Below are 72,089 nucleotides of genomic sequence, written 5' to 3' on the forward strand. Positions count from 1 at the left end.
GTCAACATACACACCTAGGTCCTTCTCACATTGTCTCAAATAGTGCAGTTTCTTCATCCTGTTGGGACATATGATATACCTCTTTAACGTTGGTACGCCCCAGGGGCATCCTCTTACACTTCGTGACATTGAATCTCAGCAGCCATTTCTTCGACCCTTCTTGGAGCCCACAGAGGTCCTTCTGCAGCTCTTCACAGGCCTCAGCTTTATCCTGGTCAGAATCTGCGTAACTACCATCTTCAAGCCTCAGGTCTGATACTCCTACTCGCGTTTTTAATTTCTACTTTGCATAGCGGTAAAACGGCTTTGGGTTTGACTTGACCTCGCTTGCAACCAGCCCCTGGAACTCCTTTTCAGCCCTTCTACACTCTATCTTTGCTTAGTTTCATATTAGAAGCTGATTGTGTCATTATAAGGACGTCTTTTCACACCTGTTAAGAGGATTTTTCTTTTATTTTTTTCCTTTCAAGGACTTTTAGATATTTTATGACCTAAAGGACAAACAACATTAGCTAATTTGCATATCTGCCTGTATATTTGGTAACTGCTCCAAGACTGTTACCCATGGTATTGTATTACAATACTTTAACTTTTATCATTTTGCCACTGATCGGCTCATTAGCCTCTTGAACGGCCGGTCACATCTCTGTAGTGCACTGTTAGCAAGTACTGGTTCCAGAATGTATCTGTACCTGTTCCAATGTTAGTCAAGTCTAGTCTAGAAGCTCACACCTGGTGCCACCACAGCACTTTCTGGCAGATTGTCCCAAGAGTTTACAATTGTCAATCTAAAAAGGTTTGCCCTCACAATTTTCCAGACATGTGGCTTCTGTAACCTAGGTATGGGTACTTGACTGAGTAATACCCTCCGAGATGTTTATAAACTTCAATTAAGTCACCTCTTGCCCTCCTATAGTATAAACTAAGCAGATGCAGGCATTCTAATCTCTCTGGGTAATTTAAGTGCCATAACGCAGGCACCAGTCTGGTGGCCCTCCTTTGGACATTTTCAATCAACTGAGTCTCTAGCATATCTTGGGAACCAGACAGGGTGACCCTGGATGGAGTCAAGTTTGGGTGTGAAGGGGAATGTGGGTTCAGAGTTCTTGGGAGGTGTTGGGGGCTGTAGGGACTTTGTAGGGGTTTCTGTTCGTGTTTTGTGTTGTGCATTTTTTGTTTTGGGGGTAGAGTTTTGTTTTCTGTTCTTGGTTTGTGGTTTGGGTGGTGGAGGTAGGGGCAGTCTGGGTAAGGTCAAGTGTGGGTGGGGTAAATGTGGTGGAGAAGGTTGTGGGTTCAGTAGTCCTGGCAAGAGTGGGTGTGATGGGAGGAAATGGGGGCTGTAGGGAAGGTGAGTGCAGTTCCGTGTTTGAAGGTCTCCGGTATTTTAATCACCAATAACCCGTTGGCTTTGAGGCCTTCCTCAACATATTTAAGGAAGGTTTCCGTCCCCATTGCAGAGGGTATGGAATATTCTTACAACGGTGTTTATATTTTGGTTTCGATGTCTGTAGGGGTTGTTGGGGTGGTTGAGGTGTTGGTCTGAGTTGTGTTGATGGTTGGGGGTCTAGTCCAGGCTGAGGGGGTGGCAGTGGGTCATGTATGGTTTTACTGGGATGGTGTCCCATCCCAGTAAAACCTCCTTGGGAAGGTCGGCGAGGACGCAGACCATGGCGGAGGTGGCTCCCCCGTCGGGTCTTTGGTGATCTGTGATTGGTCCAGTGGCATTCTGTGCTTGGCTGGTCCAATAGCCAATCAGCGCGCTGGGACCAAGAACAGGGGACCGAGGTTGGCTTAATGCTGATGCCCATTCAGCGCGTGGACCAGGAGAGAATGTATGCTCGAGTAGGCATAGTTCATGTTGATGGTAGTTTGTGTGTACAGTCTTGAATTTGGCATCGGTATTTGTAAACAAGTGCACCTCCAGCATACCAACCACATGACCTATAATGCATCAGCGACGGTGGAAAGGCTTACCAACCCTACCCTCGACGGAAGGGAAGAGGTTCGAGCGATTAAAACTACTGCTTGAAGGAAAAACTTCAACCTGTGGGTTCTTCGTGAAAGTGGGAAGGAGGGTTATAAAAACTCCGGGCGTTATTAGAAACTAACCTAAAATAACCCAAAATAAACTCGACCTTCCTCCAACATCAATAGCCATTCTTATCACAATACTGTACAACAATCATTAGAATTTACAAAAAGTACATTATCTCATTACATTATTAAGTCAATTCCAATAGGAATACATAATAATATTTCAGTGGCGAAGAGGATAAAAGTAAGTAAAGTATACAGTACCTAAATATTTTAAGATAGAAACGTACAGTAACCTTCGGGTGGGGAGTGATACTTCTCATAATCTTTACTGGTTGTCTTAGATATAAATAAGAAGTCTAGAAACGGAATACAGCCAAATCATTATTGTAAAAATATAAATAAAATTAATAACTATACTGTACTCATTACCTAATGTAATTTTAACAGTATAAGTGACCTATAGCAAATCTATAATTTTCTCTATTTCTGTGTGGCATTTAAGACCTATAGAGCACTGTTAGTACGCCCTTGGCTTATCTGTCGGCGTTTCCTCTGATACTTTGGTGCCATGGGATGTACAGTATTACATTTCTGATCTCAGTTCATTCTGTGGATCCTAAGGTATTGTTTATTTGCATTTGTAACTCCTCACCGTTGACGTAATGTCCGAATTGTCATTTGACGCTTCTGGAGATTGATACAATACAAAAAGTAGCAACTTGATACTGGCAGCTTGGCACTGTTGTGACATCATCGTACTGTGTCACGTGTGCTGTTACGTCATAGTTCAAGGGCGCTGTTATTCGTCACCTGACCTCTTATGTTATCATTCTTCAACAAATATAATTATGTAAATTAATATGATAAGCATTACACATATGAAATGTTTTGACATTTAAACCAGCCAGTGAGAGAAGGCTGTCATACGATTCATTGCATCCGGCTCAAGAAGCAATGGTGCAAGGCCTTGACGACGACGCCCCGAACCTCCTGATCGACCATTTTCGGTAAGAGGACCCGACCATTGACTCTCTTATTTACTCATTTAAGCATCGGTAGAGAGGATCACCTTAAGATTAGCCAGCCCGGATCTCGTGTAGATTAGGATCCTCAGCTTATTTCATCTGATGATTAAACACCCGAATGCTATATCAAACAAGCCACAGGATTCTTTGTCCGCAAAAGCGTAAATTTGTATGGGGAGAGGATCAGGATGGGTTAGACTGTTAAGCTTGGTTAGGGTAGTATAAGGGTGTTTAATCCTCATGTGAAATAAACGGGTTCCTAATCTTCATGAGATCCACCTAATCTAACCTATCCCCTAACCTCAGGTAAGGTAAAGGTGTTTAATCATCCGGTGTTTTCTTACGTGATAAGCCGCATGTCTTCATTTTCGGGCATAATTAACTAACAAAAATGGAAAAAGCATGCCATAATTACAGGAAGCTATCCCAGCTTTTCACCCAATCACAACCGCATGCATTAACATGACATTACAATAGCTGTATGCAAGTGTTCTCAAACCTTTCAGTGACCAAAATAGACGATATTTTTATACAGTAGGTAAACGAATTATTGAATCAATTGTCTAGAATTATAAACGTGCTAGATTATGAGGACTACTAGTGGTCCATAAACCCTGGTTTTGTACAGTATGAAATAGGAGAAAAATAACAAGAGGCCTATCACGAGCGCAAGTCAGTGTCGTCAAATGAAAACTGTTTATTATAAATTCCCTTAATTTCATCTTTTGATTTCCTTTTCATTAGTCACACTAAATTTATGATTTAGACAAATTTGGTAATTTTGATGTGTCGCTTCTTAAAAACAGTTTAGTGCGTTACTTTAAATAATCGGTATTTTGAAATATTTATTTTTTGTCTATTGATGCTGGAGACTGAATGACGTCTGTTAGTGAATTCTTACAATTGTTCCGATAAAGACAATATCATTCAGTACAATAACTGAATGTTCAACGAAAATAAACCACTGGACTAACAACGGACCAAAGGAGTCCATCAACCAGGTAGCTAGGCTTATGGAGTTCTGTTGGAAGTCCGTTTTCCTTCCTTTTTTTATAACAGGTGTACCATTTCTTTTTGCAACTATTGTGTGTTTTAGGCCTGTTACTTAATGCCTTCATATTCATCAACTACTACAATGCATATGATATACTGTTTTTAATTTTACTCCGCAATAATACACATTTAACTTGTGAAATTTAAAATTTTCTGATAAAAAATCTTATTTGTGCCTTTAACTCAATCAAACCCAGCAAAGGAGCTGATCCAAGCAAATTTAAAATAAGAACAGTACTATGGTGTGTTAATAAAACAGATGAAACAAACAAAAAAATCATTTTCTAATAGTTCCTTGCGGCTTATCAACGCAGTTCTGGTCACCGTACTACAGAATGGATATAGAATCCCAAGAAAGAATTCAGGGGAGAATGACAGACTAATCCCGGGCATTAGGAACCTTGAGACTGAGACAGGTTAAAGCATCTTGATCTGCACTCCCTCGAGAGACATAGAGTGAGGGGCGATATGATCGAGGTGTATAAATGGAAGTCGGGGCTAAACAAAGGTGATTTAACAAAGGTACCCAAACTTTCAAACCAGGAGCGAACTCGTAACAATGGTTTTAAATTAGAAAAATTTAGATTTAGGCGCTAGATAGGTAAACATTGGTTTGGAAATAGAGTATTGGATGAGTGGAACAAGTTACCAAACATCATCATTGACTCGAGTACGCTGGATAGCTTCAAACATAGGTTGGATGGATATATGAGAGATAGGGGTTGGGTGTAAATGGGACTGCCCAGTATGGGCCAATAGGCCCGCTGCAGTTTCTTCCATTCTTATGTTCTTAAGTTACCGGACAATAAGGTTCATAAATAAAAACCTGACATTAAATCGATACAAAGTGGAAATAAAAATGCTAGAAATGGTCGCTATACCAATGCTGTCCCATTATTAATTCTGCAATTCGTCAAATGATAAGAAACTCAATATCAGAATCGTTCCCTTATATAAAATCAAACATGCTGTACTACTTTTCAGATATATGAGAACCAGCCTACTCACTCTTAAATTGATATACAGTACAGTAATTAATAATGTTGCTTGTTAGCCATGGAATCACACGTCTTGCACTGTAAATTCACTCTTACAAACAACAATGTATTTCAGTCTTTATAGTGCCTTTTCGATAATCCATGAACCCTATACAAAAGATGCGAATTGGCAGCATGTTCTAGTTTACAAGAAAAGACATTATACTTATAATAATAATTACATATTTACTCTTCATTATTGTAAAAAATAAACTTACCTTGCAATTATATGACCACCAAGTACTTGTGACTCCACGTGTCCACCCTGGAGAAAACCCTAAAGTCAAACAGGAAGAGACATCCCCTACGTCCAATCAAAGACATACATTTCCTGGCATCAGTCGGAAGAGACAGTCCTAGGGTCTAGCCGTATGAGGCAGCCCCATAGTCCAACTGAGAGACAGCCATCCGGGTCTTACCGGAAGAGAAACAACCCTCAGGTTTTACCAAGAGAAAAATAGCCCCCAGGTCTTGCCAGAAGAGAAACTGCCCCCAGATCTTACCAGGAGAGAGCATGTCCCACGAGTAAGCATATGTAAAATAGTATGAATAAAAATCAATAAAAAGTGCTGAACATCATAAAATCAAACAACCCGCAATGACAATACTGTATAATTCACTTTACAACTAATAATTCACATGAACACAAAAATATCACATTATAAATACGTATAGGGTGTTTCCATGACTTAAAGTCAATATAAATGGAGTTTACTTTTCAGGTCATTTCCAGTCAAAAATTTTTATCTGAACATGGGTCCGATTCTTAATTTTTTACGGAAATATGGGTAATTGATATTAAAACGTGATTTGTACATTATTAAAATGCTTTATTGAATAAGCGTTACGTATATAATTTAGTCTACAAAAAATCAAAATGGATGCTTTCCAGCTTAGACACACATTCTAGCTTATCGTAACATTGAACGAGTAACCCTGCCAAAAGCGTCGTCATTCTTTATGAAGTATGCTTCCTACAGCTTTCATAATTCGAAGCCGGTCATCCCTTCTGTTCGATTTTGCTCGTACGCCATTATTGGATATTTATTGTATATTAAACTACATGAGACAGACAGACTGCATACCCGGTACTTGCTAAGTGAAGAGACGTGACCGACCGCCCAAGCGGCTAACGAGCCGGTTAGTGGAGAAAAGGATAAAAATAAGTAAAAGATCACTCTTTAAGTTTAAATACTCACATTTCTGTAATCATTAAGAATAGGACCCGTATTCATATATTCATATAGCATTTTTTACTGTAAATAATTTGAAAAATAAAACCCTGAGGGAAACGCTGTGCACGTGCCTAGGTATATTTTAAGGAAATTAAGCTTAGAAATATACATAAATAACATTTGTAATAGAGTAAATATTCTATTTCGAAGTGCTAAAATGAGCCATTGATATAGAGATACGTTGATAAACTTGATATTAGTGTTTAATTAACTTTGATGATACAGTATTGTCCTTGAAAACTAAAATCCTCGTCAGTCACGTTGTTCCCTAATTGGTTAAATTGTTTTTCTCACGGTTTATGGACTTCAACCTTTAGTTGACAGTTGAGACTTTAGTTAACAATAAGCCACACAATTAAAAAGGGAGACAACTCAGACAGGACGCGAAGCGACTGCGCGGGAAATCCCTTGTTTATAGTGGGGGGCGATGAGTCTGACTCAGGCGCCGCTGTACTTATTACAAATCCGTATCCCACTTCACAACTACAAATTATATATATATATATATATATATATATATATATATATATATATATATATATATATATATATATATATATGCTGTATGTGTTTGGTGGTGGGACCCTGACCTGTCTAGTATGTACAGTACTTTACTTTATCCTCTTTGCCTTTGACCGGCTGTTCGCTTCTTGGGCGATAGTCCACGTCTGTTACGCACTGCTGGCAAATACTGGACGTGTGCAGTCTACTGATTCTAGAATGTACGTGAACTTGCGTCAGTGTTGGTCAATTCTGGTCTTAAATGGTTTCACACTCGGTGCCATCACAATACTATGGCAGATTATTCCAGTTCATAATTCTCATTCCAAAAAAGTTAGCTCTCAACTTGATGAAACTGCCCTTTGCAGAGCAGGGGTTCAGCTGAATAAAATCATTGGCGTTATCCAGAATAAAATCCCATATTGCACCGCTGCCCCCTAAAGGGTTAATAGATAGGCTCTAACCCTTTGTAGGACGGGTTTCTCTCAGCTGAATAAAATTGTCTTGCGTTAGCCAGGATAAAATACCTTTCAACGGGTTAACCTGAGGCTGTGACCTCTCGTGGAGCGGGTATCAACTAGCTCTAGATAAGAACACTATTGAGTTACGCCATCTGGTGTGCTTCTTGAATTTTATTAAATCACCCCCTGCTCGTCAATAGTATAAGCTAAGCAAGTGCATGTATTCTAAACTCTCTGGGTACATGAAGTGCTGAGTGCAGGCACCCGTGTGGTGACTCTTCTGGAGGTACTCAATAATTTGAGTCTCTAGCATTATCTCGGAGACAGGACGGTTATTACGAACGGGGAAGCACTGCACTTTGAAAGGGCGTTTTATGGAAGGAAAAACACACCTCGGTATGTGAATGACCTTCGTATAATTTCGACTAGTTTATTTACTTAACTTACTTGATTCAACTTAAGGTGGCGGCACACTGGGCACTTTCCTCCAAACATGTTGCCCGTTTTGCTGGCTGTTGTCCTAACGGCCCAGCATTCAGCAAGCAGCAGGTTTTCAGCTGCTGCTAGAAATTGACAACGGTTTGGCGGGTTCTTTGCTGGCCGGATTAGAGTTCAAATGAGCTTCATAATTAAAATTTCAAGTAAAATTTTAAATAAATCAGGAAAACACAACTATTTAAATATAACACATAAACGGTTCCATATTTCTATTTGTTCGTCACTTTAAAACTTCTTTTGTATTATTAAATCATTATTCAGGGTCTTCTTTGATCAGCCTGCCGCCGTCACTTTTAAAGAAACTTCATGACCTATTCATTGTCTTTTCTTTAGCTTTTGCAGACGCCTCACTTGCTTCAGCAATTGAAGAACTATAACACAATCATGCAAGGCCTCAACTGTAGTAACGGGATCCCTGGCGAACCTCATCTAGTTGCTTTGTGTTTTCGTGGCGTTGGGCAGACGCGCCAACAAGCATCCCAGTGTGACGCAAAACGTCTCTTTGTTTTGCTGGCCGGACCGTGTTTGCCAAACATGTTTGGAGGTAAGTGCTCGGTGTTTCGCTGCCTTGGAAACAATACCAGAAGCACAGATGAAGGGGGTTACTTCCTATTGGCCGTATTGGGCAAGAGCCTCTGATTGACTAGGCTATTCACTAAATTTTCACCAAGGTTCCCATTTTAGCAAGAGGATATCTATTTGGGTCAGGTTTCCCTAAGCCCACTGTTTTGGTAAATTTCAGGGTTTTTTCCTCGTGCCGATGGAACCGGAACAGTCCTTAGGTTTGACCAATGATTCTGAATATAGAATCCTTGGTTTGACTGGTGTGTTTATTTTCCCGTTCGCATGTTTGTACGTAAACAAAGTCAGTGTATCAACTACATATCCAGATTCAATTTACGTTTAGCACTAGTGTTACATACCATAGTAATCTTTCTTTGTGGAATTCCCCTAAACTATGCCGTTGTTTCGTATTCAATCCCTAAATAAAGGCCCTTTTTAATCGGAGTCATCTTTCAACAATGAAATAACTGATATTAGACGGGCTCAGGTGTCTCAAAATGTTTTCTGGTGAAAAAATAGGTCCTTCCATAATGGATAATATACTGCACATTATACGGGGTTCCTGAGTGACGGTGAGCTTTTCCGGAGTGGGTCTAGGAACCTCAACTGCATACCTCCATTACAAGATACAGGAAGTATTGTATCTCCACCTCTGCAGCCTACAATGGCTCTTCGCTCTAATAATATTGCGTCTGTATGGTGCATAGCTTAAATGCTTTTATTTTTGTTATTTAAAGGTGTTTTTGATGCACGGAAAAGCTAACGTGTTAGCCATTCTGTCTGCGCAGACGCTTCTGCTGAGCTGTGCGTATGGCACCTTCAGGGGAAAAAACAAACGCCTTGATCAGGCGTAAGCCTTGTGCAGCGCCCGAGCGGCTCGAATAGCTAACAACCAATCAGCGATTTCTTCAACTGAAACAGTGGGTAAAAACGCGGATCATGGCTGCTTATGGATAATATTTTGATTAATATTGAAGAGTTGGAGGCCTGTAAGGCAATAAAAACTGTAATATAATATTAAAAATAATTCTATATACGGTAGTATATTGGATAGGACCTAAAACAAAGCGTATGGCGTGAAAGAATTGAAAAGGATTGTGCCTAGTTGAAACTTGTTTTGGCTCCGCCCGTTTTTAAGTGGGCGTTGTCTGATTTCATAAGCCATTGGTTACTTTTGTGTAACAATATTGATAATTACTCGAATATGATTGAAAAATTAATATCATTACTCATAAGATACTTTAAATAAGGGTGAACAAGTTGATTGCAGTTCTGTAAGTGCAAAAATTAAAACTTAAACAAACCTGAAATTCGTTGTATTTCGTGTACAAATATGCGAACATCTAGCAGAGAGAGAAGAAGCTTACATCTGCTCTGGTTGTTAGTGTGGTTTCAGAGTCGGGGAGAAATTGTTGACTGATTGACTTTTTTCCTTTTTTGTTTTTCTGTCCATGTTTTTATTTATATATTTTCTTCACTATTTCTTAACGTATTGTGTCCAAATAACAGTTCTCCTAATTTTATTGTTTTCTGAAGACTGTTGTACAACAGTTATTGGCAAGACGCGGTACAATGTCGTATTTTTTAATGACAGTCCGGGAATAGCTAACGCGTTAGCTATTCCGTGCATCTAAAACGCCTAACAATAAACGCCTTAATTACGCTCAAAGGGTGGCACTCGTCAGAAGATGTGTTCAGCCCAAGAACCTAATAATGTTGGCAAGAAATTATAAAATAGGTTGAATATTGCAAAAGGAAATACCGATTGTACTACACTGAAGAAAGAAATGGGCACATATTAGGAATAAATATTTTACCGTTATGTCTTATTTTTTAACTTAATTGTTTTAGAAAATGTCCTCTCGGGCAAAGAGTATAGAGTTGATTTTTACCGAGGCGTCCGTCTTCGATGAATCAGCGTCTTCCAGTAGCGAGTCCAAAAGTTTTTGACAATTTCCAGAGCGGTAATACAAAGGAAAGACGGAAGGAGAATGAGTTACGCGTGACATAATAAGAATAACCAAGAATTCACCATTAGTTGCATGAAACATATCTATTTCTCAAGTAATGAAAGGTCGGCACATTAAACTTATTAAACGCAACGGAAAACCTAGTCACATGCCCAGTTGTAAACAATCTGGTACTCGGTGCAGTTGTGGGGTTATGGGTTTTTTTGGTTCACACTCAGGATGGGATGGAAAAAGGAAACTCACAATGTGCTCTCTGTAAACATATTGTATTGGATGTACAGTTCAGCTTGGTGCTGGGAATTGGCAGCGTGGTTATAAGCGCGATGTAGAGAGAGCTGGTTGGTGAGGATGCTCAGAGGAGGACCAGCTTGTGGGTCGCCATGCTCGCCAGCGGGAGCGAGGACCGCCAGGCAGGCGGAGGAGGAGGAGGTGTTGCTTGCTGGTTGGTGTAGGTAGAAAAGAGAGGTAGGTCACCACGAGGTCAGGTCTTATATAGCGGAGGTAGGCATGGCTTAATAGTTGACCTCCGTCATGTAAGGCGGCGCTGGTTGACCTAGACCACGAGGCATACACTGGGGAATTCGCGGGGTCGGCTACTCAGTGACAAACAGCGTTTGTAGGGGAGGAATCCACTACACAGTCACTGGCAGGAGGTAAGACACAGTATATCAACTTGCGTATTTGCTTAGTTCTGTTTAGCTCTCCTTTCCAATTTTCGCACGATCCTGGGATATGGGAAGAAGCTGTGAAAGGGGATGGAGGTGGGAGAGGTACTAGAAGGCTGGGCAACACGGATTGTCAGTACTGTAGCGAGTGTATAAGAACATAAGAAAATAAGGAGTCTGCAATAGGCCGGTTGGCCTGTGCAAGGCAGCTCCTGTCGAGAGTTAATACCACTCTATCATCCATGAATCTATCTAGCCTCCTTTTAAAACTTTCCAGCGTTCCAGCACTTACTACAAAGATGCTAAGCTTGTTCCACTCGTCCACCACCCTATTTGTGAACCAGTTCCTTCCTATCTCCCTCCTAAACCTAAACTTATCCAACTTAAATCCGTTGCTACGAGTCCTATCCTGCTCGGATATTATAAGAACTTTATCTATATCCCCTTTATTGATACCTTTCACCCACTTAAATACTTCTATCATATCTCCCCGCACTCTTCGTCTTTCTAGGGAATGCAAGTTTAGTTTCTTTAACCTATCTTGATATGGTAGGTTTCTAAGTCCCGGAATCATTTTCGTCATTCTTCGCTGCACCGACTCCCGTGAATTGATATCCATTCTATAATAAGGGCGCCAGAACTGAACCGCATAATCGAGGTGCGGCCTGACTAGCGCAAGATATAGTTGCAATAAGACCTCTACACTCTTATTACTTACACTTCTAGATATAAAACCTAATACTCTGTTTGCCTTATTTCGAACATTCACGCACTGTTTTCTAAGCCATAGGTCCGGGCTTACACGTCTCTTTCACAAGTCGACTTCTGTAGGTTGATGTTAAGTCTGTATACATTGACAGTATTTGCTCTTCCAATATTAAGTACGCTGCACTTGCTGGTGTTGAATTTCATTTGTCTAATGGTAGACCCTGCTGCCATATGGCATCACGAAAATTGTGACCAAGTCTCAGGTTGTTGACCTGACTTTCTGCCTCATTTACACAAAATTGCAGGGTCTCAATTGTTTCTCTTACTATTGGCAACATAGCATACATACTGTACTGTATATTGTTTCTCACTTTTCGTCTTTTTTAAAGTTTTTATTTTTATCATTATTATTATTATTATTATTATTATTATTATTATTACTGTTATTTTTATTATCATTATCTTTTTATTTCAATTTGTATTATTTATTATAAATTTTATTTACTATGAATTATTATTATTATTATTATTATTATTATTATTATTATTATTATTATTATTATTATTATTATTATTATTACATTTTCGCCCCCCAGGTCCCGATATGGGTCAGTGACCTGTGCCCGGGTGGGCTAATCCCCGTAAAAAAGAAAAAAAAGAATTGGGAGGTGTGAGGAGTTGGGAGACATGACCAGGGTTAGGAAACATGGTAGAGAGCTGACAGATATAAGCTTGGAGGCATGATAGAGGGCTGAGAAACATGATAGAGCTAGGAGACATAATAGGGAGATGAGAGACGTGGTAGGGAACTGGGAGATAAGAAGGAACTGAGATATTATAGGGAGCTGGGAGACACAATATGAAACTTAAGATATATTATCGGGAGACTGCCTTTTGCGACCCTTCACCTCCAGTCAGAGGTTCAGAGCAACACTCACTACCACTCAAACAGCTACACCTTCTCTTATCGCTAACCTTATCTTATCTGGATCTATCTTGATAAAGCGTGCTATCATAAAACGTCATTTCTTATTCAACGGGGTGATATGAGCAGAGATTATAAACATCGTCTTTATAGACTTGACACACACACACACATACCGTATATAGGTTTCAATATCCTTTAAAATGCATTATTGTAAGGAAATTATCGTCGTCCTTCACTTGATCCCATTCTTAGAGGTAAGTTGTAGAAGGTTGTGTCCGTCTGCCAGATCCTTTGCTGCGTGGTATTTTTCATTTGTTTGTAGAAAAAAATAGTTGCTCATTGTGTAAACTTGTAAAGAGTATTAATTCAAATATCTTGAATAATAATAATAATGATAATAATAATAATAATTTTACTCACAAGTAACTTACAATTTGTTAGAACTTGACTGCTTACCAAGATCAAATAACTTAGATTTTTTGAAAGTATTGTTCATAAATTTCTTGCATCAACGAACAACGCAGATTTTCATTATTGTACAATGAGTGACAACGAATTGGTTCTCACCTTCGTTAATGAGGAGTGCATGTCAGGTGAGTAGGTGACCGTGGAGGGGTTGCCTCGGGAGGCGGGAACAATTCTCACAGTGGGTCATGTTAATTGGCAGTAATAGATTAGTTATATTGTACAAGTTTAATTTATTTATCTCGTCAACTGATACACAAACATTAAAGTTAAAACGGAACAGTTTTATGGAAGTTAATACGTTTGACCGGCCATAAATTTGCATCAGCTGTTTTGGGGATATTTCTCTATTCTCTTTCGTTGAAATTAAAACTTCCTATTTCATTGACAGCTATGAGTGATACTGTACCTTACTAATCATGAATCTTGAGAGAAATTTCCACAGTACGATCGTAATGGGTACGTACTAATTTAATAATGTATAGGCAGGCTAAGCAAAGACTCAAACTGACAAATATGCTCATTTTAGAGAAGATATGATTTCTCTCGCCAAATTTCAAGCAGAGTACAGTTGCATACAAAACGGACGCGTTGTATATATCTAGAGTTATCCAGAATACTGCAAGGAACGTGTAATTAATAGACGTGATGTAGGAAATATTTACCATACTGTTATTAATAATTCATAATATTTGCCTGTTAATTAACTATTGTCTTAATTAATTTAAAAAAAATACATTGATTGGTTGTGTGTGGGGATTACGTACACTGTTGGTGCAGCTTTAGCAGGATGTACTAAACTATATAACTGTGAACTTGTGTGGACTTGAATTCCTTCTTCAAATAAGAGTGAATTACTTTCACAATGATGACTTTGACATTTTCGTATATTTAAATCTACTGACGTCTGTTATCTATATTCGATATATAGGTGAACTAAATGTGGTCATGTGATGGAAAAATTGAAGCTAATAAAAGGATCACAATCATACAATTTAAGTGGAGTTGTAGGTAGCAGCTTTTTAAGTGGCCCTACATATGTTGTTCAGTCTTAGTATGTATGTGTAACTTGGGTAAAATTAATGTGACGTCCTTCCTTTCCACACAAATTTACAAAAATCTTCATGTAAACGTCAGTTACAATGAAAATAATAGGTAAAATGTTATATAATGATGTAATAGTTCAGTTGTGTAGGTGGCAGGGTGGTGGCAGGCGGTGGCCACCTAGCGGCGGCGGCGACAAGCTGGGGTCACGTGACATGACGTCAGCATCCGCGACGTGGCAGCAGGTAGTGGCAGTTGTGTCCGCCATTTTCACGATATCTTAGTGTGGTGAGCTGTTTATTTCTAGTTTCGTAAGGGTATTCCTACAGACAGGTGACGTATTAGGCTTGCTACTTGTGGATGAGTGTGTGTAGGTTGGGTCTGGAGTACAATAACTTAATGTTTATGATTTATAATTATCGAAAAGACTGGAAAATGATCGTGTTGGGGGCTGGCCTGGATGTTTGTGTATTTTATCGGTGTGCCGGTTCGATCCTACACAATATCCTGCTGATGAGTCACAATCACGCGTCCTCTACCCTGCACAGCCCTTTTGGCTGCTCATTAAGCCTCAGATCACTCTAGCATAGTGAATTAAGTGATTTCAGTATATATATGTATATATATATATATATATATATAAAAAAAACAGATAGCGGACGTGCGTGATTTGGTAAGAGTAGACTGTTGTTTAATCCTTCTGTACTTGAGTTGTAACTTAGACTGTCTGGGGTCTTATTCCTGATTAGTATAAATTGTATAGTAAGGCGAAGGAAGGTGGTTTGTGTGTGTGAGTATGTGGAGGTGAAAGGGACCCCCAGACAGCTGTCAAAGTACAGTGTAGGAGGGGTCCCCAGGACTACTATTGGGCTGATGTCTGAACCACAATATTTATCTTTTATTAATGTTCAGCTAATTTTTCACATCTGATTTTAGTTAGTTTGAAGAAAGTGGGTAAATGTAAAATTAGACATTTGACACTTGCTTTTGTGTTGGATCTATGATTTACCTCATTAAAACCACACCAACATCTACCATTGTATTAAAATATTACCGCATAGCATTTAATAACAGGCTTGGATACATGTTATGGTATTTTGACGAAAATTACATTGGTGTTCTATGAAAAGGATGATTTTGTGAGGAATGTAAGGCAGTCGCTTTTTTTTTTTTTTTTTTTTTAAAGGTAAGTATGTAATGTGTTAATGTGTTGTTAGTCCTATAGTCGCATGAGCTTTTTGCTCACTTTGTCATGTGAAGACAATCCATGGCTATAGTCTTTTCTTATTTTAGCCAAGACAAAGTTTGGCAATACGCAGCAGGATATTCCTTCTAAACACTGACAATTTATTGACAATTTATTGACGGTTTGCTTAAAGTTACCAGTGCAGAGAAATAATTTAGGAAATTCAACTTTTTTATTAACTGGATAAGTTGAACATTGTTGTTACAGGTCTCGCCAATATGTCATGACTCTTGAGTTTGATTCTTGCTTGGCCTGGACTGATCAATTGCAGGAACAGCTAGTGAGCTAATAAAAAATAGGCAGCAATTATGTCAATGGTATCCGGCTGAATAACCACTTGTTATTTAACCAGGATCTAAAATAAAACTTGATACTTCTGGCCACAGAAAATTCTACATGCGAATAATTAATTTCAAACTATTTAAAACAAAAACAAAAATTAGTAGAAATAATACATGAAAAATGAAGGATACACATACAGGGAAGATAAAATCGAATTAAATTCTGAGTCAGTATGTTAAGAAAGCCAACACCACAATTTTTAAGTTATGATACTGTTTAGGTATCCGGCATAGACTTAAAAAAAATGATCTGACCTAACCTAACATAACTTATATATGTTCATGACAGAAGTGGGACAGCTCGTAGTAGCAGAAGATAGTGATTAAGCTTTCAACCTTTGAATAATAATGAAATGCCCACAGCCATCCTGACTAGAATCCCGTTAAAATCATATACCATCCTTGTAGGTCCCGGTCAAATAGCCGATGGTTATTTGGCTGTGAATCCTGGTCAGATAACCACTTCATGTCCTCGGTGTCTGCTAAACTTGCCGACATCTACTTTTTAACAGCATTCACAAACCGTTTTCTTATAAACAAATGTTACTAGGGCATGCAAATATGGTGTAAACAAATCACAACAATACAGTTACTACAAGCGTAAAAATAAATAAGATACACCAGGTTAGTAATGACAATTTACTAGTACTGTACTGATGGTTTATTGTTAAATACTCTGTATAATGACAAATAAAAAATTTACAAGCTTAATAATTATGGTACATGATAAGCTAAGCATGTTGTGCATACATAATATTGACAGTACTGTAGATGGTAGTACACTGTAGTAACAGTATATGGTAACAAACACACATCCATCATGTGGGTCTGCTGACTCTGCCTTCAAATCACTGGCGGAGATGGCAACGCTGGCCAAGCTGCCGCAGACTAGCCGGCTGTTTCCAGGCGTCTGCCTGCCTTTACAACATATTCGTGTAAATGTTTACAAAATCCCGGTGCATTACATGAAAATACTATGACTGCAATTTTAAACAATTTAACAACAAATAGTACAAGTATCTGCCCTAGTAAGGTTTGTTTGTCAGAAACCATAGTTAACACTAAAAGATATTTTAATGTTTGGAAAGGTGTCAGTCTGAACTAGTATAAACACCGACCTTAGGCCAAGTCCAGTAACAGTTACCCTTTTGGAAAAATGCTAGTTACGTAAAACTTGTTTTGAGTGCTGGAAATTAAGTGACAGACCTATCGGTAAGGTAAAGTGAAAATCTGATGCTAGTGGTGGAGCATACTGTACATACGTTAGGTTAACATTTTATACCTGTTGTATAAAATTTCCCCTAGTTTTGAAAAAAAAAAGGAGCTTCAAAGGTTGACTTATTGGCCACAATACAGTACAGCTCCTCCCCGACTTACGATTTACTCGAATTACAACCTGCCTCAGTCGTACCAAGATTTTGTCAAATTACTTATTTTCGAGTCCCAGCGTCCGTACACAGAAAAAAAATTCGTTTGTAATTCACTTTAAAATGGCTGGCAAGCTTAATGGTGAGAGTTTTGTGGTGCTGAGAAGAAAAAGAGACACCCATTTTAGATTTTCTATGTATTATTTAAGCATTTTCGACTTGCAACCATTTCAACTTACGACCTGGATTTGGGACCCTAACCCTGTCGTAAGTCGGGGAGAAGCTGTATGTGGTAGTTTTGAACATACCTGCATCTGAACGTTTTGTCTAGTAGCTACTGTAGTAATATATTACCTAATAGTTGTTTCTGTTAATGATGAGGACTGTGTTGGTTTGAACATGTTACCACCGAACCAGCACATAAGCTCGTATGCAAATTACAGTGTACCTAGTCATGAGAGTCTGGACTAGAATTATTTTAAAAAAATTTTTCAAATAATATAATCTTTGGTGGGGCTATATTGGTTTGTATATAGGGAGATAGAGTGAAAGAATTAAGAATTACTGTACAGTATTGTGTATTTTGTTGGAAAATTAAATTTTTTAATTAATTTTCCAGACTTTGATTTCAGGGGGGGGGGGGGTTGTCAGGTGTGTCTGGTTATTTCTGTAAGGATAGGTTAGACACCAGTGTTTGAGGGTTGCAAAAATTCATTTCCTCAACTAGTTTTGGGGTGTTCTTGATAAAACTGAAGAACTTTTTTCCTATTGCAAGGTTTCCGAACTCGGATTGTGAACATGAACACCTGTTCTTAAATATCCCACACTCTTTAAAGTTGTCTGTAAAGCCTCTTACACACCAAGATGCATTGTCTAGAAACAGTCGTGCAACTGTTGCGAGACAATCTAGAAACACTTGGGAGGCAAGGCAACATTGTTTCTGGACTGTCTCGCTACTGTTGCAAAACAGTTTAGAAACAATCGGTAAACTTTGTTGCTGGAATGTCTCGCGAATGTTTCGTAACAGTCGCGAGACATTCCAGAAACAATTTTGCACGTCCAGACCAAGCTAGAGTGATGAATTAGTGGTTAGAGCAGTCAACGTCGTCATGTCAGTGGATGTAAAAGTGGCTGCTGCGGCGGGTGCCTGTGTTATTTCCTTAGAAGAAAGAAGGCGGAGGGCAAGGAAAATTCCTAGAATATGGTGGATGAAGGAACAACGTATGGAGAAAAACTAATGACAGACCTGAAACTAGAAGATGCTGCTGGATTTGATACTCTTTATTTATTTTTATTTATTATTTTTTTTTTTTCGCCCCCTTAGGCCCCTTTGTGGGTCGATGATATGTGCCCGGATGGGCTATTCCCCGGAAAAAAAAATAATAATGAAAATAGTTGGTCCCAAAATCACAAAGCAAAATACAAACTATTGGGCCTCAATCCCTGCCAAAATATGCCTGGCAGTAACATTAAGGTATCTTGCCAGTGGGGACTCTTTACAAGCCTGATGTCCGAGTATACCTTCAAAGTCTCAAAACTGTCAATATCTGCCATCGTTCTGGAAGTTTGTGGTGGTCTCATTGATGCCTTGAAGAAATTTGTAAAAGAATATTAAAGTATTTGACATATTGTAAAGGGAGAAAAAATAATAAATGAAATTGCATAAAAAATAAACTGGGAAAATCCTTTATGCCATGCACATATCAATTACATACACCTACCTATAATATTATTTGTTGTTTTTCTTTAATTTTTTTCTCCAGATTGAGCATTTTTGTATCGTGTTTCCCATATGGGATGGGAAACAAGAAACCTCGGAAATCATGTTTCTGAACTGTTGCGAGATAGTCGCTCAACAAATTTTTATTTTTTTAGATGGTCGCTCAACAGTCCGGAAACATGTTGTGTGACTGTTTATGGATAAAGTATCTTGGTGTGTTCGAGGTCCTGAGACAGTGTTTCTGGATTGTTGCGAGACGGTCGCACAAATTTGGATTTTTCTGAGAGCCACGCAACAGTCCAGAGAGAATGTTGCGCAACAATGTATCACCGTGTGTACGAGGCCTAATAGTTAGGTCAGGTTTCTTCAGTTTTGTTGGGGGTTTTTACTTTGCACTTTCTTTTTCTTTCAAAGCCCTTCCCACTTTGTGTGAATAAACTTGCATTCTTTTTTTAAGGTGAAATGAAAAAGTAATAAAAAAAATCTGGCGAAAGCACTTTGTTTGCTCTATCTTCCTATATACAAAACAATTTAGAGTTCTGTGGTTGATCTTTTCTAAATTTTTACCTTTGGTGGTAGTGTACTATGTTGCAGTAACTCATTACTATTTGGTGATTATTTACAAGGAATAGAAAATTTTCTGTGCATAGTTCTATGTTAAGATATGGTAACGGACACGGGTGTAACTAAATATTCATTATTTATACAGGGAGATAGATCAAAGCAACCAATCAGCAGAAGTTATGCTGTCACATGATACATCTGTGCATGCTCTCTCTCTTTTTTTTTTCCCCAATTTCCCTCTACATCAAAGCCCTGCTCACTTCTTGGAACTCCAAATTTTAGGTAGTGGGGGGGGGGGGGTTATACCTCTATAACTGGGCATTTCTAACAAATAAAGGTAAAATTAAATTGATAACCGGAAAACCCCAATTTAAATAGTTAAAGTTCGTGTAGCTACACTACTGAATTTTTTCTGAGTTTTATCATATGCAGTATACAGTGGTCCCTCAGTTAATGAACACAATTGGTTCCACAGAATCGTTTGTTAACCGAATATATTATGTCAATGGAATATTTGGTAATTGGTTCCAACTCACAGAAAAGTACATACAAAGTATAAACAAAATGCAGTACAGTACTGTACACTTACTTTGAGGTGTGTATGTAGAATGTTGATGATGATGATGGGAATTAGAAGTGGGGGTGGAGGGGGAGAAGAGAAGTATTTTAATGCTTATTGGAAGGCGAGTCACCTTCCATAATAATGTCAGGAATCTCTGGACTGACAGATTCTCTAACATGAAAATCCTCTCTCCTTTTTGGAGAGGAACACTGAGGGGAATCATCTCTCTCACCCATGCTTGATGCAGTAATTTCACCAATAAAATTTTAAGTTCACTAGCTGTAATTAAAGATTATTTTATTTAAATCAACACTGCACTGCACTATATATTATCAATATGTTAATTAAATTTCAGAATGACCAATAATTTTAAAGTGAAAATATTCAGGAGACCAATAAACTCGGATGTTTCCTTCACTGTAAGCAAAGTTAAACAGAGAAGCTTTGGCGGGTGAGTCAAGCGACTGATGGGCGCACAAAAACTGGTTCCCTGTACTGCATATATTATCAATATGTTAACTAAATTTTAGTGACTAATAATTTTAATATGAAAAATGCAAAAATATTAAGAGGACAACCTTCTTGATATTTACTCCACTGGTAAAGAATGTAAACATAGAACCGATTACTGTATTGGTGGACTAGCTGATCAGTTGATGCGCACAACAAAACGTGTTCGTTGATCGAACTGAAAATCCTTATGGGAGCTAATTCGTTAACTGAAATTTAGTTAATTGGACCGTTCGTTAACCGAGGGACCACTGTTATATGTACAGTACTGTACTACGTGTTAAACTGCTTGATGTTCCAAATTTAATTTATGGTGAAAATCTTTCAAACTATTTTAAAATGGGCAAAATAAACTTTTTAGTGACTCCCTGACCACACTATTGCAGCTGCCTAGTTCACAGGCTCTGTGGTCGTAAACGCCCTTAGTCTGGACTATGTCTGTCTGGTTTGGCCGAAGTTCTGGGTTGCGTAAGGATCCATATTGTCTATTGCAGGATGGAAAATTCCAGAGGGTGTAATTTTTAGCTTAGAATTAACACGCCCAGGCTTTTATATGCCATTTGAACATTTATTTTTTGTATCGGATTGGGGTTTTAACATTGGAAAAAAGATAAAAAAAATTCCTTGATCTCTGCACACTCGACAGCTGTACTCACTGAGCAACTGGTGTTGCCGGTAGCTCTCATATCCTTAGCAGCGGCGTGTATTGTACTGTCTTGATCTTGACCTTGCCCCATTCAAGCCTTGCTCCCCAAAATACCTCCATTTGATGGCCCCTATCATAAAGATTGGTTTTTATATATATGTTCGGCCCAAAGATCGAAAACTAACCACAACACGTTGTGGTTATTCAGAAAATAACCAGAATTTCTATGTATTATTTTCGCCTTTTCGACTTACGGCCTGGTTGTCGGGACGGAACCCCGTCGTAAGTCGAGGAGAGACTACTGTACCTGTACACTTTTTTGTTCACCTTAAATATTTTCACTTGTGACCATGGCCTAATATACAGTAATGGGAGAGTGATTAGAGAATCATACAAAGTAGAAGTGTGTTTTATATGGCATACATTATTACTGCACTATAATATACCTGTTGATTAAGAATAGAAGCACATAGTGCATGTTGATAATAAAGTACGTACTGTACTTATTAATTACTGTTTTCGCTTACCATGAGGCAGTTGAGTTTGGGGTGAGGAGGCGGTTGGGACGAAGTAATTGTACTACTGTACTACCCTCACAATGTATGCCAACGAAGGTGGAGCTGAGATTATGTTTTCATTGCTAATTTCATTGGCTATGAACTGTACACATATATTTCTTAGACATTTCACTTTAGTGTTCCTTAGAAGCAGCTGCAGAGTTAAACCCCCAGCAACCCCCTCTAATGCAAACTTCCCCTAGTACAGGTACAAACTGGATTTTGGTCGTGTTTTTCCAGGTTGGGGATACAGTACTGTACTGTACATGTCGTGTGGTGGACCACAGTCTGGTTTGCAAAATGATCCAGATTAAGCGAGTCTGGGTTAGAGGGAATTTACTGTATATGTAGTATATTGACATACAGTACTGTATGTTTGTCATAGAAATGGTCTTCCAATAACTAGGTGTAAATTTTAATGTGCTGCTTATAGAAGAATGTTCATCTCTTTACTGTCTGTAGTACCATCAGAAGTGGACCCATCTCGGTATTGGCCACACAGGGCTTACTCATGGTTTATTAATGGAGAGGGTGTCCGCTACCCATTGTGATGATTGCTTGGTCCCGTTGACTGTTCGACACCTCCTGGTGGAATGCCCGAGTCTGATATTTGTCGTAAGCACTTCTCCCAGTGCTGGGGGGGATATGGGAGGGGACGTCCTCTCCTTTGTGGAGGAAACCGGCCTTCTACACAAGCTTTGAGTTCTATCTATTAATGCTTAAGTGGTTTTTATGAAAGTTTTGTTGTTTATTACATACAGTATGCTTTTTACCTTGCTTTATTTGATTTTAGACTTTTAAGCCTTTATTTTAATTCATCGATATATGACCCAAGCTGTTGTCGCCAGTGATGTAATTACCACAATTCATCAACCCTTTTCCTTGTGTGAGGGATCTCTGTACTGAATACAATTGTCTGGTTTCCAGTCAGTAATGGAGATACTAGATTATAAACCTTTTGGGTGTGAGGGGTCTTTCTGTGCTGAATAAAGCATCTGGCATTAGCCAAATAAAATAATTAAGTGGTGTCCAGAAGTGAAGGGGTTAGTGGAGATATGTTTTATTTATTAGGACCAGAGATTGGTTGCCCAAGAATCAAATTATGTACAGCAACACAAATAATATGCTACACCTGTGTGGTGTATTGGTCAGTATGTCCGACTTGCACATGAATGGTCCTGGGTTCAATACCCGGACAGGGTGAAGCAAAGAGCAAATTTCTTTTGTCATTTATCTGTCTACCCATCAATAATTTGAAACCTGGATGTTAATTGAACTGCAGATCATGTTCCAGAGTTGACCATTGCAGTGTGCAAGTTGTCTAGTCCTCTTGGATTATCCTTGATATTGGTTCATACTTCTTAACTGAGGGTGCATTTGCTCTGTTGGTGACTGCTTCAATACACTAAATAAATTCATGCCTAGGTTGGCCTTGGAAATGAAGGACATCCATTAAAGATTTAAGTACTGTATTGTATGCTGAGATGCAGGTGACATTTCCCTTGGAGGTAAAGGGTTAGAGAGAAAGCTATACAGTACAGTACTATAAAGGAATTAAAGTGGCAATTGTGTTATATTTACTGCCATTGCTCTGGATCAGAGGGATTTAGTGATCTTTTGGGATTTTACTTTAACATGGTTATTGATAAACAGTACTGTACTGTGTGTAATTCAAAGATCGTGTATAATGTTTAGATGTAAGGATAGTACAACTTACAGTACCCACTTCTCATTAATTATTATTCATTGCCTGATTTTGTATTATTTGTTGCTTTAATTCTTTAATACATTCAAACAATTTTAAGATCATAAGATAGTAAAAATGGGTGTAGATAGAAGTATGTGGTGGCTAGTTGATGTTGGGTGTTATTATTGAGCGGATATATTATTCAGTATTGAAATACTGTACAGATGTACCTTGATAACCTGACATATAGGGACCGGGAAAAGTCGCTGGTTAGTGAATCGATGGTTATTGAAGTAATTAATCGCATAAGAACATAAGAAATTCAAGGGGTTAGGAACTGGCCTCCTTCCAGAATTTGCCATCTACCTTTGATATATTTGTCAAGCAAGAAAATATAGCAAGCATAATAAGCCTTCAATAAGCAATGTAAAACATACATTGAGACTTATTACCTGTTTTGATGATAGAGATGGTCTAGGGTGGCAAGTTTAAGCTTCTACCACTCTTTGCTGGTTCATCACCACTCTTATTACCCCTATCACATCAAGTTGCCCAGCACAAGAGGAACTATCACTGGGGTGTTTAGGCTTGATTGGGTAACATAGCAAGTCAGGGCAGTGTGCAGAGCTGTCTGGTGGCAAGAATTCACACTGCCAACACCTGCCAAATTCAAAACGGCTGTTGATCGTTGGATCTCTGAAGTATCCATGAAACTTCGGGGGGTTTCCACTGTACTGTAGTATGGAATTGGCGGTCAATGGGGCATCGGTTTTCTGGGTATACCTGTACTGTACTAGGAAAAATTCAGATCGGGCACACTTGACGAGAACCTTCTTAATTTGTCGAGAGAATTATATTGAGTTAATTTATATACATACAGTAAAAGCTCCAAAATTCGATACCCCCAAGTCCGAAATCACTTATTCATAATGTTTTGCTGTTACGAAATACTGTACAGTCATCTGAGTGTGTGATAACGAAAGTACAGAACCTATGGGGTTTATTCTAATTGGTTCCAGGCACCCAAGACCCAAACCCAACTTTCCCATTTTACAACCATTTAGACCCTATATATATATATATATATATATATATATATATATATATATATATATATATATATATATATATATATATATATATATATATATATATATATATATATATATATATATATATATATATATATAGTTGTACCCCACTTAACGCGGTCAATTGAACCCAGAGGGTCCCGCGTTAAGTGAAATCCGCGTTAAGTGAACAACAGAACATATGGGATTAATTCCAATAGAAACCGGCCCGACCCCCAAACTCCACTTTTTGAAGGCACATACCTATGTTGTAGTAAAAATAACATCTTAATTTTATGATGGTACATGCACACAATTAATACTTAAGAGAAATAGAGAAATACAGTCGCCAAGTTAATGTCCATTCAAATAATGGACTCAACTCCCTCCCCCTCTCACACTACACTGCCGGCTCTTCCCTCTCAGAGAAATTTTTGGGGGAAAACCACTAAATTTTAATAAATAATACCTCAAACTAAAGTTAGGATAATACAATTGACATTGCTGGATTCCTTGTAAGACCAGGAATATTTTGAATATAAATGTCATATATTTTGCACAAAAGATAACATAGTTACCTAGAGAAAAAATTTTATCTAAAATTTGTATGTTTAATGCAAAATATATGATGTTTATATTCAAAATGATCACCAAATTATAAGAATTCCAGCAATGTAAATTATATTCTGACCGGGTAATTTGTATGAATTTTATGAGCTAAAACAAATATCTTCAGTTAATAAAAAAAAAAATAATCTTCACGACACTATCTGTCAATCAAAGTACCCCACCTTGCCTCCCCCCCTCTTCCAACCGCGCGGTCAGTCCCAACCCTCCCCCCCCCCCACCAATCCTCCCTTCCAGAGTTTTTAACATTTAGTATTAAATAATACCTCAGATTAAAGTTAGGATAATATAATTGACATTGCTGGATTCCTTGTAAGACCAGGAATATTTTGAATATAAATGTCATATATTTTGCACAAAAGATAACATAGTTAATTTGAGAAAAATTTTTATCTAAAATTTGTATGTCTAATGCAAAATATATGATGTTTATATTCAAAATGATCATCAAATTATAAGAATTCCAGCAATGTAAATTATATTCAGACCGGGTAATTTGTATGAATTTTATGAGCTAAAACAAATATCTTCAGTTAATAAAAAAAAATAATAATTCTTCACGGGTAACAGATGGTCGGTCGGTCCCTCCCTCCCCCCCACCCCCCACCAACCGTCCCAAGGAGATGTGTGGGATAACCACTAAATTTTAATAAATAATACCTCAAACTAAAGTTAGGATAATATAATTGACATTGCTGGATTCCTTGTAAGACCAGGAATATTTTGAATATAAATGTCATATATTTTGCACAAAAGATAACATATTTACTCTTGAGAAAATTTTTTTTCTAAAATTTGTATGTCTAATGCAAAATATATGATGTTTATATTCAAAATGATCACCAAATTATAAGAATTCCAGCAATGTAAATTATATTCTGGCTGGGTAATTTGTATGAATTTTATGAGCTAAAACAGGCAGTCAGGCAGGGTGGGGCAAATCTAAAAATAGCGTCTCGAGCCGGACACTCGCTGCGTATATGTGGAAAAAATCCGTGTTAAGTGAAAGTTCAGCTCTGGCGAGGCACCGCGTATATGATAAAACGCGTTAAGTGAAACCGCGTTAGGCGGGGTAATACTGTATATAAAAGAGAAACACACATAGGCATGGCTAGGTTTATTACAAAGTGATGAAAAGGGTACGCACAATACTGTAGTCCACAAAACATGTAGCTATGCTTTCTTTATTTGAGTGCCCCGTCATAGGAGTCCGTTTTCTCTCGCTTAAGGACGCCCGAGTCCTCCGTTTTCTCACAATCTTAAAGAGCACCAGAGACTTCGTTATTCCTTAGTAATGAGACAGAATTTGAAATTGCAACCCCAATTGCAACTGGGGTTGCAATTGTTGAGGCAACTAGATATGTCTGATTACAGCAAATGTGTTATTGTCAATTTGTAGGTGAAAGATTTTATCCTCAATAGATGGAGGCAAATGCGTGACAACCAAATTCTCAGCCTGAAAAATGCGCTATAACTGCAGGTGTGCAGATTTTGATGGAGGCGTGATAACGAAAACCGCGATAACCAAGTATGCTATAACCAAGGGATGACTGTACTGTATTGTAAATTTCATATTATTTGGTAAAAGGCATGTTCAGTTCTTTTACAGTTAGTGTTTAATTGTTTGCGATGACACATTTTGAAGGAGGTTGTGTTGAAAGTCATTTTTGCTGTAGACATTGTCAGATCTTTTTTATCTCTTCTCATCTGCTAAGCATGTCGGTGCCTTTGGGGAAGTTTTTGGGTCTTCCAGGAGACTCTCGGGTGGAACAGAATTTGCAGGAAGATTGGGTGCTACACACTTCAATTTTAATTAACTGTGCCTCATTCTGAGTTTCCTTCAGAGGAACCTTTTTGCTCAACAAGGCAAAGATGTCAACTTTTCAAACCTGATTTTTTTTTTTTTTTTTTAAGAGAGAGAGAGAGAGAAAAAAATATTGGGCTAATATGGTGGTACTGTATGTGTTTTTGTCATTATAATTTGGCAGACACAGATGTAACTGCTTCAGGATACAGCTGAACACAGTATGTGTGGGGTTATCTCTAAAGCACAAGGCACCAGTGAATTGTTACAAACTATTTGGCACCTAATTTGATATGGAGGGGAGTAACCAGGCTCCAATTTTAGCTTGAAAGTGACCCAAATTACATAACTGGGATAAATAATTTTTTGCAGGCAGTGTACAGTATACAGTACACTTAATCAGATATAAGAAGGGGGGGGGTTATATACAAAGTTCATTCATTTCTTATCGGTGCAGAATAAATTAGTGTGTATCAATATCAAGGTAATGTGTGAATGTAGGTGGTCATTAGAAAAAGACCCTACAGTATATATAATATACAGTACAGTTTTTATTTTTTAGTCCCATAGATATGGAAAAATATAAAAAGGAATAATTAACAAGGTTTGCTGCTGAATACAGTACAGTATATTTGATGAGAGGGATGTCACCTTTGCTTATGGTATGCTTAGCTGGAAAAACTAACTGCATGGTACACACGGTAATGTGTCCTCCAATATTGCAGTGTAAGGTGAATCATTAATTACCATTAAAATAAAGTAATAATAATAATGATATGCATTTCCAAGTGTGACCTTTTCATAGTACGTATGTGTGGCTTTTTACCCTCTTCCCCCCCTCCCCTCAAAAAATAAAATTAATGAAAAATGCAAGCTATATGCTTTAAATGTTTGTGAATGCACCTTATACAATATAAATGAATAATAATATGGTCACACAAAAGGAGATGGGACACCATTGTTTCGTTAGTGTTTACACTCGGGACGATGGTTCTACACAAGAAAATTAAAAAAATAAGACCCTGGTTGCAGCTGTACTAAAATTAATGTAAAAAAATGAATATATATGTTTTAAGTAATAATGTTAATAAATGGGACAATAGAAGTAGCTAACCACTAATGGCAAAGAAAAAGGCGAGGTGAATTGGGAACGCCAAAATAAACGTCCGCAGGAAACATAGCGTCATTTGTCTTATTGAGAATATGTACAAAAGATTCATTATTGTTTATTACTGAATACAATATATATTTGATTGAATAGTGAATAAATCCTTTTTACAGTACAGGTGTTCCTCTACTTACGAACGAGTTACGTTCCTGAGGCTTGTTTGTAAGTCCAACTTTACTCCTGTAGTTACCAAACATTGTAAAAAATGAAAAGATTGTTGATATTTAGTACAGTAGGTAGTAGGCAGCTACCAAACAGGGAGGTACTACCGCCTGGGAAGATATTGGAAGCGTAATGTGTTGTCTAATGGTAGACCCTGCTGCCATATGGCATCACGAAAACTGTGACCAAGTCCCGGGTTGCTGATCTGACTTTCTGCCTCATTTACACACAATTGTAAGGTCTCGAGTGTTTCTCTTGCATGACAACACAACATACATACTGTATAGCATTTCTCATGAATTATTTTTTTCATTCTTGTATTTCTTTGTATTTATTATTATTATCAGTGTTGTTATTGTTATTATTACCATTAATATTTTATTTTGTATTTTTATTATAAATTTTATTATTATCACATTTTCGCCCCCCGGGCCCTCATGTGGGTCAGTGGCCAGTGCCCGGGTGGGCTAATCCCCGTAAAAAAATATAATAATAATAATACAGCCTTAAAACCTGGCTCACTCTTCTCCTCTTGGGTAATGTTTGTTCTATCTAATTTTCTTCAAAACAATCCAGTCTCATCCACATTAAACACCTGTTCTGGCAGGTAACCCCCCTGTGTGATGTTTGTATCCCTGAAAGTTTGTAAGTTGAATGTTCTTAAGTAGAGGAGCACCTGTATATGCAAAATGAACAATACAATTCATTAAGACTATACTGTATAGATTATTATAACACACAAGAAGAGACGGCATTGTTGTTGTCAGTGTTTACACCCATAATGTCAGTTATCCACTTGAAACTGAAGAAATTAAGACCCTGGTTGTTGTTGTACACCAGGTTGACAGCCCCTTATCCGAAATTTTGAAAACCGAAGTTTTTAGTGGAGCATCACATACCTTTTTGTTTTATGCAGGGATTAGCCCACCCACATCAGGGCAAAAATTTAATAATAAAAATAGTAATAATTCATAGTAAATAAATTTTATAATAAAAAATACACAAACATAAAATAATAATAATAAAGAAATGCGAGAATGAAAAAAAAGATAAAAAGTGAGAAACACGGCCTACAGTCGACCTATGAATTACTACTACAACTATTATTATTATTATAACTTTTTCGCCCCCTCGGCCCAATGTGGGTCGGTGACCTGTGCGCGGGTGCGCTGATCCCTGAAAAAAAACTAACCTAACCATTCTGAATTCCGAAATCCAAAACACATCTGGCCCCAAGGATTTCGGATAAGGGATCGTCAACCTGGTAGTGAAATTTATGCAAAAAAAAACATATGTTATTTAATGTACAGTAGAAGTAACCACTGATATTAAATAAAAAAAAAAGTGAGAGACTGACAGTGGAACACCAATGTTTACGTGTGCATTGAAGGAAACATAGCACCATTAATCATATAAGAATATGTACAAAAGATTCATTATTGTTAATTACTGAATATTTACAGTATTTGATTGAATTAATGTTTATACAGCCACTCCTCGACTCACGGCGGGGTTAGGGACCCAAATCTAAGTCGTAAGTCAAAAATGTGAAGATAATACATAGAAAATCTAAAATGGGTGTCTCTTTTTTCTCAGCACCACAGAACTCCCACTTTTAAGCATGACAGCCATTTTAAAGGTTTTTACGAACAAAAATTTTGTCGGTACACAATGCAATCACTAACATTGGGACTCAAAAATACGTAATTTGAATATTAAAACACACAAGAGGAGACAACACTGCATTGTTTTTGTGAGTGACGATGTTTCTACTGAAGAAAATAAGACCCTGGTTGTAGCTGTAGTGAACTTAATGTAAAAAAAATGAATACCTGTATATGTTTTAAGTGATGTTATTTAATGTTCACAAATGGAACACTAGAAGTAACTAACCAGTAGTAATGAAAAAAGGGAGACGGATTGGGAATGCTAATGTATGTAATTGTGCATACCCTGTATGTGAAAACATATCGTCATTTCTCTACCTAAGAATATGAAAGCAACACTTATCACTGTTCATATATGTTTTAAATAATACTTTACACTTTCTTTTAGCTTTTGAACTATCACTTTCTCTCTTGCTCTGTTGAAAAGGGACGCAAAAATGTAAGAAGTCTGAGAATATTTTTCAACTTTTCCTGTTCAGATGCGCGAAAACAAAAGGCCCGCCTGCCAGCTGCGACTGTTTATACTGTATTAGTGATACTGGCGTCACCGCTCACTAGCCCGGCAGCCTCCGTACTCAAGTTATTTATTTATTTTTTTTTTTTTTGCATATCTGGATTTTATGAATAAAATTTTTTTATTATATTTTCGTGGAAATACAAATAAAATAATGTGTAAATTGAATTGGGTCCTAAATAACCAGGGTCTTAAATATGAATCGTCTTTAGTAGTACCGTCGTTATCAGAGGCTTTCCTGTACCCGATTGATTGGTGGTGTGCAGCTTAGAGGGAATACGTATTGGATGCTCGGTGTTGAGCACTGTTTTTTATATTTACACATTTCTTTCCAAAAGGTCACAGGGCAGCAAGTAGGCTATGTGTAACCTTGTACAAGTATATATAGTAGGGTGTGTCATAGGAGGGAAGATCAGCTAAAACTAATGGCCCATCACTTTTTTGGTAGATTTTAGTGTATATAAACAGAAAATAATTTCAGTTTCAATATTTTGCAACCTTTCGCTAGGTAAATTTTAGCGTGAAATTTATCGAAAATCTAACGTACAGCTGCATTAGTGCATTACAATTAAATAGTGAACATTGCTTTCTGACTTCATTCCTTAACAACCCAACTAACAATATTTTTTCGTTTCAGATTCTGATGCATTTATAAGTTGATAATATTTCATGGCGGCTGCTTGTGTCAGGACGAGGAACCAAAAATCCAGCCATCTCAGTCACTATCTTTGGTCTGGGAGAGAGCCCTTGAAGCCGGAGTTGCCTACATTGAGAGATTTTGAGATACGGTGTTTAATCAGGCAAATCAGTGAAAAGAACCAAAGAACTTACACAAACAGACATTGCCAGTGATACACCAAAGCTGTCTTGGCACAGTACACCCTGGCTAACGCCAGTTCAAGCCTCCAGTCATAACAAGTCGGAAGAAGATTAGATCACAGCAGTTGGGGAAAAGGCAAAGAGATATTCTCTTTGGGAGTGAAAACTTTGCAGTTAAGGACAGCTTGCCAAGCAACTGGACCAGTTATTTACATAATTATTGCAAGTGCCCAATTGTTCTCTGTCCTGAGTTTGGATGCCATCGCGACTGTAAACCGAGGCCCACATCTCCTGTATTTTGCAAGCGGAACTGAAGATTCCTGTGATCGAACTGGCATTTGTCAAAAGCACAGAGAGAGAAGACTGGCAGTATAGGGGCTCTCATGATTTCTAGCCAAGATATTCCGAGTCCAAGAGACAGGAGGCTACAGAGAGACAGAAGAGGAGAAGAGCTGCCGGTGGAAAAGAGACTTGAGAAGGCCCAGGGTGAGGTAAAAAGGCCGATGATTGGAGTCAAGCTGATTCAGAGTTTAATGACTTCCCCATGGCTGATCCGAAAAGGACCAGGAGAATGGTGACTTTGTCCCTAACCCAGAAAAATAATGATCCCAAACCTTCCAGAAAAGATATGATCTAAATAGAAAAGATATCCCGAAAGCATAGCTCTGGCTGTACATGCACACCACCGGTCTGAGAACTGCAGAGATACAGCAACAGCTGCTTGATTGGACGGTGGTTTGATAACACCTGATGATGTTCACCTGGTGATAGATCATAACAAAGTAAGGAGAGCTCAGGAGAAACTTGTCAGTAACCTAGAAGAGGAGTTTGATAAGGATAAGAGAAAATGGAATCACCTGTTTGTTCTCTTTGATGGGAGAAGGGATGACACTAAAGTGTTCATGAAAGTTGAGGATCTCTGACAAGTTGTTCCCCGCCATGGTGAAGGAGGAACACTACCCTGCCAGTGGAACCAGGAGGGAAGTATTTGTGGCATTTCACTCCAGAGAAAGATGACATCAGAAACCAGCTGAGATAGTGGCAGATAACATTGTGAACTGGCTCCAGAGAGAACGTGAGACCAGACCCTGCAGGCCATTGAGGACAGCACCAACACCAACACAGGGTGGCAAGGGGGGTCACAGTGGATAGAGCAGAAGATTGGGAGGAAGCTGGTCTGGATTGTTTAGACCTCCACACCAACGAAGTTGCCACTCAGACATCTGATCCAGGAGCTGGATGGCAAGACTCTTTCAAACAACAGATGGTCTGGTCCTCTTGGCAAGATGCTGGACTCTGCCAATGAAGTTAGAAATAAACCGGAGCTTTGAAAAATACACAGTTGGCCCTCCCATCGTTGAGCTTGCAATATACTGTCATTGACTCCACTGAGTACTGACCAGTAATTATGGTTACATGATTTGCAGTGCCATCAAAACTGGGGTCATGCCTGATAGACTTGCTTACCTGCAGATAGGTCCAGTCTCACATTCTAGGTGGCTCACAACGGCTCTCAGGTTCTGCAGAATTTGGGTCAGCTTCATCATAAACTGAAAGGGAACCAGCTTCACAACCTGAGACTTATTGTCCAATTCATCGTGAGTGTCTACTTGCCAAATTGGTTCAACACCGTCAAGTCATCGCTCTCCCGGCTGTCCGAGGCATGTTCTCTTCCAGCTTGGAGCCCTGGAGAGGAGTCAGCCATGAAGTTGTTCAGATTGTGGAGCAGACCGTGATGAGATCTTCTTCCTGGTATGCTCATCCCGAGGCAGTTCTGGCAGACAATGCTCTGCAGTAAGGATGAGAGAAGAGTGGCAGTCAAAAGATCTTGATATGAGACTTACAGGACGGGCATGACGAATCAGTTGGGTGACGCATTCCTTCAGGGTCAGGAAGACTCCTGAAGCTTCAATTCAGGTGCTGACCTTCACTTGATTCTCGAATAGATCTGATAACATCCAGGCTGGCAGTGAGCCCCTCTTACCTGCAGCCTCACCCAGTGTTCAAGTCAGAGCTTTCCTGACAACCCCATGCATGTCCCTGCCTGGCCCCCTATCACCCAGAGTATAAGGAGCCGCCAGGTACAGCAAGTGAGCGAGGCCAGCAGTCACGCAGTACAGCCAGGAGAGGAGGGAAGGCTAGCATCCGAGCTCAGGTGGTCAGCAGGAGGATGAGTAGAAACAGAAGCAAGAAAGACATGTTCTCTATGGTGTGCAGCAACACCGGTCGAAGTAGTAAAACCGGTTTTTGTATTTGATAGTTTTGCAACCTAAGGAATATTAAATTTAATAAATGTTAGTAAAGATCATTAGTTTCACTATTCTGGATCATTTTTTCATCCTAATAAATTAACCTGATACATTTACTTTACTTTAAATAAGCTATTTAGTGGTGTTGGTAAAAGGGTGGGAATACTGAATTTTCATAAGATTTCAAGTTAAAATTTACCTAGCAAAAAATGAAAACTTTTCAAATCTGAAGATATCACATGATTCTGCATATAGAACTACATCATTAATACCATGGGCCGATTTTTCAAACTCAAAAAAAAAATCGCCTCCGTATGACACCCTAATATATAGTACAGTGCTGTATTAGTAAGCAGAGGAAGCAATTTGTAGGATTATTCTTAAAAAGAAAATGCATTACTGTATTCACAAACTTTGATGCTCTTAGTTCTTATTAAATAGTACTGAACAGTATACTATTTTACTTATCCAATATTTGTAAAAAAATTACAGGTTAAATTGGCAAAATGGGAAACGTAATTGCCAATCTCTTCAAAGGCCTTTTTGGCAAAAAAGAAATGCGAATCCTGATGGTTGGGTTGGATGCTGCAGGTAAAACAACCATCTTGTATAAGCTCAAGCTTGGAGAAATTGTCACCACTATCCCTACTATTGGTAAGTATGGCTTCATGGGTATATTCTTATTTTAAAGTGAGGTGTTAATGCATTAAAAGATTTTTGCTTCTACTAATCTTGTCAAATTACTGTACTGTGTATCTTTTTAGTTTTGCAATTAATTTTTTCTTTGTAAACCTTACTGTATTTGTATATATGGCATTGGAATTGTATATGATTATTCAATGGCTATTTAAATTGAGTGCATCCTATTTTTATTTAATTTCTACCAAAGGTGTAAGGCCTTGACAGAAATTGCTATAGTTAGATCAAAACTGTTTATTGATTTCCATCTGCATTCCATATACAGTACTGTATATCAAATTTACAAGAAATTATGTGCTGTTATTTTCATGTTATGATGAGCTGCACACAGTCAACATATTATATTTGCTACAATTTTTATATTTTTGCAGGGCCAAAGTAACTGCTTCCTTCATGTGTCCTCTAGACAAATTTTTTTTGAGAGTATGCTCTCCAGTCTTTCAGTGTTTCTTTGTTAAAATGTTAAGAAAGGTGCTACAAGGACTATCCCAATTTAGATATAGGAAAAGACATGATCTTAAAGACTTGCCTGAGGAAACATACTCAAGGTGACAAAAGAATCAGGTAGAAATGTGTGCATGTATACTGTACTTAAGTTCACATGTAACTCAAAAGTATAAATTTTCAGGTTTCAATGTTGAGACAGTAGAATATAAAAACATCAGCTTCACAGTATGGGATGTGGGTGGTCAGGACAAAATCCGACCATTGTGGCGTCATTACTTCCAAAACACACAGGTAAGAGTTGTGCCTTTTCTAAGTCCTCAGCATAAATCTATTTGAAGAAATAACTCACTGGAGGTGACTGCATGCTTAAAGTGTGGTATAGAAGGGCTTATTATTGTAATTATTGTTATGGAGATCATACATTTGGTGTTGCAATAGATTGTTGACCAACACTTTATTCACATAGTTATTTATTGGGAAGGTGTGGGGGATGATACATAAAACCAATGATGAAATACATGCATGTAGTTTATTTTATATATATGCCAGCTTACTTGGTAAACTGAGGAACTCCATCCTCTGGAAATTATACATTGCTTTGAGAACCAAGGATTGGTGGTGCTGTAGTTACCATTCATTTCCCAAGTCCTGGAGAGATGCCATCTCCAAAGGTTCCCCAGACTGGGACACTCAACCAGCAGGTAATTTATAGTCATTGGGACTTGATAGATATCACATGCTGTTTGGGGCTTCTGGGCCATTAAGTGGTCATGGGTCAGCCCAGAGTGACCAATGCGAAGCCTGACCAGGGAAGTCTCCCACCTCTTACGGATATGTCCAGAGACATATCTATTTTAATCTCTTGGCATTTGTTTGGGCCAATACTGGCATCCCATTGATGTTGCCAGGCATTATAATTAACAATTCTAATTCCACTGAAAGTGGGATCCCATACACCTGCAACACAAGTTGCCACTGGTTCATGTAATGAAACTGTAAAGGTTGTGGAAAATCATTTCGGTATTCTAATGTGACTTGGATATATAGGAAATATAATGTACTGTGCAGTATAACTATAAAAAGAAAATATGAAGGGCATGAGAGTTAACTAGTAAGTATTTTATGAGTTGAACATAAGCATGGTTGCATCACGCTCTAGCCAATGTGCCAAAATAGGTCTTAAACATAAGAAAAGGTAGCAGTTAATGTGCTAGAAGTAAATACAATATTGTGTGTGATTTTCTATTACGTTCTCCGTATGAAAGGTAAATATGAAGTGGCAAGCAGACAGCTCCAATGTAATGAAAATAAAACAATATAAATGGCTGTCACAATCAGTATAGGTGACAATGCTCAACTTTGTACAATGAAATGAAGACTTTAACATCGGTAACAAAACAAAATTTATTAGGGTGACACTTGCCAGTAAATTTTTTCGGAGATTGCTGTGTGGTTTACCACCTTTGCCTCGCCTGTACTGTGAATCTACTCCTTTTTCTAGGCTGCAATGGGAGATGAGAGACAGCAGCTTGTGGTTCATTTTATCTTCTCACTATTATCCAGTATTGTTTTAACAGTAAGCCAAGCAACTGACCCACATTGACATGATGCTCACCTGCCTCAGCCCTTCGTATCACTTTCATTTTCATGTTCTTAATAATGACTTTCCTGGGCACCTTGACAGGTTTACCAACACTCATTTGCAGACTGTTTGTCCAGGCATAATGGGCATAAAATGTTCACAAAAACACAGATAGCAAATGTGAAGATACCCACTGTGACACAACAGGCTCGAATCTTGGCAGGCTACTGTATACATTTTGAGACAATCGCTGATTCACTGAGAGGATGTAAGCAACAAAGATGGCAGGGGGTTTTATCTTTCTTTTTTTTATACTAATGTTTGACTTTTTTTCTTAAATGATACTGTACTTAGTATTATACTGTATGTACAGTATTTATTTAATATGTTTTCATGTCTGAAAAAAAAATCTGTTTAGTATTTCTGTGTTTGTACATCATTAAGGTATTTGTATGGTACTGTAGGTTAAATTGATTGGCAAGGCATCCATCTGTCTCACAGGCGTTCATATTCGTAAAGTTTTTCTCTACTGATGAATTTTACCATAGTCAAGACCACTAAGAGGAAAATTAGTGGCAGTACTCCTGGTGATGAGTGAGAAAAAGAAAAAATTGCTTTCTGCAAGAGCTTGAAGAAAAGGTAGAGACATTGAACTCACTGAGGAGTGGTGTATTGATCTCTGAAGTTGGTTACCTTAGTATAAATAGGGGGTTGTTGTACATATACTGTACAGTACAATGTCAATATAACATGAGATAGGTTCCAAGAGAAGTCGCTTTAAACCGAATTTACACTAAATCGAAGTGCTCTTTCAATGGAATAATTTAGTTTGGTACTTAAGAGAAACACAAAATACTAAAAAGACTGAGAGTCTACCCAGATGCTTCTCAGCCCATCTCCTAGAATAAACTAAACATTTTTTTTTTTTTTTTTAGTATTGTTAAAACAAACACTCATAAATCAACACAGCTAAAATTAAGGGATGTGAAATGGGTCTGTTTACTGGTTGGGAAGATTGAGGGGGGGGGATATGTTTGACAGTTGATGCTGAGGTCTAGCTCTAGTGCTTATTTATTTATGTCCTTAAGAGTAACTTTAAGTTTTTCTCTTATAAAATGTCACTGAACTGACATGGGAGAATATAATTAACATTGCTGGAATTCATATGAGATAGTGATTAATTTGAATATAAACATACTGTAGCTCACATTAGAAAGAAATTTTAGTTCTAATTTAAGAATTTTATTCCAAAGAGCACATGTTTTTATCTCTCTTGCAAAATATATGATGTTTATATTCAAATTATTCGCTGTCTTGCAAGGATTCCAGCAATATAAATTATTTTCTCCTAACTTTAGTCTGTGACATTATATAAGATAGAACGAAGCCTAAAACACCAAACCCTGGCTGGGAAGATGGGAGGGAGGGAGGTGACAGTGACATGTATGACAGTTGATGTCGAATGTCAGGTGAAGTATTTATGTTTATTTATGTCCTTTAGCTTGAGTTTATGTTTTTGCTTATAAAATGTCGCAGAAATGACGGGAGAATATAATTTACATTGCTGGAATTCTTATAAGATGGTGATTAATTTGAATATAAACATACTATAGTTTGCACGAGACAAATTTTAGTAATCATTTAGTACATTATTTTGAGTACATGTACAGTACAGCTATGCCCTTAGGGGACAGTGTAGCGTGCCCAGAGAAACATTAGGCACAAAAATTTTTAAATATGATGCGCCAGATTGACTCGCGCAAAATAAGAAAGATTTGCTTTAAATTAAAACATTGTCCTTAATTGTGGGTGTCGCTTTAAATCAATAATCTTATATTAACGTTCTATTGTACAAGAAATGTCATTCACAAAGCTGAAAAATTCTGGGCTTGGAAACAACTTTCCGACAGGCACATTTTCTGGAAATTTATGGTGATTTTTTATTTTTTGCCTGGTTTGAGAGGTGAAAATTGGGCTCGTTTTCCGGAATTTCAGATAATTGTTACAGTACATTACCTGGAAAATTCCAGGGATGGCAGATTTTTTCCAGCTTTGAGATATGAAATGATGCATCTTTGTTGAAAATTACGCGGATGGCGGATTTTTTTTCGGTTTGGGATTGGATATAATGCGTTATATTTGGAAGTCCCGGGAAATTTTTTGCAATACCCGGAAAATTAGGGGGATTTTTTTTTTTTTTTTTTTTTTTTCTCTTTCTCTTCTCTCTCTCTCCCTTTCTTTCTCTTTCTTCCAGGATTTGAGAGTCAACTTGTTACCCGAAATCTCTTTCCCAGAAGTGCTTTGCCCCAACTGTTCTGATTAACGGAGATATCTCTATATATAGTGGGAACCCAAATGCAGTATATGCAAATTCGCACTTGTGCAGGGATTCCTGGAATGTAACCCTCGTCTACTCTGAGACCATATTGTACTGTATATATAAAGCTGGGTTTGTGGATTCACATAATTTGTGTGTAGAATGGCACACTCTTCAGGCCCATATGGTGACCATGCAAAATTGTATATTTTTGAATCCAGTTCATGTACAAAAATAAAGGGTCACAATTACTTAAAATTTATAAGGGAAAGCGTGCAAAAAAACAAGATTTGTAAATGGAGGGACGACTGTAAATATATTTTATGACTAACTTAGAAATTTTAATATTTGTGTTGCATATAAAAGTCAGGGCATTTTGTTTTTAAGACAGTGTGAAACTACCAAAGTGCAAGTTGTTCCTCCTCAGCCTGCACCTAGGAGATCCTTCTGAAGTATGTTTGAATATTTTTCAATTTTGCAGCATCCAGTAGTACATTAGGACTGGTATAAGAGTACGAGTCATCTTGTTTGACAGAGTTGTTATCCATGACAGTATTTTGGGTAATGGCCAATGGTGAATATGCAAAATGTATGGAGGATGTCATCATTTTATAAATTAGTATAATTTGTTTGATACATAAATAATATATTTTGTGAAGATGTCAACCAAGCTGTTGCTAAAATATCCTCCTCTTGTGCTGTGTGGGGAGTGTAATACAATGGCCATAAGTGTTCAAGGGATTACTGGAGTCAAAACGCTTGATTAAGAAGATGACATCAAGATTTTTACGTTTTATATTCTTCCCACAGGGACTCATCTTCGTAGTTGATTCTAATGACCGAGAACGTATTGGTGAAGCGAGAGAGGAACTAATGCGAATGTTAGCTGAAGATGAACTCAGAGATGCTGTGCTACTCATATTTGCTAACAAACAGGTTAGTAAAAATTTTTGCATTATGTAGGTAATATGGTATATCAACCTTTAATTTTTTTAGCTTTTATAATTGCAGTACTTCACATATCACTTAGATTCCTTTAGTTAATCATTGAAAATAGTTAACTTAACACACTTTTTTATCTTAGCTGGTCCATCATAATTAGTGGTAATTAGTCTGTCTATATATAAATTGCTCTTTTCCTTCTGTATGCACTGGTGTTGCAGTGCAGCCATATATTGGTTAGTTGTAAGTAGGAGGAATGTATTGCATTCATATGCTTTTTACTAAGAAAAATATTATTGTGCAAATTAATGGAGGTAATGATTAGCAGTAATCTAACATTAACCATTGATATCCCAGTAGCCTCTTAGTTGATGTAGATGGGTAGAAGCTCATTGCCCATTCGCTTAATGTTTCGTTCAACATGGATTTCCTAGAGCATTTTATTTATTACTACTACCACCACCTGGTATGGCTTTACACGACTAAGATTCACTCAAACATGGGAAAACTCGGCTGAACACGGTCATTTAGAAAACATTTTGCGCAGGCTACCCGAGCCAACTGATGGTCGACTATTCCAGTCCATGGGTAGTGTCCCCATGCCACCCACACACCATGTGGGTCCAGAGTTTATCTATTGCTTGGTCCAGTTACAACCAAAAAATTTGATTGGATTAACTTTTGGTTTTTTGTCTCCATGGTTCCACCGCAACATTCTCTTTGAGTGCCTCTCTGCTAAAGGACACATAGCAAAGAAGAATAGGACCACTTTTACAATGTTAATATGTGTGTGTGTGTGTGTGTGTGTGTGTGTGTGTGTGTGTTTGTGTGTGTTTCAAGACCAATATTAGGGTTGCATATTTTGTAATAAAATTAACAGCTTTATTCTTCCCTCTTGTGCTAGTCCTGTTAATTATTTCCAATCTGGTGAAGCTGGAAGTGGCATATGTTTGATCCCAGCTCTTCTGTGTCCAAAAGTGTCTTATGTCCTTAGCTACTCTATAATTTCCTTTAATAATCTGTACAACACAAAATTTTCTTGTTTGACACCCTCTGCTGGGCTACTTTCATTAATGTTAACTGTTCTAGGTGATCTTAGACAGTCAACTACCCACAATTGGCAGTTGATTGGTGATCTTAAGACCACCCATAGTACCTCCATATCATTAATTATATTCCTTGAAAAGTGTGTATTGGAAGCAGGTGATATGCTTTAGATGCAGGAAGTCGAATTGAATTGTGTTCAAGCCTCAAGTTGTCATTTTTACATGTCTGTATCCCATTTCCCTTTTGGAATTTTGGTCTTGACTGGCAACCAAAGAAATGTCTCCAAATTCATTCTTATTAATACTTTGCTAAATGTTGTGGTCTGACTGCTTTCAAGTGTAGTTGGTGGTGTTTTCTGTATTTCTAGGTGGTTTCAATGTAGTAATTTTCATGCTGATATTTATTATTGCATAAAGTTTGTTTACCTCTAACTGGCCCATTTGAGTTCAAATCCTCAATTTGGTAACAGACTGATCTTTATAGTCTCACATTTTTTTCATTTTTTAGGACCATGACATATTTCATCCAGTGGTAGATCAATACTAAAAAGTTCAAGTAAAAGTATTTTTACTCTGACAAAAATATTTTCAAGTAGAAGTACTCTTTCTCCATTTTACTTCAAATAAAATTAAAAGCTTATGAAGTACAGTAGAACCTCTATACACTGGAATGTGCTTAATTTTTTGACGGAGATAACACTTGAAAAGGTTGTATAAACAAGTGCCGAGTCTTTTGCAGAACAGACATTACCATTCGTGAGAATTGGATCCCCACCGCTGGTAACCTATATGAATTAGTTGTAGAATGTCAGGTAATCCCATCTAGTCACATACTGTAGTACTAGCTGGTGTTCCCTCCAACTGGGGGCTGGGCATTGGTGATGACCTGTGCAAATCAAAGGTGTGTGGAGGACATAGGATGTCATACAACATGTGAAAAGTGATATGCTATGCTTAGTTGCTGATTATCTATCTAATTTACTTAGTGTTATATGTACAATGAAAAGATGTGAATAACCCACATTTATATAAGATCTACTGCCTATAACTTAGACAGAGGCTGTAACATGCGATTCAATGAAAATTACTGGTGTGCTTTATTAAAAAGTGAAGGAGATGGTCATGGAATGTTGAGGTTTTACGTCATTAAGAATGTCAAATTTATAACTTACTTTACAGATCCAACATTATCATTATCATTGAATTTTGTGGATTATCATATTGGGTTAAGCCTTGGAAATTTACTTTTATGATATCCTTATTTTACCGAAATAGCCTTGACTATTCTGAGGTTGAAAACTGACTTGGGGGAATGCTTTTAAATGTATTATATATAAATATTTTTTTCAGGACCTTCCAAATGCAATGAATGCAGCAGAAATCACAGATAAATTGGGTCTGCACTCACTGCGGAACCGTAACTGGTACATACAAGCCACTTGTGCTACAAGTGGGGATGGTCTCTATGAAGGTTTAGATTGGCTCAGTAACCAGCTGAAGAATGCCAACCGCTAATCACACCACCAGCAGCTCACACACATTAAAAGTTGAACTAGTGGGCAGTGATTATATCATTTAGATTGCTGGCTTGGATCATCAGAAGGCTCTTGTTGCCTATTCTGCACAGAAAAGTTAGTGATGACAAATGACTATCATCATTAAGGAAGAAACTGGTTCAGGAAAGGAGAAAGTTATTCAGTGTGTAACAAACACTGTGAATCTGTAACCTAAAGTTGCTGTGGGTGACCTGCAGAATAGTTCAGGTACTGGGTGGAAGGTGCCTGGGCCTGAAAAATGTGCAGTGAACAAGTGATGGGCTGGACAGTGCAGCAATGATGTTACCTCACCTGTGATGTCAGCAATGTGTGAATGACTTTAAAGTGGTGAACGGAGGAGAACGAGCCTTGCTGTCTGTCCAGTCTACAGTATCGACTTTAAAGCCCGATGTCAGGTCATACCGGAGCCCAGCGTTCTCTTGTCTTACTGTAGTACGAGAACTTAATTATTAGGACTTGGGCCCCAGTATGGTACTTGGCGGAGTGTAATGCCTTTATACTGGTGTAAAAGTCTGGTATGTGCTCTTTAAAGAAAGCAACAAAAATTACATTTTTTCTTCTCATTTTCTTCTTTTTTCAATATCGGATTTTATAATAGTATATCTTGTTTCAGTTTAAGGTAGGGACTTTTTATTTATTGGAATGTGTTTGCAGCTCACATCTGTGTTGTTAGAATTGGTGCACTTTGCTTGGTCTCAAAAAAAAAAAAAAAATCAAAGGTCCTTTAACAGATGGGACAGACCACACCTGAAAGTTGACTTTTGTTGTAACATTCCCGTTGGCATAGACTCGATGTGGAGCTACTGTATCAGTTAATCAACTTTGATGTCATACATATTTTGTCATTGTTTCAAACCCTGAATTTCGTATAAATATATTACCAAAATACCAATGTCCTTTCCTTGGAATTGTTAAACTTGAGCAGGCAAATTCCCTCACAAGGAAACTAGAAAAAAAAGGTGGTTTTCTGACTTCATATGCTCTTTGACTAAATGTAATAAAACTTAATTTGTGCTTAATGATTTCTATGCTGTTATCCTAAGGCTGCCCTAGTATATGATGTGGTAGAATATTGGTTGTATATTCTGATAAGAACAAATTATGTATTTTTGGTGCAAGTAAATATGGACAGGGGGAAAATCTAGCCACTATTATTGAATCATTATTATGAATATTGTCCAAATATTTTCTTGATTGGAATAAATATTTTAAGTCTATCAACTAACACAGATTTATTTATTAGTATTAGGCTAAAGTTGCTAAGTAACAGATTTACAGTGCACTGGTCATGAAAAGGAATTACAGCTTATAAAGATTGTGACAAATGTCATTGGTGATCTACTGGTATATGAAAATTAGTAATCAAACAACTTAAATGGGGGCATTGTAGACCACAGGATTAAATATATACAGTACTCAAGAAATGCAAGTGGAATACATAGGAATTATTTTGTGTAAAATAGGAGTAATTTCTAGATACTGTACCCTGAGAAACCACATGTGACCCGATAACAAGATATCCTGCTGCAAGCTTTTGATAGACAGATGATGTATCCTTTCTGCATAGGTATAGACATGCTGATGAAACAAAAGGCATAAACATGTGGTGATCCAAATTGTGTGTACGTATTGGTAATTACTTTTTTCATCTTAGAAAATTTGTGTATTTGAACATAAATTTCCAGTTAAAAAAAATTCTCACGAGTGACAAAATGCCATGAATGGAAAATACATAATAATTGAACATCGGCCCTTCATTGTCACAAAAGCACAAGCATTTCACATGCAGTGATATGCCTGTTGTCTGTTTTTAAGATGATAGTTGACTGGAGAAGTGAAAAGGCATTGAATGAAACATTCTGATAAATATCAGTAACAGCCTGATTTTGTACTGGTAGCCATGAGTGAATATGCCACAGTGGGCCCAAGACTGTAATATATTGCATTTACTTTATCATTTAGAGGAGTAAGTTGTGCTACCTATTCACATTGTATGTTTGTTATTGAACAGTCATCATTTATAATCTGACAGGTAAGGTTGATTTTCCAAGAGTGGGTCGCAAGTGAATTTGAAATATACCGCTTCTGCAGATAGTTGTACAGTATATCAAACTAACGTGAATTGTGCATGATATGCAATCGGTGCACACTAGCAAACATCCTGTACAACGTGCCCTTGGCCATATTGTTGTTCTGCCTCACCTCACTGCAATTCAGTGAAATTATTGTCATAGCAAACCATCAGCCTTCCACCTGCTAACACTTTTCATTGATAGTGTTTGATAGTTTCATCCTCTATACTTGGGATAAACTTCCAGTTCTCAATATATACTTGCCGTCCATGTATCTTTTTTCTTTTTCTCCTGGCTTACTATTGGTGAAAATAGTGCAGGAATGAGAAGACATTTTGAATAGTAATGGTATCAACAGATTTTTCATTTGAATGTAATGTATTTGGAGGAAAAAAGATTAACATATATAAATTTCATAGATACAAAGGCAATGTAACTAGGTCAAAGAAAAATTTAAGGGTTTTTGAGTGAATAGAATAACAGCAGGTCTAAAAGGTCAAGGTAATCCATATTGGATGTGCCTCAAGAAGTTGAGAAAAGTTACCAGAGAATTGTTTAAAGGTAACACAGCACACATTCAAAAGGGGAAATTACTATACAGTAATAGAATAAAGGTGAAGTGAACCTACTAAGGTGTATGGAAGAATTATTCAGATAGTAAGGAAAGTATGGAAAATGAGTTAAGTAGGCTTAGAAAAGGAAGCTGTGTATATCATATTTTGATTGGAAAATACAATGCAGAATTAGATTTTAAATACAAACTTTGAAAAGCTATATAAAATGGATTGGAAAGTATATTCACTGACTGTTCTGATGGCAAAAGTTATATCGGGATAAAAATATTGGCCAATGCTTTGAAATTAATTTATTCGTGTGCTAAAATTCTTTTATGTGTACGAGAGATTAAAGTTGCAATTGCTCAATTCACTGAATTGGGTAAGTGACCTATGACCAATGTGCAAAGGTTTATATATTTGAGCGAGTGACCTTTAACCTATTTGCTATAATTAATTTACTGTATACTTGGGCGGGTGATAAACACGTGTTCAAATTCATGTACCCCGATGAGTGGTCTCTAGCTTAATGTGTTGAAATTCATTTATCTGGGTTAGTGATCTTGGATCCATGTGCTGAAATTTATATACAGTACTGCATCCAGGTGAATGATCTCGGGCTTGTATTCCTATTCATTTATCCAGGCTGGTGATTTCCCGTTATGTACAGAAATTCTGCTCTTCACCCAGATTTCAGTAAAATGTGCCAGTTGTTACCTCCAAAGGCCAAGGATAGATTAGTAAGGAAACTGAAATGGACTTGGTCACTACAGCAGCTAGAAAAGTACAGCACTTCACCCTGCACCCCCAAGACTCATGATTATTTTATTTTTTATTTATTTTTTTTTCACAAAGGAATTTTAATATGTCAGGTCTTGTTCATTCGTTTGTTGTTTACAAGTATATCGGTAACTCAAATTTGCTATAATGTCATCATTCTTCACTCTTTCCATCACCAATTGACATGTGATTCCCATCAAGGGTCCACATATTTTCAATTGCTTTAAGTTGTTTATTTAACTACCAGTTTTTAGTTCTGCACTTGCCAGCTACCCTGCATCATAGTAATAAAAAAATAATAATTTTACTTCTAAATGGATAAAACCTGTGTAATGGAAAGTAATTGGTGATTTTTATGCCCTTAAGGCATATGCCAAGGCGTGTATGTATCTTTACCTTCCAAACATACATCCATTTATTCCACACAAGTTTATTAGAAGGATTATGCTTGTTAGCTTTATATGGGTCCTTGAATAACTTGATTAGATTTTCAAGTTATTCGACTTTTTGTGCTTTTTTATAATTGTTCAAGGTTTTGAATGCCGACATTTTGCAGCATGTGAGGGTATACAGGTATATGTGTTAAAGACAATTCTAGTTTTTGGTATGTGGTATTACAGATAGTATTAAGTATCAGTGGTCTGCAACTTTGTGACCCATAAGGTGGGTTTAGTCATCTCCGTGAACCTATTTTGTTTTGTAGTACAGTTTAGTGTTCTTGGTTTTCTTTTATTATAAAATTTTGTTCCATTAATCAACACACTTAATTCAGACAGTACGGGAATGTACATTTTCCATATCTTATTAATCAAACGAGACAAATCTGGATTTTTTTTTTCCCTCGGTTGAGAAAATGCCTAATCATGAAATGGACATTTCTTGATTATTGAAGAGTTCCTTTCCTGAAAAGCCTTACAAAAATCACTTCACATTTTCCTGTATACTCCCATTATAAAAGCTGGGTTATGTTTGTATGGAAAAAAAAAGCCTCACCCAGAACATAAGATACTGCAAAACCTGTTTTTGATGAAAATTATTTATATATGTAATGATAGTAAGACCATTTTAAACAATTTTATTGAAGTACATGGTGGACACTGAGGTTGCTGAGAAACTGCGCCACTAGTTGTGATTCAGTGCGATACGGCGAAGCCTAACCAAGACATAACTTATATGTCTTGGTGGTGATGGATCAACAGAAAGTCTACTGCACTGGTGATATATATATATATATATATATATATATATATATATATATATATATATATATATATATATATATATATATATATATATATATATATATATATACTATATATATATATATATATATATATATATATATATATATATATATATATATATATATATATATATATATATATATATATATATATATATATATATATATTTGTGTGGTTATAAACATATACATGTACAGGGTAATTCAGCAAAGAATCATTAAATTGGAGAATAAAATCCTTGGATAATTATAAACCACAATGTCTGGTAAGATGTCAGATTTTGCATATGCCCACGTGTTCGTGACAGGTGCGAGCAAATTAAACAAAATCCAGGCATTCTGGAACACGTCAGACAATGGTACGACGTGTACAGGCCTGCATTGAGGCAGAAGGGGGCGGGGCAACTTTGAACATTTCCTTTAGGCTGACATTTTACCATAGTCATTGTGGTTTAGAATTATCCAAGGATTTCATCCTCCAATTTAATGTACACTTTGCCGAATCACCCTGTATATGCTTATAACCACATAAGAAACAAGAAAATGCAAAGTTCCTAAGCGATTTTGTGTTATTCACATCTAAGGGGTGAGTCAGATTAAGGAGTAATTATTGACAAGGCTAATACTGTATATACATTAAAGGAGAGCGATAATACATCATTCATTTATTGTATTAATTGCGTGTAAATATCAGAACTTTTGTAAGATGTATCACAAAAATTAGTAAATATTATACATAAAACTTATGTACTGTACAATCCCCCAAAAAGAATCTTTATCCTTGGGGTCGTTGTGATTTGAGTCTTGAGCAATGTTACCCGACCTGTTTCTGAAAGGTTAGTTCTACATCCATGACCTTTGAGCATGAATGAATATATACGGTTTTGAACGATACATACTGTACATTTATATAGCTTAATGAATTTTTTTTTATATTGAAGTACTGAACCTGCATCATACCATACAAAGACGACTTCATCCCCCAATCTCTAGCTGTTGGTGAGCAGGCGTACCAACTTATGATGATGCACTGAAGAATATATCGGCATTTCAAATTGTAAAGACGGGAAAAATTATGATACAGTATATACCTGTACAATACTTAGTTTGGGGGACTGTACATATAGTATGTGTAATGTGAAACAATAATGAATACTGAAATTAGCAGTTTAATTTCGATGTCATTTGTTGTACAGTGAAAGGTTATCCCTGGTGGTTTGATACAGAAGGAAAAAATTAGTTGTAATGTGTGGTAAGAAATACAAGGAAGCATGGTTGAAAAATATGAAAATAGGTCTGGCAACTGTTAGGTCTGAAGGCAAGCTTTGTACATCACACACACATATATATATATATATATATATATATATATATATATATATATATATATATATATATATATATATATATATATATATATGTATGTATGTATGTATGTATGTATGTATGTATGTATGTGTATATATATGTGTATATATGTGTATATATATATATATGTGTATATATATATGTGTATATATATGTGTATATATATATGTGTATATATATATATGTGTATATATATATGTGTGTATGTATATATATATATATATATATATATATATATATATATATATATATATATATATATATATATATATATATATATATATACTGATAACCACAAGGAAACAAGAAAATCACAAAGTTCACAAACGCTTTTTTTATTAAGAAGATTAGTAAGGGTCACTGCCTTATGACGGGAACATTGAGGACACCTGCTGTCCCCTAGGGACTTGATCTCACTCTCCTCTACTGTATATATTAGCCTTGTCAAGTATTTCTCCTTAGTCTGTACTCACCCCTGAAGATGTGAATTACACGAAAGCACTTGGGAACCTCGTGTTTTCTTGTTTCCTTGTGGTTATCAGCACATACTTCGATCACGCGCATCTACAGTGATTTACTTGCATATATATATATATATATATATATATATATATATATATATATATATATATATATATATATATATATAAATTTTTTTTTTTTTTTTATTAAAGCAAGAATAAAAAATGAGAATGTGAGGTCAAATAGTTTGAGATTTAAATGGGTGGAATGGGTAAGTGGAGAGCAAGACAGGTGAGAGATGGGGAAGAAAGACCTATGACTGGTTGGAGGCACAAGAGTAGGAAAAACTGATCAGCCTACAGTATATATTACTGTACAAGGATGCTGGTGACTTATTTGCTGTAATAACTGCAGAAGTGCTTTGATTTATACAAATTTGCAAATACAAAAAATAAATTTGCACTAGTGCTTGTACAAACAAAATCCTGCTTTTACAAAAATATAAAATTGAATGTGCAGAGTTGCTGACAGCATCCTGTGCTAAACACAGTAAGTACAGTACGGTACGTACTGTAGTGCAGGCTAGTGTGACAATGTTTCTGTTCTTACATCTGTACAGGTAATGTTATATGAAGATGATGATGGTATGTTCCAGCTGCTTCACCATTATTCTCTCGGTATCCCCATCTACTATAATCCTGCCGCACCATCACCCTAAGCACTGATACCTACACTTTTCCATAAGTAAAATAAATTCTAATATTGATTAAATAAACTTTATATATACTGTACTGCTTTATTAATATCATTATGATTAATACATGTTCTTAGAAGTATTGTTTCCCACAAAAAAAAAATGCTTAAAAATGTGTTTATTTTTATGTTTGGGAAACTTTTTTTTTCCACAGGAATGTATCTACCTTTATATAAAGGTAGTCAATGGGAAAACAACCCTTAATATTCGAAAAATCGATTTACAAAAGGATTTTTAAAAACGAATCCCCTTTGTAATTTAAAGCACTCCTGTACAGTATTACAGCGTTACAGGGACTAATAAATGATGTATGATGAATGTAGTGACTATAGTTTTGAATGGCTTTCATGGTTTCTTGCCTACCAGTGTATCTTGTACAGTTGCAGACAAAATTCGCATGATACTTGGCAATATCTGGCACGTAAGTACTTGAAGAAGGATTGGAATTTTAATTTATTTCTCAGAATTTTCTTGGCATTAAGAGTTTTTCCCTTCACCAATTTGTGGTTCCAACATAATGTGATAGAAATAAGCGTTATTAGATATAAACCAATTGTATGTATGACCCAGATATTGCCAAGAGTTCAGATAATTTTTGTCTGCAACTGTACATCAGCACCTACCACACTGGAAAGCTTTACCCTGAGGCAAGGTTTTAACTAATAGTTATATATTAGAGAGCATGTAATAGTTTTTGACAGGGTCCATGTATGATAAGATGATATTTAATTGTACTTTGGTCTGATTTTCACTAATTTCAAATGTTTACAATGCTGTTATTAAACGTCACTGGGTTTTGATTTTGAGAAGTTCCGTCTTACGTATAAGCTTTTTTAATTGTATTTGGAAAACCAGCACCTATGTATACAGTATGTGAAATAGAGAAGTGTCATGTTAGATAATGCCCACAGACTGAAAGACGGATTGATATAAAGCATTGTGAATTTGTTTGAGTCCTAAAGATGATTCTCTAATGTTGAGGATATGAGCTAGCATATGTAGATAGTTCAACTATATTATATATATATATATATATATATATATATATATATATATATATATATATATATATATATATATATATATATATATATATATATATATATATATATATATATATATATATATATATATATGCTGATAACCACAAGGAAACAAGAAAACACAAACTTCCCAAGTGCTTTTGTGTAATTCATATCTTCAGGGGAGAGTACAGACTAAGGAGAAATACTTGAGAAGGCAAATATATACAGTAGAGGAGAGTGAGATCAAGTCCCTAGGGGACAGCAGGGGTCCACAATGTTCTGGTCATAAGGCAGTGACCCTTAATAATCTTTTTAATAAAAAAAATTGACCATGCTATCTCTAAGCACAGCAGCTGTCCATAGTCAGGTCATAGGGTACGATGACCCAACCTTCTCACCTGGTAACAAATCTTCTTAATCACAAAATTATCCAGTTTGTACATACCATTACTAAAATTCATGCTGACAGATTTGGTATGTTTAATGAGACTGGATTCTATAATGTTCCTACTGACAATTGAATTACAAGGTAATATTGGGGTTATATATATATATATATATATATATATATATATATATATATATATATATATATATATATATATATATATATATATATATATATATATATATATATATATATATATATATATATATATATATTATATATATATATAGAGTTACATTCCTGGGATCCCCACCTAAGTGCAAATTCATGTATATTTCCTTTTTCCTTTTATCCTCTTCACCACTGATCGGCTCGTTAGCTGCTTGGGCGATCGGTCACGTCTCTGATTTCTTTTCCTTTTCATTTATCATCTTTACCAAAAGATCGGCTCGTTAGCCACCTGGGCGATCGGTCACGTCTCTGTCACGCACTGTTGGCAAATACTGGGCATGCACCGGCTCCTAAATGTACCTGAACCCATTCCAGTGTTGGTCAAGTCTTGTCTTGAAAGAGCTCACACTCGGTGCCGTCACAACACTGGTAGATTGTTCCAAGAGTTTACAACCCTCACTCCGAAAAAGTTTGCCCTCACAGTTTTCCGGACTTGCGGCTTCTTCAATCTTGAGCTGTGACCCCTTGTGGGGCGAGCATCTGCCAGCTCCAAGTAAGGACACTCAACAGAGTAGGGCCCCCTGAGATGCTTATACACCTCAACTTGGTCCCCCCTTGCCTGTCTGTAGTATAAGCTAGGCAAGTTCAGGCGCTCCAATCTCTCAGGGTAGCTAAGGTGCCGAAGTGCAGGCACCAGTCTGGTGGCCTTCCTTTGAACATTTTCAACCAACTGACAGTCCCTAGCATATCTCAGGGACCAGACAGGGTGACAGTACTCCAGATGGGGAAGCACTTCACTCTAGAAGATCGTTACGAGGGATGGACCGTCGAGATAGCTGAATGACCTTATAAGACCTAATAATTTATTTGCCTGGTTAACCTTCTTCTCGCAATGGCCCGAGAACTTCAGCTCATTGTCAACATACACACCTAGGTCCTCACATTCAGTCTCAAATAGTGCAGTTTCTTCATCCTGTTGGGACACATGATACGCCTCCTTACCGTTTGGACTCCCCAGGTGCATTTTCTTACACTTCGTGACATTGAATCTCATCAGTCATTTCTTCAACCACTCCTGGAGCCCACAGAGGTCTTTCTGCATCTCTTCACAGTCCACTTGGTTCTTAATTTCCCAAAATAACTTGGCGTCATCAGCAAACATTGGTATGGAGGAGTGTACAACGTCAGGCATGTCATTTATGAAACAAACAAACAACAGCGGGCCCAATACAATGCCCTGTGGTACCCCACTTGTGACAGGTACGGATGACGATTTCGTGCGATTAATCACCACACACTGTTTGCTGTCATGTAGAAAGTCTTCTATCCACGCTAGGACATTTCTCCAAATTCCATACCCATCCAGTTTGAGTTTTAGCCTTTCATGGGGTACACTGTCGAAAGCCTTGGCAAAATCTAGGTAAATATTGTCGATATTACCACCCTGCATTTACAGAACAGAAACTTTAGGTGCTCGGCAAGCTCGTTGCACAACTCTCTTAGCACTGTAGGATGTACTATGTCAGGGCCGGGACTCTTATGGACCTTTAGCCTGGACAGTTTATTCTAATACCCTCTTCTGTGAACACACTGTGGGTCAGTGTTGTGTCGAACCGTCTGTCCTCAAACGCAGGAAAGTTAGTTGCATCCTCTCTTGTGAACACCGAGGAAAAGAAGCTGTTCAATGCCTCAGCTTTATCCTGGTCAGAATCTGCGTAACTACCATCCACCAGCCTCAGACCTGATACTCCTACTCGCGTTTTCAATATCGACTTTGCTTAGCGGTAAAACGCCTCTGGGTTTGACTTGACCTTGCTTGGTTTCTGGCTCTTGCATACATTCTCCTGTCTTGCTCATCGTTTGGCCCAACCCACATCTTGAATTTCTGGGTTTTCTTAATTTTGTCGACCGCCGCATGGTTCATGTGTAGGGATCCCCTCGTATTCCTAGAAGCACTGGGTTTGGTCTTGGGTATATATTTATCGATCAAATGGGTCACTTTACTAGTGGATACCCCTCATTTCCTCCTTCATCCCGTCGTAATTTCCCTTGTAATATTTGCACCATGGCCTGGTTTTATCATGAGCTAAGTAACAGTTAAATCTGAATTACAACACTATGTGGTGACTGGTGCCAACTGGGGCAAGATGTTCCAGTGTGGCCACCATACCCTCCTCGTTTGTTATGATGAGGTCAAGTGGCTTGGGTGTTTGCTCCCCTCTGTAATGTGTCGGGTCTCTTAACATGTTGGAACAGAAAATTATCTCAGAGTTTCTACAAAAAGAGTAGCAGGGTTATTCAAGTCATTCGGTGTGAACTCGTTTCTCCAGTCGATGTCGCCATAGTTGAAGTCCCCCATGATAAGGAGGTGGCTAGGGTTGAGCATTGCCGCGTTGTTTATTAAGGTTCTTAAGTTCCTTTGATTTAGTGGGCCACAGTTTGGGGATCTGTAGATACACCCAACGATAAGTAAGTCCCCTCCCTTTAATTTAATTTTACACCACTTGGACTCTTCAAGAACATCCTCTCCCTGTACCCTCACCTGGCTGGCTTTAAGGTCTTGCCTAGTGTAGATAACCACACCCCTCTTGCAAGTTTCTTGAGAAAGGTTTGTAAATGAGTCATATCCAGCAATACTGAACTCACATTCCTCTGGGTCGATTCTCCTGTTCTTGTACAACAGTTCTACAGCACCTGCAATATCTGGTTGGTGTACTCTTAGTAGTGTTTCAAACTCCTATATCTTATCGAGAAACGTGTCAGTATTAGTGTACATGGCATTCAAGCCAGAATTTGTTCTCGGTAACGTCTCTGCTCTTAGTAGTAACCCCCCCTCCCCCCCCATTCTCAGAAGCTGCAGCATTTGCTAAGTACACTGTATTTTGCACGGTGTGGTTAGAAATGTCATTGTTTACACGGCGCTCGCCTCCTGTCCGGTAGGCGGAGCTGGTACCGCCTCCCGGGTGAGGGTTAGAGCTGCCCCCTGGCCCTGTGTCGGCACACTTGGTTTCACTACCCTCCCCCTGAGTATAACCCATGTATACCCATCCCCGTTCTTCCTTGACTCCCCCCTCTTCTGCTTCAAGTCCTGCAGGAGCTTCTTGTGCTGTTCCCTCTGCATTACCGTGCGATCTGGGTGAATGAATACATCCCGAAATGCCTCGCTCCTTGCTAAGTTTTTTGCCTGCCGAATAATCTGCCATTTCTCCTCCTCACTCACTAGTGTGAACCTGAGGGGGCGAGGCTTATCCCCCTGCTTTTGTCCCAGCCTCTTCACATCCTGAGAGGTTGATGGAATCCTCAGAACCTCTGTACAAATATTTTATAACTGCATCTTATCGTGTGTTACTTTACTCACAGTTCCCCCCGCCTGGCTCTCTAGGACTCCAAAAACTATTGCATTGTTCCTACGCTGGATACGTTCCTGGTGTTCCTCCTCTCCCCTAACAGTCAGTCCGTTAATTTTAATTTCTTCGACACACTTCTTCAATGTCCCAAGCTGTTGTAGAACCTGTTCTGATCCTGTATTACTCTCCGCCCCCTCCCGTGGCCCTGCTAATATGTCAGCATAACTCCTCTTAGCAACCACCTCCATTCTATCGGCTACTTCCTCAGTCTTAGCAAGGATCTCTTTCCCAACTTGCTCCAGTTTGTCAACCAGCAGGGCTCCAGCTTCATCTATTTTCGTCCCTAGAGAACTCGTTCCCTTATGGCTTGCAATTGCTTCATTCACCTTGACTATGCAGCCAGGGCAATACCAGCAACAGCCATCATGCTTTACGGCAGTTAGTTACTTACTAAACGTTGCATTAGTCAGGCCTGTATCCTCCATATCTGACGTCTTCCTGCAGTAATCACATATCAAACTCATGGTTGTTGTTGTGGGGGCGGGGGGTGCAGACTGTGTATAGATCTACACCTGTTTAAAAAAGTAAAGAGAAAAAGAACAGTACTTAGCTACTCTCTATTGCATAGAGTTGTCGTCTGCGACTGCGTACACTGTATCTCCCTGTGAATGGTGTATTGTAGGCACAGTTTCAGTCCTTGAGAAAGCACACAAACAAAATAAAATTTAAAGTCTCTGTGGCCCCTATAACACGACTTGGTTTCAGCTGGCACGGTGCCTTTGGGTTCCCACTGTATATATACGTATAACCCCTTCTCTGCACGAAGGTAACTGATGCGCGACTTCAGAGTTCGATATGCCACTCCTTAATACTGTAAGTCCAATATCTGTGTCTTGAATTTTTCTTCAAATGTTCTCACAGTACAGTACTGTAAGTGCATTTTTTTTTTTTTTTTTTTAACACCACAAGCACTGCCACTAATTTTCCTTTTAAGGGCTGTGATTGCAGTAAAATTCACCCAGTAGAGAAACACTTAATAGTGCAAACGCCGGGAAGATATTCATGGGACCAGTGTGAGAGAGAGAAAGATGCCAGAGTTATGTTATGAATATTTTTCAACAAGAAATAATTATCATGTCAGAACTCACTGATGAAAATATACTACAGGGAAGATATAGGGAGAGGATGTTTTGAAGAGTCCAAGTGGTATAAAATTAAATTAAAGGGAGGGGACTTACTTATTGTCGGGTGTATCTACAGATCCCCAAACTGTGGCCCACTAAATCAAAGGAACTTAACAGCCTTAATAGGCAATGCAGCGATGCTAAACCCTAGCCACCTCCTTATCATGGGGGACTTTAACTATAGCGACATAGACTGGAGAAACGAGTTCCCAAATGACTTGAATAACCCTGCTACTCTTTTTGTAGAAACTCTAGAGAGATAATTTTCTGTTCCAACATGTTAAAGACCCGACACATTACAGAGGGGAGCAAACACCCAAGCCATTAGACCTCATCATAACAAATGAGAAGGGTATGGTGGCCACACTGGAACATCTTGCCCCAGTTGGCACCAGTCACCACGTAGTGTTGTCATTCAGATTTAACTGTTACTTAGCTCATGATAAAACCAGGCCATGGTGCAAATATTACAAGGGAAATTACGACGGGATGAGGGAGGAAATGATGGGTATCCACTTGCCTGACTCACTAAGGCACAAGAATGCAGACACTATGCTGAATATCATAACTAGTAAATTGACCAATTTAATCAATAAATATATACCCAAGACCAAACCCAGTGCCTCTAGGAATACGAGGAGACTCCTACACATGAACCATGCAGCAGTCGACAAAGTTAAGAAGAAAACCCAAAAATTCAATACGTGGGTTAGGTCAAACGATGAGCAGGACAAGAGGATGGATGCAAGAGCCAGAAACCAAGCAAAGGCAGAGTGTAGAAGGTCTGAAAAGGAGTTTCAGAGGCTGGTTGCAAGGGAGGTCAAGTCAAACCCAAATGCGTTTTACCGCTATGCAAAGTCAAAACTAAAAACACGAGTAGGAGTATCAGACCTGAGGCTTGAAGATGGTAGTTATGCAGATTCTGACCAGGATAAAGCTGAGGCATTGAACAGCTTCTTTTCCTTGGTGTTCACAAGAGAGCATGCGATTAACCTTCCTACGTTTGAGGGCAGACGGTTTGACAGCACTGACCCACATTGTGTACACAGAAGAGGGTATAAGAAATAAACTCGAAGTTAAAGGAACATAAGAGTCCCGGCCCTGACATGGCTGCATTCCAGAGAGCTAAGAGAGTTGAGCAGCGAGCTTGCCGAGCCCCTGAAGATTCTGTTCTGTAAATGCCTGGATAAACAAAGGGTCCCCAGTGATTGGAAACTGGATTATGTGAGTCCTATGTTCAAGAAGGGCGATCGTCACTCCACGAATGACTATAGACCAGTGAGGCTGACCAGCATAGTATGTAAAGTACTTGAGAGCATTATAAGAGATGCCACTATGGAACATCTACTCCGAAAAAACCTTATAAAGGATTGCCAACACGGTTTTATGCCGGGGCGGTCCTGCCCACAATTGCTCAAGGTATTGGATATTTGGACCCATATTCTGGAACGGGGTGGTAATATCGACAATATATACCTAGATTTTGCCAAGGCTTTCGACAATGTACCCCATGAAAGGCTGATAATTAAACTGGAAGGGTACGGGATTCGGGGAAATCCCCTAGCGTGGATCGGAGACTTTCTCCATGACCGCAAGCAGCGTGTGGTGATTATTGGCATGACATCATCATTTGTACTCGTCACAAGGGGGGGTACCACAGGGCAGTGTATTGAGCCCGCTGTTATTTGTTTGCTTCATAAATGACATGCCTGACGCTGTACATTCCTCTATACAAATGACGCAAAGTTATTTCGGGACTGTGAAGAGCTGCAGGAGGATCTCTGTGAGCTTCAAGAATGGTCGACGAAATGGCTGCCTAGATTCAATGTCACGAAGTGTAAGAGGTTACACCTGGGACGTACCAACGGTAAGGAGGCGTATCCTATGTCCCAACAGGACGAAAAAACTGCATTAATTGAGACTGAATGTGAGAAGGACCTGCCTGTAAGTGTGTATGTTGACAATGAGCTGAAGTTGTCGGGCCATTGCGAGAAGAAGGTAAATCAGGTAACTAACTATTAAGTCTTATAAGAAGGACGTTCATATATCTAGGAGGACAGTCCCTCGTAACGATCTTCAAGAGTGAAGTGCTTCCCCGTATGGAGTAATGTCACCCCGTCTGGTCCCCGAGATACGCTTGGGACTGTCAGTTGATTGAAAATGTGCAAAGGAGGGCCACCAGACTAGTTCCTACACTACAGCACTTCAGCTACCCTGAGAGATTAGAGCGCCTGAAATTGCCTAGCTTATGGTACAGACGAGCAAGCGGAGACCTAATTGAGGTGTATAAGTATATCAAAGGCCACTACTCAGTCGAGAGCCCCCCTTTTTTTTTTATTGGGCACCCCCCTACATCCTTGTGGAAGGTAAAGCGAAGAAACGTTTACAGCGCCCAACAGGGAAGCATGCTAAGTTCATGCTTGCCTTTACGTCTCATGAGTTAAGGGCGTAGAAGTCTGAAGAGTCAGTGGTTTATGTCTAAGCAAGTTATTGGAAGCTCCAACAACTTATCCCTGAATAGGAATTCGCAACTTTCGATATACAGCAGGTACCTACATTGCTGCTAAGTGAACAGGGACCAAGGGAGGCTGGGAAGTGTGTCCGAACAACTTTCCACCGCCTGGAGCTGGCGGACGTTCGCCCTACAAGGGGTCACACCTCGGTTGAGGAAACCGCAAGCCCAGAAAACTGTGAGGGGTAACTTTTTCGGAGTGAGAGTTGTGAACTCTCGGAACAATCTGCCAGAGTGTGTGAGCTCTTTCAAGACCAGACTTGACAAGCACTGGAGCAGGCTCAGATACATTCAGGAGCCAGCGCATGCCCTGTACTTGCCAACAGTGCGTAACAGAGACGTGACCGATCGCCCAAGCGGCTAACGAGCCGATCAGTAGTGAAGATGATATAAGTAAAAGTGGAGTTGCAGAAGCCGCAGCACTGCAACAGAACAGTGAAGGTGGCGAGAGAATAGTGGAGAGTTAGAACAGTGAAGGGGAAAGAAGAATGGAGAGGCTTAAAACGTACAAAGGGGGATGACAATATTGGAGGGGAATGAGGAAACATAAAGAAGAGGGGGAGGGGGGGAATAAGGGATTAATGAAGAGTGAAACAAATGTACCGGTAGATGGGTAAATTCTTTTGAGTAGCTATTTTGGCGTCCGCCTGACGCGGAAACAAACATATTGAGGGGAAGAAAGATCATTGTAATGAAAGGAACAAGGGCATACAACGAATAAACAGGTGAGGTGAAGTAAATTTAAATTTAATACTGTATATCATTTCACCATTTGCCAGTTGAATTATAGCCGTTCGGGCGGAACAAGCTATAGACTTGGGAATAAAATAAGTGATTGGGAATACATGGACTTAAGGTAGGCCAAAATACACTGATGGGGGAACAAGGATAAATCTAAAGAAAATCATAGTATGGGATCAAACAAAGGCACAGGGACTGAAGAACAAACAAGTAGTTCCTTCATCCCACCCGGCTAACTTAAGGGCCAGGGATACCACTAATAAGTTGAATTGTAAGCATTAAATTATTTTGAGTTGATTTCTTATTACAGTGACTTTTTATATAATTTTGAGTTATTTGATATTTCCGAAAATGATAAAAGTTTCTGACCAAGACTTTCCACAAAATATATCCTGTTTCATTGTTTGTTTACATGTGAAACACTCGGGCATGTTGGTCACCCTGAGGTGTCAAAGAAGAGTCTGAAGTCAATAATCATTTTGGAAGAATAATTACTGCCAATGAATTTATATTACACTAACGTCATGTATACTTAGAATATTTGTTGTTTTATTTGTAAAATATATATTTTGATAAATTAAATTGAGATTTAGGAAATTGTCTTGAGAAATAGAGGTAGCAGACGAAGATCAGAGGCCGATGGAAAGATGGCCGACTCGATGAAATATGTAAAGTTAAAGCGAAGTGAAACTTGTGGTTTTGGGTTTTCTATCTTGGGAGGAGCGGGTTCGGAACTCCCACCAATTATTTATGACATCATTGAAGGATCACCGGCAGCAAATTCATGTCAGGTAACCATTAACAGCTTACATCTAAGGGCAAGATTATGGTTCTAAGTATTCCGATTTTTCCCCTAGTTTAGTTTAGTTGACAAACATTTGTATTTCTGAAATCTTTATTCAAGTATCAACCTCACAAGTTGTATATTCAAGTGGTATTAGTTTGAGATTTCTTTTCTTCGTCGTTAAATTGACTGCCACTTGTCATAGGTTACTGTGTGAATATATTTTCGTTGTAGGTGTAAATTAATATCCACTACCACACCCCTAATTTTGGAAATAACTAGAGTCAGACTTAAAAGCAGCGAAAGCAGACATTTTAGTAATGTTGTACTTGAGCTCTTCATTCTTGATAAAGCATGAAACCAAAGAAATGCCTTCCCCAAATGAAGTCTATAATATACATATTATGTTCTCTTGAGTTGATTTTCAGGAACAAATAATTTGGTAAATATGAAGAGAAGAGGACCAACCTCTTCTAGCTTATGTTTCATCATTTAACTTTGCAGGATTGTGGATTTTAATGCATTTATCATAATCAGTTGGCAAGCTGATGACATTTAACTTACAAGACACTTAAAATTATTAGTTAGGATCTACTTGGTGAGAGTCATTTGGCCTCAACAACAACCTAACAAAATTTGTCCATAGAAGATAAAACCTTAGTGATTAATCAGTTTAGCACATGACCTGGACTTAAGGATAAAAATTGTTTCTTATATAAAATGTAATTCTGATTCGATTTTCTTTTATGGTATTTTTTGTTCAAATGAGCGATTATGAAGATATGCCCCCTATCCAACAATTTTGAAGCCCACAAAAGTGGACAGGGCGTGGAATTAGAGAGAATTTGTGGGGACACTACCAAACCTTAAAAACCTAACCTAACCTAACCTAATGTAATTTAATACAGTGAGGTCAGTTTGTAATAAGGCAGCTGATTGGTTGGGGAATGGACACTTGAAGAATCACTACAGTTTTAAAGTATTTAATCTATCATATTTATATTATGATATTTTAAGGATAAACACTTTTTGTGTTAATCTCTGATAATTTCTGCACTCGGGGAAGCAAAATTAGCATGGGATGTAAACTCCACCTTCCCTTGTGACATCATGGAGCAAGTTGGAGGATGTAGCTGAAAATTTTTACTCTTATTTTCTTGTTCTCTTCATGATATTTATGTTACCAGAGCATTTTACAAGCTTATTTTTGCTTCCCCAAGTGTGGAAATTATCAGAGTTCAACAGAGAAAAGTTATTATTTCTTAAAATAACGTAATATAAATACAATAGATTAGATAATGAAGAACTGTAGTGATTCTTCAAGTGTCCATTCCCCAACCAATCAGCTGCCTTATTACAAATTGACCTCACTGTATTAAATTACATCCATCAGCCAATCAGCTGCCTTGCTACAAACTGACCCTAGATTCATTTGCAAGCCTCAGGTGAACAGAATATAGGCTAGATCACTTAAGTTAAAGGCCATTAAGAGCTGGTTAGGGCCCCAAAAAAGATAAGTTTATGGGCCCCTTTTACAGATATATTTAATATTTATAACCCTCTTTTCCATGGCCCTCTAGAAGTGGGTATGGTATAATATGATTCTAGGTAACATAACTTCATGTATCATCTGTCTGCTACCTGATTATGAAAAACATAACAAAACAAAACAAAACACTGAAGTCAGTAGTTTTGGAGAGATTCGTGTCAGAACATAAGAACATAAGAAAATAAGGAGTCTGCAATAGGCCGGTTGGCCTGTGCATGGCAGCTCCTGTCGAGAGTTACTACCACTCTCTATCATCCATGAATCTATCCAGCCTCCTTCTGAAACTTTCCAGCATTCCAGCACTTACTACAAAGTTGCTAAGCTTGTTCCACTCGTCCACCACCCTATTTGTGAACCAGTTCCTTCCTATCTCCCTCCTAAACCTAAACTTATCCAACTTAAAACCGTTGCTTCGAGTCCTATCCTGCTCGGATATTATAAGAACTTTATCTATATCCCCTTTATTGATTTCTTTCACCCACTTAAATACTTCTATCATATCTCCCCGCACTCTTCGTCTTTCTAGGGAATGCAAGTTTAGTTTCTTTAACCTATCTTGATATGGAAGGTTTCTAAGTCCCGGAATCATTTTCGTCATTCTTCGCTGCATCGACTCTAGTGAATTGATGTCCATTCTATAATAAGGGCACCAGAACTGAAGCGCATAATCGAGGTGCGGCCTGACTAGCACAAGATATAGTTGCAATAAGACCTCTGCACTCTTATTACTTACACTTCTAGATATAAAACCCAATACTGGGTTGGTCTCTTTGCTTTACGTTCAGGAAAAATGAGCTATATTCAAAATTGTATGCTTATGAAAATCTCTACTGATCAGGGGTGTCCCAAGCAAAGTTCCTCCTAATTCTTTACATCATTGTGTAGATTTTTTTTGGTAATGTGTACCAACATCAAGGTAATGTGCTAATGTGTGCACCAGTAGAAAAAAAAAGGCTATTACTGTACTGTACTTGATGACTGTTCTGTGCCATTAGCACCAATATGAAGAAATTTGGGTACAGTAACACAGGTACTGTATTGTGCTTGATGAGACTGGTCTGATCTTAGCACCAACTTGAGGAAATTTCTCTGTAGAAAACACAACCTCTCATACCACAAGAAAATAAAACAAAACTAAAGGAATAACATGTTTCGTGCAAACCATAAAACTGAAAAGTTTTATGGTTTTTTATATTTTCTGCTGTTTAGCTTTTGAGATCAAGCATTGGTTTGTTTCATAGATAGTAAATGGAGAAACTTAATTTACCGTACCTAGCAAAACATAATTAGAAATATTATACCTGTACAGTAGTTATTTTCTTTTTATTCTTCTAAACTAAAATGCAACTCCCTTCTATTTTATATATTTTAGTTACTGATATTTCTATAGTTTATTGTTCATTACGTGAACAAAACTAAAATTAATTTTTATTTTATTCTTCTAAAATAAAATAAAATTCCTTTATATGAAAGGAACTATTCCAACAGACTGAACATAGTGTGCATTGCAAGGTCGTATTTGCTATGTAAAAAATGATATTATGTTAAATGCATAGCTACCTCATTATTTTTTGTAATTTTCCCAAGGTAAGAAAGCTTTTATCTTCTGAGGAGAAATTCCTTATAGATAATGCAAAACCCAGACTACTTTCGTCAAATATTACGAAAATATATCCATGGAAGATATTTTTTTTTCTCTCTCGAAAAAAAAAAGCCCAAGTAATAAGCCTTGTGTAATATCACTTTTATGTTATTTTTGTGTGGCGATGACAATGCCATGTCTTTTACCCATTTTGGAATGTATCAGTATCTGCTACTTTGGGAATATTTGTGAGCTGAGGATAAGCAAATCTGGACAAATTAAGTGCACAGTACTTTATTGACTGTTTTGTAACCAATCACGCATGTAGCCGAGCCAATCTAATCTGAGCCAACAACTCTCAGCATATTTCTTCAGTCAAATTAGTTTTGGTTTTTTGATTTGTGTTGAATGCACTTATAATTGTTTCACCAATAGCACCCGCTCATTATTTATATTGCAGGTATTTACAGGATGGAATGAAATACACATGTCCAAATACAACTATAAATTCTGTGTAAATACGGTAATCCATAAAAATAAAAATAAAACAATAATACAAATATTTATTTTTTGGAAATCCTCAAATACAAATGATGTACAGTGGGGTATGCTATAACGAACGGATTCTACTACGAATATTCCTATAACGAATGGTTTTACCTATAAAATTGAGAATGCTATAACGAACGCAACTCCTACAACGAACGCAGATGAATACAGGACTATTTCATCTGGCTAATGAATATTATTGTACCGCGGCTCACATAAAGAGCGTCAGGCGCCATATTGGTTCATTGTGTAGTCAGTGCACTACTGAACCTGTTGAAATTTCGTCTTTTGATGTGGAAATTCGTGTTATTTTTATAACTATTTTGTTATACAAGTGTACAATTGTAACATTGAATCGTCAAAAGCGAGTGAGAAAGCTAATAACCCTTGAAACTAAGAAAGAAATTATAAATAAACAGACAAAGTGCCTGTAAGACAGTCACCAAAGAGGGCTAGGAAGGATGACTCCTCTCCTTCCACCTCTTCCCCATAATTCTCTCCTCCCCCCTCCCCCTCTGCCTCCTGTCCTGCATACTAACTACACTAAGGTAAGATAAAGTACCGTATTTTTTACAATTTCCACAGAAATTTTTCACTGTTAAGTGGTTGTATTTGGGGGCCTGGAACGGATTAATCCTATAACGAACTAATGTTATAATGGACGAGGTTCTAGAACCAATTAGATTCGTTATAGCATACCCCACTGTACAAATATTAAAGCCACAAATGAAAATAAAAGACAAATACTGTACAAAGCTTCAAGTACAAGCCTAACATAAACCTTCAAATACTCCTGTAGATAAATTCTAGTTATGAATACAGTATACAGTTATTTTACCATACATTTCATGTAATGTACTACTGAAAATTCAAATGTAAAATATTTTTAGTCACCACTAGTGCAGGTTTCAGTAATTGCAATTCATTTTATGGCAGCCCAAATAAAGGCTGCTAACACTTGCTGTACTGTACTGTATAGCTTTGTTACTGCAGTATGGTTTTAACATTTTTTTTCACATTTTTAATATACAATACTGTGCATTATACAGTACTGTACTGGTACTAACACACATACAGTACAGCACTGCTATATGTGGGTCATGTGACACAATATACCGTACTATTTTCTTTTTTCATTCGATTGTTCTCTTAGGCTTGTGCCTGGTGTTGCATTGTATTTTGTTAAGTTCTGTATATTGCTTATAAAATTTCTATGCTTTCCAAGCTAATTTAAAAAGTAAACAACTGTCAGGGTTTTCAAGGAATTTATTCCCATACATGGGACGACTCGATCGATTGGGTTTTTTTTTTTGGATTATGTACGGAGGAAATTAAAACCAGGTATTGTTTTTTAACTGTATTTGAAGCAAATACGACAAATAAAAGCACCAAATATGAATTAATACAAATACTGTACTGTACATGCACAACTTTAAATTATTTCCATATACTGTACAGTATAGTCTCGATTTATGTGGATTTGGTTTACGCGTTTGGTCATTTACGCAGCACCTTGCCAGACCGACAGTTTTTATTTACGCGGCTCATTCCATCATTTACGCGGGGAGCGGCGCGGGCAGGGTGCGCACAAGGTCGCCCAGTCAACAAAACATTACCGAGTTCTTCACCCGCCACCCACCACAGTCAGCCCAAGTCAGTGATAGTGATAGTGAGGATATGGACTTTGAGGGGTTTGACAAAGAGGCCCTGCAAGCCTCTGTGGTGGATAGTGATACAGGTGATACAAGTGATACAGGTGAGGGCCAATAATCTGCCCTCTGCCTCAGAACCAACCCCAATCCCCTTGTACCCAGCTATCTCTTCTACTAAGTAAGTGCTAAAAAACCTAATATTATTGATATTTCTCTTAAATATTAATTGTGTGTGCATACCATCATAAAATTAAGATGTTATTTTTACTACAACGTACGTAACGTATTGTGTCTGGGTGAAATATAATTTGTTTATTTACAGAAGATATTTGTTTTTAGCCAGAATATAATTTACATTGCTGGAATTCTTATAAGATAGTGATTAAATTGAATATAAACAAGTTTAAATTTGCATTAGACATACAAATTTTAGATCTAATTTAAGAATTTTATTAGAGAGCAAAAATGTTATCTTTTGTGCAAAATATATGACGTTTATATTCAAATTATTTGCAGTCTTGCAAGGAATCCAGCAATGTCAATTATATTATCCTAAACTTAGTCTGAGGTATTATTTATTACTAAACCTAAAAACCTAGTGTTTTCACCCAAACATTTCTCAGGGAGGGAGGAGAGCCAGCGAGCGTGGGAAGAGGGGGAGTTGAGTTTATTATTTGAATGGACATTAACCAGCGACTGTATTTCTCTTAAATATTAATTGTGTGCATACTATCATAAAATTAAGATGTTATTTTTACTACAACGTACTATTGTGTCGGAAAAAGTTTAGTTTGGGGGTCGACCCAGTCTCTATTTCAATTAATCCCATATGTTCTGTTATTTCGTTTACGCGTTTCTCGTTTTACGCGGACCTCCATGGGTTCAATTGACCGCGTAAATGAAGACTATACTGTAGTACATGTACTGTACAAATAAAATGGAAATACCAATATTTCTGTATTGTACAGTACTTGCAAATACAAATATGTATTTGGCCCTATCTCTGGTATTCCCATAATTTTACACCTACAGTAAAGTCTGCATTTATACAGTCAATTGAACCCGTGGAGGCCCGCGTAAAACGAGAAACACGTAAATGAAATAACAGAACATATGGGATTAATTGAAATAGAGACTGGGTCGACCCCCAAACAAAACTTTTTCCGACACAATAGTACGTTGTAGTAAAAATAACATCTTAATTTTATGATAGTATGCACACACAATTAATAATTAAGAGAAATATCAATAATATTAGGTTTTTTAACACTTACGTTAGTAGTAGAGATGGCTGGGCACACGAGGATGGGGGGTTGGTTCCGAGGCAGAGGGCAGATTATTGGTCCTCACCTGTATCACTTGTATCAATTGTATCACTATCCACCACAGAGGCTTGCAGGGCCTCTTTGTCAAACCCCTCAAAGTCCATATTCTCACTACAGTGGTCTCTCGGTTAACGAGCGCCTCGGTTAACGAGATTTCGGTTAACGAGTTACCTTCCATAAGATTCTTAACTTCGGTTAACGAGCAATCCCTCGATTAACGAGTTTCTTAAGAGCCGACCTCCACATGATTTTGCTTGCATTTGGCGGTCCCCACGCTGTAGTATTAGTCCGCCAATACAGTAATCGGTTCTAGGGCTTAAATTCCTTACCCTTTTAGTAAATATCAAGAAGTTTATACTGTTCAATAATTTTAAAAGTTTAATATTAAATTTTTTAGTCATTTTAACATTTATTGAACATAATTGAAGGTAGGGTCACTTGTTTGTGGCTCGCCATCCAGCCTGCCAACACAGCATACAGGCATCAGTCTTTGTGTCTTTTCAGTGGAGGTAACATCTTGCTTGAGACTCTCTTCAACTAAACAATTTTTTCTGTGTTTGCAAGCAAATTATTGGTCATTTTGAAATTTATTTTACATATTGACAGTATATAATGCAGTGCACTGTTGATTTAAAGAAAATAATCTTGAATTACACCAAGAAAACTAAAATTTTATGGGTGAAATGGCGCCATGGGGTGACTTCTCTTCCACCCCAATGCCTTCTCTTCTCCTTTCTCCTCCACCCCCATTCTATTTCCCATCATCATCATCATCATCCAGGAGCCTTCTACATACACACCTCAAAGTAAGTGTACTTTTCTACCTTTTTTGTTGAATTTAGGCAATTTTCGGTGAGCTGGAACCAATTACCCAAAAACCCATTGAAACAATGGTTTCGGTTAACGAGTTTTTCAGTTAACGAGCAACCTTCTAGAACGGATTGTGCTCGTTAACCGAGGGACCACTGTATCACTATCACTGACTTGGGCTGGCTGTGGTGGGTGGCGGGTGAAGAACTCGGTAATGTTTTGATGACTGGGCGACCTTGTGCGCACCCTGCCTGCGCCGCTTCCCGCGTAAATGACCAAATTTACCGCGTAATTAAAGCATTTCGATTCTGGCAAGGCACCGCGTAAATGACCAAATGCGTTAACCAAAGCTGCGTAAATCCAGACTCTACTGTACTGTATTTTGGACATAATTTACTTAACTCCCAAAAATTAATTCAAGAGTTTGTAAAAATTATTTTTAAAGGGAACTTACAGTATATGTTTTGTGTCCTATAAAGAATAAAACATTGAAACAAAAGTCTGTTGACTTTTCTTTACTGTACTTTACTGTACTGTACTGTATGTACTGTTAGTCACTGGTTTATATTGGGGGTGTATTCCTAGAAAAGGTGGTGAGAGTAGGACATTTAATAAGGAATATTTTTTCCCCTAAACTTAGAGATGGGTGATGTTACATCCTGGGGCAAATTTTATGGAAACCTTAATCTAATTTAACCTTTTGACTTTGATATGTCCCTTGGGGGGACCTCCCAGATGATGTAATTTTGTGATTTCTGAGAATGATGAAAATGATAATGAACACCTATAAGAATAAAGTCCATTTCATGTAAGACTAATATTCTAGGGACAGTAAGCATCTTCCAAACCTCAATTAGTATATTTTCAGCCAAATATTGTGGTTAATTGTTGTCAATACACAATTATGAATACAATGCAGCATACTGTACCTGATACCACTTGAATTACAATAAAAAATGCAAAGAAATATAGAATACAGTACTGTACAGTATTCAAACTAAATACATTGTGGCTGTGTGGGTTCTGCAGAGACATGAAGGCCCTCAGAGCATCAGGTGGAATAGGATAAAAAGTGGGAAGTTTGAATGTATGGTGCACAAATAAAAAATGCAGACCATGCAGTAATCACTAACGGTTAAGCACAGACCCAAATATTAGAGACAAATGTTCGACAAATTAATACTAAACAAATAAAATATGAAAGTAGATACAGTGTTGATCAAGTCTGGTTTTGAAAGAGTTCACACTCGGTGCTGCCAGAGAATGTTGTGACTGCACCGAGTGTGAGCTTCAAAACCAGACTTGACCAACACTGTTGAGGGTACAGATACATCCTGGAATCAGTACATGCCCAATACTTGCCAACAGTTCATAACAGAGATGTAACCGACCGCCCAAATGGCTAATGAGCTGGTCAGTGGCGAAGAGGATAAAAGAAAAGTAAATGAACACACATACTGTACAGTACTATACTGTATATGGGTACTGTATATTACTTGACACTCAATGACAGGCCAAACATGCATCTGAAGTGGATTCAATGGCTGGAGCACAGTGTTGCCGCTTTGCACATTCAGCTGGTAGCAGTGTTGCCACAAGACATTGATTCTGGTGCTTGGTTTGAATTCTTTTCTGCTCTCATTGTGGCAAAAACAGCTTTATATCAAACAGGCAAGACTTAAATACAAAATTGTCCTCTAATTTGTGAATGGTGTTTACCATAATTGACATAGATAGAACTGATGCAAATCACCAGTTAAATTTTTTTAGTTTTTTACTCAAATAAAAAACCTTACAATACACAAATTTCTCCATATATTTTTTTAAGTAAACACTGGCAGGGAAAGGAAGCTGGAGGCCTGTGTACTGTACTACCCTATTGTCCTTGATGGGTACAGTATACATTATCATTCATTGGTGAAGTTTTGTTTATTCATGTGATACCCTTTTCTCACACCATGATGAAAATAAATGAAAAAATTAAATACAGTACCTCTGAATACTTTTGTATATAGAATTTCATTACCTCTGTGTGAGTTAGTTTATTGGACACCCCCTTGGATTCATTGCAAGTCAAAATGCAAAGTTCCGTTGCTTCTGCACAATTTGCTGAATTAATACAAGTTATCACTAGCTGTATCAAACATTAGCTGGAATGTACCCAAATTGAGCAATGCTAAGATGTCCATTCCTGCTAAAATCAGACAGGTCAAGGGGATTTTTTTTAATTCACTAGAGTACACATTGGCACATGGCATTAGTGTACAGTACTGTACTTCAGTACTGTATGTAATTTGTTTTATGTAAACAATCTCTTTGTTTGGTAGCACTAATCAGTGGTATCTTTGTTTTTTGTTCTATAGCTATTGGAATACCCATTCCTGATGAACAATATTTCAAATGCACAGAAACCTCCTCTAGTGTTTAGATTGTTTTGTAAAAAAATATCTTTCCTTTCATGCTATACAGTACAGTATTATTAAGAACTCTGCTAAACTGCAACAATAGCAAAGCAAGTATATACAACATGACTTAGAAATATAATTCTTGTTATTTATTAAGTTAGGGGTTTAGGTTGTATGGGTTTTTTAGTGAGTTTTAAACCTGGCCATTTTCCTTATATTGTTTGTAGTCTACCATGATTAGTGTTACACTTTATGAGAAAATTTGGATGCCTTGTGATTACCTTAAACTTTGTTATTGAAAGGAATGGCTATGAATTCCGGGTGATCGTACCTATAGAATTAAGTGTAACGAAGGAAGGTAAGTGTCAGGCCCTGTATATGGTATTTGACCATACACCTCTTTGTATAGGTATAATGTATCTGTGGTTTACCTTACAATATCAAATGAGTCCTTGCTTGATCATGTGTTTAATGAATGTACAGTACTGTTTGAATTTGAATACCTGTACAGTATTTCACATGGCAGCTAATGGTCAGGTGTAATGAATGGGATGTCACAACAATGTTCAGTGATCAGGACAATACCTTGTATTAGGTCTGGGTAAGAATTTATGTTTCTGATCTCTGACTACTGAAATTATGGGAGATTTTTTCCCATACTTTTAAGCAGAGTGTTATAGGTATGTATGCTGTATTTTAGAGTTGTTAACAAGCATTTATGGGGTCAGTTTTATGTGATGTCAGATGAAAGCTCCCCGTAATGTGCAGTGTTGATCCCAGACATACTGTATGCTTTCTGTACTTGTATTAATAACCAATATAAAAAAAGGTCAAAGGGAGGGTTTGTTACTTTATTTTGTTTTAACTTTGTGAAAAGATAAATGTTATTTAATGCATAGACTAGAAGGGGAGTGGGGGGGTAAGGAAAATATGCTTGTGAAATGCACAAATATTTTTTAATCTTAATAAGAAGTTTAATGATTCAATCAACAGGACTGTACTACTGTAGTTACAGAGACTGTACTGGGTTAGGTTTTGTTGATTCATGTCGTAAGCTCACATAAATGGTTTAGCACCATAACTTCTGCTGCTAATATAGTTTAAGTAGCTGTTATCCTTCTTATAGAGATTGAAGTTTTATTTTTAAGAGTTTATGTTCATTTTTCCTTGTTCCCCCGATAGATTATGTATTAAAACAAATATGGTAGTAAAGATCTCCTAGAAATATAGTAAAAAATCCTCTCCCTAATCATTACCAATAATAAAAAGGTTCATATGACTGCCATGTTGTTTGAATATACAGTATTCTTTTATTGCAGGAAAAAGAATGTAAAAATTGTGAGTTGCTTATTGTTCTTTGATAGTGTACCTTATACCTAACCAAGGCTTGGGTAAGTATGAATGGTAGGATTCATCATCATCATCTTCTGCTATATGGCTATAATCCATGTTGATGTTCGCATGGGTTATTAGTGAACACCTGATGGCAGGTGTCCAAGCTGTAGTCTCTTACATTCTCTTTATCAGGTAATTATCTCTGAAGGCATTTCTCACAATATTTCCCCTTGTTATTTTTTGCCTACTCCTAGTTCTCCTTCCCTTGACATTGAAACTCAGGTATCCCTTGATCCAATTGGTCTCCTTCATTCCCTCCACAAGCTCAAACCATCTCAGCTAACCTCTGCACAATACCTCGCCCACACTATCAATACGCAGTTGCCCTCTTAGCTCTGAATATGGTTTCCTGTCTCATGTTATATGTCCATTTCACCATTGTCATTTTAACTGGTTCAAGCCTGTGTATGTCGTCTTCAGTTGCCTGTGTTCTACTGCCGTGTAGTATCAAACTTCTCATGTCAGTTGCATACAACTTCCTTTTTAATTGTAGAGAAGGTCCTCTCAGTCAATAAAGGCAATAGCTCCTTGAACTTTCTTCCAGCCATTTCTAACTTGCAACTGAGCTAGCTTTGGCACCAATTCTAGCCATAATTCCTCTCATTATTTTTACATTAATATTCCTCATTGTGTTGTTAGTTAAGGAGCCATTGTTTGTTTTTATTTACTTGATTTACTTCTACAGTGTACCTGTACTGTAGTATTAATAACTTCATCATTTTAATAAAATCTCTAAGTTTAAGGCTTGAGGAATTTTGTTTCAATGATAAAGATGTCTCCTTTATAAGCACTTGTATATAAAGTCTTTGTTGTGTTAGACCTTTAAAAAGAACTAAAATACCTAAAGTATTTAATTTGTAATCAATTAATGGGAATTTAATATGAATGCCATAAATTTAAGTTTGATAATGATTAACCCATTTAATGTTAAGGGTTTTTTTTTTTAGCTGAATAAAATTCTCTCTCATTAGATAGAATATAATATCTAAGTGTGATACTAATCCCTCAAGGGTTAAGACCTTTAAAAGATTTTAAGAAAAAAAATTTACAATTAGAAATTGCTAATGTTAAGTATGGCAAACTGTCCACTGTGTGAGCCATTTTTAAATATTGATGAATTAAGTTCATCATTGCCCATACAGTGTATCAGGTTTGCATGAAAGTTCATGGATCAGAGTTGGAACCTCATTTTGAACATTATTTGGGTTACATTTAGTTCGGTTAGGAAATCCAACCTCATTAATGCTAATCAGTTTCTAAAATGAGATTTAAACTTTAGTTGATTGATTTTCAGCCATAGGTATTTGAAGATGTAATCTTTTGTGTTTGAAACTTAATATGGTGAGTGAGGTTGGCAAAACTTGGTAGAGTGCCATC

General features: G+C 37.5%; 2 protein-coding genes across 7 annotated transcripts in view; both read left to right on the forward strand.

The window, feature by feature from the left end:
- Positions 1 to 3,020: 3,020 nt before the first annotated feature.
- Positions 3,021 to 43,079, forward strand: LOC121874564 (ADP-ribosylation factor 1). 3 transcript variants are annotated; one of them, XM_042378758.1, is made up of 5 exons: positions 3,021 to 3,044; positions 33,964 to 34,125; positions 34,799 to 34,908; positions 39,327 to 39,452; positions 41,855 to 43,079. In XM_042378758.1, exons 2-5 carry the CDS (start codon positions 33,978 to 33,980, stop codon positions 42,017 to 42,019), a joined length of 549 nt encoding a protein of 182 aa, XP_042234692.1. In that variant the 5' UTR covers positions 3,021 to 3,044; positions 33,964 to 33,977; the 3' UTR covers positions 42,020 to 43,079. The 3 variants fall into 3 exon arrangements, with proteins under 3 accessions (XP_042234692.1, XP_042234691.1, XP_042234693.1); XM_042378757.1 differs by lacking the exon at positions 3,021 to 3,044 and adding an exon at positions 14,328 to 14,479; XM_042378759.1 differs by lacking the exon at positions 3,021 to 3,044 and adding an exon at positions 14,452 to 14,524.
- Positions 43,080 to 58,502: 15,423 nt separating this feature from the next.
- The window catches only part of LOC121874566 (PH and SEC7 domain-containing protein-like), an 84,410-nt gene continuing 70,823 nt past the window's right edge, over positions 58,503 to 72,089 (forward strand). For all 4 annotated transcript variants that reach the window (XM_042378760.1, XM_042378763.1, XM_042378761.1 and 1 more), the window contains exon 1: positions 58,503 to 59,452. In XM_042378760.1, the coding sequence (XP_042234694.1) occupies positions 59,309 to 59,452 (144 nt within the window). In that variant the 5' untranslated portion in view covers positions 58,503 to 59,308. The remainder of the gene's footprint in view (positions 59,453 to 72,089) is intronic.

Source organism: Homarus americanus, unplaced genomic scaffold, assembly GCF_018991925.1.
Source record: "Homarus americanus isolate GMGI-L3 unplaced genomic scaffold, GMGI_Hamer_2.0 scaffold34360, whole genome shotgun sequence".
In the NCBI taxonomy this organism is placed as follows: domain Eukaryota; kingdom Metazoa; phylum Arthropoda; class Malacostraca; order Decapoda; family Nephropidae; genus Homarus; species Homarus americanus.

Coding starts and splice junctions, on each gene's coding strand:
- LOC121874564 (XM_042378758.1), top strand. CDS start 33,978: ATGGGAAACGTAATTGCCAATCTCTTCAAAGGCCTTTTTGGCAAAAAA. Junction 34,126..34,798: donor CACCACTATCCCTACTATTG/GTAAGTATGGCT, acceptor ATAAATTTTCAG/GTTTCAATGTTGAGACAGTA. Junction 34,909..39,326: donor ATTACTTCCAAAACACACAG/GTAAGAGTTGTG, acceptor TTCTTCCCACAG/GGACTCATCTTCGTAGTTGA.